At 35.9% G+C, this 72,089-nt stretch overlaps 3 protein-coding genes across 19 annotated transcripts; 1 reads left to right on the top strand and 2 right to left on the bottom strand.

Annotated features, from left to right (window-relative positions):
- Positions 1–16,595: 16,595 nt before the first annotated feature.
- LOC129246988 (ral GTPase-activating protein subunit beta) lies at positions 16,596–38,700 on the bottom strand. 17 transcript variants are annotated; one of them, XM_054885787.1, is made up of 18 exons: positions 38,150–38,700; positions 37,868–38,087; positions 37,528–37,557; positions 37,061–37,459; positions 36,728–36,988; positions 35,536–36,171; positions 32,915–33,019; positions 32,609–32,749; positions 26,895–27,438; positions 26,604–26,818; positions 25,902–26,156; positions 25,527–25,667; positions 20,551–20,568; positions 19,395–19,967; positions 18,044–18,727; positions 17,412–17,951; positions 17,077–17,332; positions 16,596–17,016 (listed from the first exon to the last, which is right to left on the bottom strand). In XM_054885787.1, the coding sequence occupies exons 1-18, from the start codon at positions 38,339–38,341 to the stop codon at positions 16,902–16,904; spliced, it is 5,325 nt and encodes a 1,774-aa protein (XP_054741762.1). In that variant the 5' UTR covers positions 38,342–38,700; the 3' UTR covers positions 16,596–16,901. The 17 variants fall into 17 exon arrangements, with proteins under 17 accessions (XP_054741762.1, XP_054741760.1, XP_054741763.1 ...); XM_054885785.1 differs by lacking the exon at positions 20,551–20,568 and having other exon boundaries at positions 19,395–20,021; XM_054885788.1 differs by lacking the exon at positions 20,551–20,568 and having other exon boundaries at positions 38,150–38,699.
- Positions 38,701–44,608: 5,908 nt separating this feature from the next.
- Positions 44,609–47,180, bottom strand: LOC129248030 (putative lipid scramblase CLPTM1). The gene is made up of 3 exons (XM_054887438.1): positions 46,907–47,180; positions 45,869–46,840; positions 44,609–45,807 (listed from the first exon to the last, which is right to left on the bottom strand). The coding sequence occupies exons 1-3, from the start codon at positions 46,952–46,954 to the stop codon at positions 44,887–44,889; spliced, it is 1,941 nt and encodes a 646-aa protein (XP_054743413.1). The 5' UTR covers positions 46,955–47,180; the 3' UTR covers positions 44,609–44,886.
- A 2,381-nt stretch (positions 47,181–49,561) lies between these two features.
- Positions 49,562–50,477, top strand: LOC129248537 (ubiquitin-60S ribosomal protein L40). Its single transcript, XM_054888125.1, has 2 exons — positions 49,562–49,664; positions 49,916–50,477. Exon 2 carries the CDS (start codon positions 49,928–49,930, stop codon positions 50,312–50,314), a length of 387 nt encoding a protein of 128 aa, XP_054744100.1. The 5' UTR covers positions 49,562–49,664; positions 49,916–49,927; the 3' UTR covers positions 50,315–50,477.
- Positions 50,478–72,089: the final 21,612 nt, after the last annotated feature.

Raw genomic sequence — 72,089 nt, 5'->3', positions numbered from 1 at the left:
CAAAATTCAACTTGAACGCCTCAAATAAGTCGACATGGGCTAAGTGTATAAGGACACATATCGTTAGTGTGTAGTGAAAATCTACTTTGGTAAAACTTCAATACAGTGAAACCTCTCTTTGCGGTCACCCAGCTGCGGTCAGTCAGCTTTTGTCCGTCCAAGACAGGAGGGTAATGCAAGGTAATGAGGGTAACTTCTTCCGGTACAAAAGATTTGGTATAAAAAAAATATTCCCTCAAGGGAGATGTCCGTCTAATAGAGGTGTCCATTAGAAGAGGTCCAACTGCATATGTAAGCTACCGTACAGGGCGTAAAATAAGAATTCTTACTTACTAAAAAATACTCCCTTTTCAATAATATAGCCGTGAGCTCTAAGATATGCACTCTGCAGCCCACCAAAGTCGAATTAAGTAAATGAATTTGCTTGCTAGCAGATTGAGTTTTAAAAAAATTATATTATAGCTGAAATGTGTATTCCAAAAATAAAAATTGCAAAGGATATTGAAATGCAAAAATAAAAATTGAAATGAAAAAATTGTAACGGATATAAACCTACATTCACACATACGTATAAAAGGCACTGACAAGCCGACATTACTTAGCTACAGTTGTCGTCATCCTTTTTCTCAACCTCATTCGCGTTACCTCGTAATTTCCATTCTAGTAAAATTTGAAAACCGTAAATAAATGGCGAAATTCCAGTACAAATGCCCGCCCATTCAGAGTGACAGACACATAAAAATATTTACAAATGCCCAAATCAATGCATTCACGCCTATTGGTCAATTAAGACACACAAAAAACACCTTTTATTTGCGTTTATTCGTTTGCTTGTAATGGTATACTTATTACCAATGGCAGTAGTAAAATTTGCATGCGGTCGAAAACACCTACGACTTTGGTATGTGGGCGCCGAAATTTCAAATTTCAAACAAGTCGTTGTGGAAATTATTTACATTCAAGTATAGTAATTGAACTTATGTGTGTACTTACTCACACACACACACATGCATATGCACTTTGAACAATATTTGCAAATAAAAAGAAATTATTTCTTAAATGTCTCTCAGGGTACTTACAATCATCGAAAATACATACATACATTCATACGAATGTGTGCGTGCATTGACAAAACAACAGACAAAAAGTGAATTGCATGAAACTTTTTTTGGCTTTTCAGTTCTTCAATTGCCGGTACTTTTCATAAACATAGTCATATACATACGTATGTGTGCGTGTATGTACATATGTACATAAACCCAGCAGGGAAACCTCAACTAATGCATAAAATTTCAGGTTCACAGCAAAACAAATAAATTAAAGGGTTTCCGGAGATCTGTTACTTGTACTGCTTGATTTTGGAAATCAGTTGTTATGCAACTTCGTCTTAACATCAAAGTTTTCTGGGGAGTGTACTGTGAACAGTGTACTACTGTGGGCAAAAAGTAAGGTGAATTTATTTGTCAAACTTCGCGATATTAAAATTTTGCTCTAGTTATTTTTTTCATGAGTTGGCAGCACTGTTAATAATATCTGGACCAACTTTCATGGGAATGTCATTATCAGTAATATATTTACGCTTGTGTTTACCAAACGACCAACAGTGCATTTTTCGATTTTTACAATGTCTGATTTGATTGAGCAGAGAAGTGCCATCAAATTTTGTTTGCGGAATGAAATTTCGGCTGCGGAAACGTTTAGCATGTTGCAGAAGGCATTTGGTGATTCGACCATGTCACAGAAAAATGTTTATAAGTGGTACAAAGACTTCAACGTGTTGATGACTTGGAGCGCTCATGACCACCATCGACGTCAACAGATGACCAACACGTCAATAAAGTGAAGGAGTTAGTGCTCAAAAATCGTCGGTTGACTGTTAAAGACCTTACTGATATGATCGGAATATCAGAAGGATCTGTGAAAGCCATTTTGAAAGACCATTTGGGCCTACGAAAAGTCAAATCTCGTTTGGTACCGAAAACTCTCGATTTCTTGGAAAAAAGTCGTCGCGTTGATGTGTTTGAAACAATGCTTTCAGACTATCAAGACAAGCTCAAATGCATCATTACGGGAGATGAGACTTGGATTTATGCTTACGACCCTGAAACAACCGACCAATCAAGCGAATATCGTGCTAAAGGCGAGGCCAGACCGAAAAGAGCACGTCAAAGTCGTTCAAAAATAAAGGTCATGATGACAGTTTTTTTCGATTTTCGTGGTGCACTATGAATTCCTTCCACCTGGCCAAACTGTTAATAAGGAATATTATTTGAGCGTTATGCGTCGTTTACGTGAAGCAATTCGTCTAAAAATACCAGAATTATGGGCCAACAACTCTTGGTTTTTGCATCACGATAATGCACCGTCTCACACTGCACTCGTTCTTCGTGACCATTTCGCCAAAAATTCCACGCATATCGTTCCGCAACCACCGTATTCGCCTGATTTGGCTCCGTGTGACTTCTGACTATTCCCAAAACTCAAGAGACCACTCCGGGGAACGCGTTTCGAGTCGATTGAGGAGATAAAAGCTGAATCGAAAAAGGTGCTGATGGCTATACCGGAAATGGACTATTTGGCATGTTTCGGGGATTGGAAAAATCGTTGGCATAATTGTATTTCATCGAGAGGGGCTTATTTTGAAGGGGATGAAATTGATTTACAAGAATAAATAAAGATTTTTCATTTTACAACCAAATTCACCTTACTTTTTGCCTACAGTAGTATTTTTGACTATAAACTATTATAATTTATGTACTATAGTGTAATTCAACCAGTCTTATATCTATCTTTGTCTCTATTGTATACCTATCCATCTTTCTCCCGATCTTTTTATATCTATCCCTATCTCTATCTCTATCCGCTTGTGGATCAGCTTTTGTCGTTCATAAACAAGATGACGACTGGACGTCACGTAAATTTAAATTACATGACATATCGTCCCCTTAGTATAACAATAGCCTATGTGCTCATAGGCTATTATTTTTTTATTGATTTTTTGGATTCTCCGCCGTCGATTTTATATGTGGTCAAAATTTTGTCAAATTCTAGTTCCACAAAGTGGGTCAAAACGTCAGTCAAAAAATAATAAATATTTACAGACATAACGAGATTTGAGTGAGAGCTACTTTCGACAAAAAGTTTGAAATTCATTTTCTCAAAACATCAAAAAATTTATAGGCTATTTTAATACTAAGGGGACGATATGCACTGCCTTCCAGGCTGAAGCTCTAGCAATTGACGCTGCACTGAAGTGGGCTCAGAAAGAATTGAAAACGGAAAAACTAGTCATATATAGCGACAGTCGCTCTTGTTTGGAAGCTATCCAAAATCGGAGCAATCTTAATCCCTTAATAGCATCAATTCTTCAGCACCTGCACCTTCTTCGCCAGGGACACAGAATTGACTTTTACTGGGTCAAATCTCACATCGGTATTGAAGGAAACGAGCGCGCAGATGAGCAGGCAAAAGAAGCTGCAAATCAAGGAGTTAATCGAGTATACACTGCATTTCCTTCAAGCTATGCTATACGGCAAATTCGTCTTAAAATATTGGAGTCATGGCAACAGGGGCATGCCGAAGATACCACTGGCTCCATTACGAAGACTTTCTTCCCAATTCTTGAAGATACGCAACTATACCGACAACTCTTTGGGATATCATTCAAATTGACACAGATCTTTACTGGCCATGGTTTCAATAAGGCATACTTGAAGCGATTAAAATCATTGACCAAGACTGGTGCCCGTGTGACCAACTCAATGTGCAGAGTATGCATCATCTTTTGCACGACTGCGCACGCTTTCACAATGCACGACATAAGCACGAAACGTTCTGTGCACAATATGATATTCCAGCATTTAACCCATTAAATCCCAACCTTATATAAAACAATTTTTTTTAAATGCGTTTATAAAACGTTTATTGAAATAGTGTAATTAAGCTCCTTAAAAAAGAAAAACATGAAAAAAAATCAAAGAAATGCATTTTTTGGGCTGTACCCAATCGAGTACAATGGGATAATATGTATATACATTCCCTGTATATGAAAATATGGAGTATTAAATAAAGAGACACTTTCAAAGACTTCCTTGGTTATTAGTTCGGTTAACAGTATGGAAGTTTTTGAAACATTCTCTCTCCACGCAAAGGGCTACATTGCATAAATCGCAAATCCATCGAATTCTTTGGTGACACTCCCTGCACCTCAGCTGATTCGATATCCTTTTGGGAAAATGGTTATATGAGGAACCAGCTACTGATGCCTTTGTTGATCGTTTTGAAGATATGTCCCGCATATTATAGTTGCGTAAATAAAATCGCACAATTTCACGTTGGTATTGCAACAAGTCGCATTGACTCTTACTTGCCATTTTATAAAGCTTTCATGCGTTTACTACGCACGAGCTTATCATTGTGGTGAAAAGAGGCCACCACCATTTCTTTCCTCTAAACTTTATATAGTAAGTATTCAAAGCTCGGCCGTGGAGGTCCACTCCTCCCATTCCTGAGTTGTATCCCGCTATCAACTTCGGCCGATGGGCATTCACCTTGCGCCTCTCTTGTCTTGACCATCGTTTGACGGTATGTAAAGGTTCAATTCTATCAAAGTCATTCCACTTCACAAAAAGTATTCCTGAGTCAGAACACCTACAAAATTTGATGCAAAACAACTATTCAAATAAATTATTATGATAAACTTACATAAAATCAAACTCTCCTCGTTGCTTCTTTTGTAGTTCTTTGTTCGTTTTCAGAGGACATTTTTTGGACCGCCGTTCACGAACAGTCCCAGTAGCCTTAAATCCTTGTTCTTTCAAAATTCTAAGAAGGTCATATGACGTAAAGAAGTTGTCGAAAAATACGATGTGATCGGTCGGATGTGGAATGTTTGCCAAAAGATCAAGGACGACCCTTGAACCTAATGGGAGACTTTCTTTCTGATCCTCTTAAGATCCTCCTCATTGAAACAAAAATCATGCTTGTTATGCTGCAAGGCATATATTTTCGTTTGATCGATTATTAATTTTACCACCTCATCGTCAAAAATAGTTTCAAAAATTTCAACTGGGTTCTTAGTTACCAATAAAGAACACGCTTCAAGTTGGGATTGTTCGTAAAAATGCGTTTCTGGAATTTCCGCACTTGTTATTCTCTTTCTCCATTTTGGATTTAGATCTTTTGACAACTTTTGCCTTTTTTGTAAGCTTGCAAGTGGAATATCATCATCACTGTCACTGCTCAAAAATAAGTCAACTTCGCCCGGAACATCCCTTGGAATATCATCACGCAATATATTATCCTCTTCAATGTCCTCCTCATCTGTGTCCCAGTGGGTATTTGGCGGTATAATAGCGAAGTCGAAGTGACTACAGTCGCTTGATTCAATATAGTCGGTGGCCGCAGAAAGGTTGTGAAACCTCTTTCCGTAAAATTTTTTTACTTCCATTACCAAATCTACATGAAATATGCACACAAAATATATATTAATGTTCCCACTGTACCCATGCGAGTACACTAGAATTTAAACCTACCGAAATGCACTTTTCCACAACTTTTTTCGTATTTTTGTTATAAAGTATACAAATTATATATATTATGAATATTTCAACACTGAACTTTTTCCGTGATAACTTAGATTTTGTCAAACAGAGAGCATATTGCAAACTAAACCATGAAAAGAAGGAGAAACATGTGTATTCTTTTTCAAAATTGCTCTGTATTATAAAGTGGCGAGCACATTTAAAAATTTGTAAGCGTTGGCTTTTGACGTCGTTTCGAAAAAGATGCTTTTTCTGTACTCAAGCGAGTACAATGGGATCAAGTGGGTTAATATTGAACAAATTTCAAAGTATCCTAGTTTGATAACATCATGCAGTGATTTTGTCAAAAAAATTATCGATAATTTAAAAAACTTCAATACTTCAAACAATCCTACCTCATGACTAAATCATAATAGTAATAAAGTAGAATAACTAATAAACTGCTTGTATCCAATCGCAGGCATTTTATTTCAGTTGGCTTTGTTAAACTATAAAATGTAATCAAAAATATTTCTAATCTATCTGAATGTCATACTGCACACACATAGGTATGTATAAAAATATTTGCACTAAAATACAAATTAATTGAAATAATAAACTACTCGAAACGCAGTAAGCGCGTAGAGACCAAGGAAAAAAAAATAAATAAAAAAATCCCTATCCCTATCCCTACCTCTAGGCATAGCACTGGCTTCTGTCTCTACCTCTATCTTTATATTTATGGAAATACACGAAATCGAAGTTGCCATTCATGAAATTGGAGCCCAATCAATCGAAAATGTGCTTACAAATTGGGTTGATCGAATGGCCTACTGTAAAGCCAGTCGTGGCAGTCATTTGAACGATATTATTTTTCATTCATAAATTACAATGTTCACTCTTCAAAATAAAAAAAAAGTTTAAAAAAATATTGATTAATTTTTTTTTTTTTATAGCCGATTCAAAAAGCAAATTTTACATGGCCCACCCTATATGTGGCAAAGATTATTCATGCGATTTTCGATGTATGCATGGGCCAATGTATTCGATAAAGTCGTCAAAAAATTTCATCCGCGCATCACTTTTTCTAAGCCCATCAACTTCCTTGCAAATACAAAACGTTCCCAATGCCGTGACATCCAACATGTTGCAAAACAAAGCCAAAGTCCATCAACTTGTTGGCCGTTTTGATGTTGAATGTATGATCATTTGATCCATGCAATCGACGCCAACTTTGTGTGCATTATAATAAATAATAGGCGATGGCTCGAAAAATGGCCAAAGCATCCGAACGCCACAAAACTTCCGCTTTCTGCATATTATTGTGTTTTGCACCCATGACCAAGATAAATGCATCTTTGTTTCGCATCTGGATGTGCTTCATTCCATTTCTGAATGGCTTTACTTGCATATCGATTTGTTTCCGAAATTCTAATGAATGAATGAATGAATGGGTGTACAAAATTTCTTGAATATCTCAATAGGAACTGAATTTGGTTGCCTTGGCCCGGAGCGAAGTCGCATAATATTGTGTTCTCGAATATGAATAGCTGCGGATGGCTCATCTTTCTTCCACTTTATTCCATCTCTGCCGTGGACAAACTGATCGTCAGCACTGGGTTCTGTCACAGCCGTCGACTCATTCAATAAATCGTACTCAATTTCTTCACCGCTGTTAAGTATTTCATTAAGCTCGATAGGCATCTTCCTCAGGCAAATAAGCACCATCTCGATCATCACCACCACCACCAAATAGATCCACTTCAAAGCCCAAGAAAGTCGTTTATAATAATCATCACTCAGATTTCGTCTACGTGATCAGATTTCGTCTCTAAATGATCTCCAAAAACTGATTTTTTTCAAAAATAGTTGTAAAGGGTCTTTCAAAAGTGACGCTTAGTAGTGAATAATACCTAGACGGTACATTCTTTCTATGTCATCTTTGACCTTTGTCAATTAGACGTCTATACATATATACAATTTTACATTAAAGACCAACGCGTTAAAATTATTAAAACTTATGAAAATTGTAGATTTTTAAGAACAGCTATCGCACAATTCGTGATTTTTTTTTTTAATAATTGTCCGAATGAGTCGACAATTCAGAGGTTGGTGAAAAAATGTTAAGCAACTGGTTCTATCGAAGATATAAAGGGACTGGCAGACCAAAAACTAGACGTTCTGTTGAGAATGTTGCTGCTGTAGCACAAAGTGTTGCTGTACAACCTTCAACAGAGATTTTTCGACGTTCTCAACGATTAGACATTCATGAATTGTTTGTTGCCGGATTTTACCTGTAGACCTACTCATGGTGGGCATTTAAATGATGTTATCTTTCACATAAAATTGTTAAGAGCCATATTTTGAATAAAAACAGTGAAACCCGAAAGAATCGAAATTTTTACATGTTAACCCTCCATTGGACACCTTGTTTAAAACCTTCGGTTGAACGCCCGGGTCTGGCCTTTTTTCGTCCTATTGGAGGATTCGTTTTAAAAGATTATATCCATAAATCGATAGAAAATTAAATTTTAGGAAGCTACCTGGAAGCTCAAACCATTAGCTATAATAGAAATATATTAAACTCACGTCCAAAGTGGAAAAATCCAGTCTGGCCAGATCCGGGTGCCCAACGGAGGGTTAAAACAAGATCTAGACGCATTTTTTGAAAGACCCTTTATATTATATTTCCAGTACGCTTAAATATATTCAGTTTCGCTTCGCAAAGTTATGTTCGGTATTCCTGTAATCCCTATTTCATTGGTCGAGCGCTTGAGAGTTTATTCGAATTCTCACTAAGAATTTGATGCTGTCTCATAAAAAGTGACACTGCCGCAATCATTGAAGCTTGAGCAATTGGAAAGTGAAAATGGAAGATGTGACATCACACGGCGGGTTACTCTAACCCACAAGTGAGCTTGGTAGGCTGAGAGAGGCTGCAGATAGACAAAACTGATTTTACTTGTCATGTCCGACCGACTGTCGCAGTTCCTCCTCTCACTAAGCAGAGACTGTAGGAGGCTGGTTGGACTGATGACGGACCACTTTCTATGGGCAAAGCACATGGAAAAAGTGTGCGTCTCAAACAATGCACTCTGCCCAGCATGTGGAGAGGAGAATGAGACGACGGACCACTTTCTGTGCGTCTGCCCTGCCTTAGATAGAATCAGACTCGAGGTCTTTGGCACTGATGTGTTAAGGGGAGTGTTTTTGAAGCATTTTATTCCTCGAATTCTTTTTTTCATTTGTTTTTAATTCATATAAAAATTATGACATTAATAAACAAAAAAATGTTTGGTTCTTTGTATTCAGGTCACTGACGCCGATACTACAATCCCCGCCAATTGAGAAGCCCCGCTACAATCTTCCTGGAAGAATTGAATGTGCATCCGCCATTTCAAATGATGAAAATGAAAATAAAAATTTTCTATTATTTATTGTGTAAATAAACTGTATGCCAATTTTGAAAAAAAATATATTGACTTCTTCATTTTAAATAATTTTAATGAATATCAGGGAAAATATGGCCTTTTACCGGTATCTGTCCCCTTAAGAAGCGACCACCTTGGCGCCTTGACATCAAAGTATCTACTCGAGTCGAGTAGTTTTAAAGATAATTAAAAAGAGAAGCCGAGTGCAGTGCAATGGATTTAATTGTGTCTGAATGCTGTACTTGCTAGTCTAGGCTAGACAATAAAAAACATCACACAGCCAGCGAATTTCTTACTGGGTACTTGTATTTGCTGAGTATGTAAGCATTTGCGGAAGTGATCAAATGAACTAACTCGCCTTTGCTTTGGATTTTGCAACAATCACAAAATTTTGCGTAAAAGCTATTTCTGAGTCGCTTTTTTTCTCAAAAATGTTTCAACAATTTTGATATTTCTTTTTTATAATTTTTTTTTTATTTATTTTTTTTATTTTTTTTTTTATTTTTTTTTTATTTTTTTTTCGCCAAAAGAGAATGAGTAATCGATAGCTGAGCGCACGTGTGTGTAAGCGTTTAAGTGCATTTGTACCAAACAGGCGCCAATAAAGATTACCAATTCTACTTAATGGGGGATAATAAAAAATATAGGCAATAAAATATGCATTTCTGCATATCTGCATATCTTTTTAGGAGCAAGCAATGCCTATGGGTATAAAATGTCCTACCTCAGGGAAATACATAAATATAAGTATGCCTTTTCATAAGTATTTATATTACTATATAATACCAAGGGGGCATTCATTAAAGGTGGTGGCACTAGACCAACAACAATGTTCTGTACGTTTGATGGTCAAATCAAAGTATTGGGAAACTAAAAAACAAATAATGAATTCGCCTTATTTCATTCAGAGCTGACAGCCAAATGGACAGGGCGAAAGAAAAAAAAACAACTCAGGTGACTCACCAACACCACCGTTAATAGATTTGCCTTGATGTAATACCTATGAAAATTATGAATTGGGCTTATATTTAAAATAAAATAAAATTTCTAAATTATTTGGAAAATTTTGAGGTTATGTTATACTTATTGCTGGCTTACTAATTCAATTTAGTGCTTCATTCCTCTATACTGGATTCATTGATAGAAAAATCATAAGGGGGTAATTTTGGAGATGGTTCTAAAAATAGTAGGTGCAATTAAAATTAAACAAAAAAAATTTATTTTTTTTTATATATAATATATTTTTTTAAATTTATTTTTTTATAATTTATTTTCCCAAACATAAAAATTAAAAGTATAAATACATTTCCTATGAGAAATAATGCCTATTAAGCTGATAGGGGTTAGGGGTAGTCAGAGACCAGAAAAAATTATGATTTTCAATAATTTTTTTTTGTTAGTCAGTTGCTTTATTTTACAACAATAAAAACATAGCACTAAGACATCATGTTTCGACTTGACTGTAGCAAAATTAAAAAAAAAAAAATAATAATTGTAAAAGTTATCGCTGTTTGTGTGGAACCCGTTTCTCCAGGAGCCCCTTGCGGTGATCATCACAAGTCCTTGGATATTTATCTAAAATCAATCGGAAAAGATAAATTAGTTTTATTAATAGATAATCGTATGCCTGATCGAAGCTTTTTTTCAAAATTAACCATATGGCGGCCTCAGGAAATATTTTTCAGATTTTCAAGAAAAAAATCGACAATTAATTGTTTAAACAAACCCGAAATTTTTGAAAAAAAAATCCTTCGATTAGGCACGAATTTTTTATATTTTTCAAAAGTAGTATACATTTTATTGAAATCTAGAAGGGGTTTTTCAGTTACAGTAATCACCAGTTCAAACAACATAGTTTTGAGAAAAACGCATTTAAAGTTTTCCTTCTTGCTATCGAACGCTCCGGAGCGCCCGAGCGCCCTTTGTTAATTGTTTAATAACTCGAAAAGTATTTGTCGGATTCGCTTGAAATTTTCACACAATATTTTTATGATATTATGCTTTAAGAAAAGGCAAAACAAAAAAATCAAAATTTTGGAAAATTCTGGGGCCCCTAACCACTTAAGCAGCTAACTTGCTACAACTTATTATAACTGAATTATATTTTGACTTTTATTCAATTATTTATTTATTTATTGAGGTATTATTATTATTTATTATTACTTTTAATTTAATAAATTTGTTTCTATTTTTTATTATTATTTGTATTATTATTGTGCCCCCTTCATGGATTCAGAGTATGTCTCTGAACCCAACTATTTCAATAAATTTTAGTATTTGCCCAATTTTATCAAGTTTTCCTCTTCTGGTAAAATATATTTACGCAGTTGTTTGTGCCGCTTAGACATCAGTGCTGACGCGACGCCAGCACATATTTGTTGGCTTCATCTTCCTCCTTACAGAACCTGCAAGTACCATTGCAATATATTACTAGGTTCATCATCATCATTGTTGGCGTGACGTGCCGGGTTGATCTTTGGCCTACCTCAATAACTTCGGCCAAGAATCTCGATCCTTTGCAGACAACCTCCAGTTTCTCAATCCAAAAATCTTGGTGTCGTCATTAACTGTGTCATTCCAGGTTTTTCTTGGGTAAGTCCTTTTATAAGGCAAATTTTTTTGTTTTCGTTCCTTGTTCACCCCGCTCGGGAGCATAAGGTCTTCAACAACAACTCTTCCATCATACACAGTTCTGGGCTGTTCTTTTTGAACCGTCCCATATAAAGGCGGCATCTACTAGCTCACAGAACATTGACCTTCTCCAAGTAGTTTTCTGCTTTAAGAATGGATCCTCCGGAACGAGACCAGATTATTGCACTATTGTAGATCTTTTTTGCAATTTCGTTTGAGTCCATCCTGAGAACATATCCCGCCCTCTTAAGACGCCGGAACTTGATGTAGTCGGCGATTTGGAAGTCGTTTAGCTCAGCTAGGCATTCATCGTTGTAATGTAGGCGATAGTTGACGTAACACGGCGTGGGATTTTTCGCTCAAATATATCCCCGTTAGCAAGATGATAATTCAATCCACAATGCCGTGTTAGAATTCCTGTAGCGATATTCAAATTTTCTTATTTAATTAAATAAAATCTGTAAATAGGTTGGGTTAAAACTATCTATCATTGATTTTTATTGCAATAAACCCGGTAGATTGTCCCCATACGATCTGTTTTGCTTTTCCTCTACTTCCTGAATAAAAGTGGAGTAGTTGCCCTTTCCTAGGCCACAAAATGGTTCTCAATGAGCCATTTCGCGCCAAGTAACTCCTATGTGTGCTGGAACCCATAGAACCCTTAGGATACCTGGTTGTTTTGGCCTAAGATACTTAGTTTATCAAGACATTCCAGGACCAGTTTTAATGCAACCTGGAAAGAGTTTAGAATCTTGATTGCTCTATAAGGATAGCTCTGCTTCTGTTGGTTTAGTTGCGGTCGAGGTAAGAGTGTAAGAGTGAGCGCCTTTAGAGGAAATACGCATCATTTTAATTTTAAATTCAAGCAATAACTTACTGTAAACAAGAAATACCAAATTATGGCAAAGCTTGTTTTCTGCCGTGCAAAAAACCTATACACTTGGGATCAACAACAAAGCGCATACGACAATTCTGAGAGGAGTCCCAAAGCCAAACACCTATTTTCCGAACGGCAGATATCTTTTTATGAGGAGCTTTTTCAAGGCAGAAATACAATCGGAGGTTTGCCATTGCCGAGGGGCGACTTTTTCTATCAATTGGTGTTTAGTGCACGTAGATTCGAACCTATGCACTTCCAAATGGTAGTCACGCACCATCCATTGAGAAATATAATATATAATATACGAGTATATACAGGGTAATATACGAGTATATACGAATCAATATTTTTTCAAACTTTTTTTTTATTTTGAAGATTGAACATTGTCATTTATAAATGAAAAATAATATCGTTCAAATGACTGCCACGACTGGCTTTACAATAGACCATTCGATCAACCCAATTTTTAAGTACATTTTCGATTGTTTGGGCTCCAATTTCATGAATGGCAACTTCGATTTCGCGTTTTAAAGCATCAATCGGCTCTGGATGGTTCGCATAGCATTTGTCCTTAACGGCTCGCCACAAAAAGTAGTCCAACGGGCTTAAATCACAGCTCCGAGGCGGCCAATTGATATCGGAATTTCGGCTGATTATTCGGTTTTCAAAAACGGTAGCCAAAAGTTCGAGTGTAACTTTGGCAGTGTGACAAGTTGCACCGTCCTGTTGAAACCAAATGTCGTCCATGTCATCCTCTTCAACTTTTGGAAACAAAAACTCGTTGAGCATGTCACGGTAACGCTCGCCATTTACTGTAACCGAGGCTCCTCGCTCATTTTCGAAAAAAAATGGCCCGATGATGCCGCCCGACCAAAAACCGCACCAAACAGTTACTCCTCGTAGATGTATTTGCTTCTCTACAGTAACGTGTGGATTTTCTGAGCCCCAAATCTGACAATTTTGCTTATTGACGTAGCCACCGATATGAAAATCAGAAAAGAAGAAGAAAACTCATCACTTTGAAAATAGGTTTTCAATATTTCCCAATTTTGTTCAAGCGTATAGGATCTCATTTCGTAAATGTCAAACCTTTAAGTAAATTATGAACACATTTGACATGTCATTTGTGTTACCATTTTCCAAAAAAAAATAGGTGGTTCAAAAAGCAAACGCTATGTATATGGCCCACCCTGTACAAGGTGGCGCAAAATTAATCACCCTATCGGAAGATTTTCAATTTTTGCTAATGACGTCGTACGTCTATCAAATTCGACGCTCAAAATAAAGTTTTGCATCACTCAAAATCATTTTGGATTTGTAATTAGTAAAAAAGTTATTCAAGAACAAAATTCGAAGGTTCCGCCGTGGTTCAATCCTCATTTCGGACATCTGACAAAAAAAAGCGTAGAAAATACCCATCGTTCGACAGCCAATGTCCGAGTGCGCTCCCCTACAGAGGCCTCGCATAAACCCCGTTTACCAAACAGAGTGCTGACTAAAACCTGATTGTGTGTGTCGAACGGGTATTATTATTGTAGATACATAATATTTTTTACTTCAAAGCTTGAAATTATTCAATAACTTATATTATACTTTCGCAAACGTATCTCCAAAGCATGTTTTTTTTTTCGAAGTCATTCTCACCCTAAACGTAAATAGTTAAGTCCATACCACACCTAAGTTGGACCCCCAATTATGCCATTTTTTTACTTTCACTTTTTTTATTTATTTCATATCAATTAAGTTCCACTTTATTGGGCTTAAGTAGATAAAAGCGAACTACCAAAAAAAAAAAAAATAACACAAAAATAAAACTTCCATTGAACACTACAACCTTGACACAGCTAGTAATGAACCAGCAGCAGCAGCAGCAGCAGCAGAAAAACAACAAACAAAAACTCCACTAAAAAGTGTCAAAGGCAAACGAAGACCAAGAAATACGGGAGAGGAAATGTTGCATAAAATCCACGCGGATTATTATGTTATGTACGACAACTTTTATACCTACCTACCTGCCCGTATGCGCGACATCTAGAATATCCAACCGCCTTGCGTGGTTGTATGCCTCCTTTGTTCCGCTGTCTTGCTGTCCATGAAAATCAGCCACATAGCCACATCTTTTATAAATTCTGGTGCTTACCATTTGTAGGTGTTATACGCGAATTTCGCTCCACTGCGCATACATTTTGCAAACGGCTCCAATTGCGATATTCTCATTTCGTTTGCGACTTGTTCAGGCAGCGAAATGACGCGGTGTGGCAATTTGCCAGCGACACTCTCAACTACCTTCGTTCTTATGCGACGGCTGCTGCTGTTGCTGCTGCAGCTGCTCGCCTCGGCGTGATAGATGTCTCAGTTGTCTCAGCAAACGACAACAACAGGAATTAATTTATTAAATACTTCTCAGTTTGATTTAAACACACATAACGTGCACCAACGCGCACGAGCAAATGCGCGCTCTAAGGCGTGAGTGTCTCGTGTCCAGTAAGACTGTACATTGTGTAAAATAAGTACCCGGAATTTAAAAAAAAAACACATTTTTTCATATTATTCATCATTATTTGTTGGATCGCCTTCAAAATAGGCTCCTTTTGAGCCGATACAAATATTCCAACGAACAACCCAGTCATCCATGGCCCGCTGGTAGGCCGGCGCCGGGATGGCCTTCAGCTCCTTTAGTGAATTTTTTTTAATGTCTTCAATCGACTCAAAACGCCTTCCCCGAAGTGGCAATTTTAGTTTTGGGAAGAGAAAAAAGTCACAGGGTGCGAGATCTGGCGAATACGGTGGCTGTTCGATAGTATTTATTAAGTTTTTGGTCTTGTATTCGCGTACAATCAAGGCTCGGTGCGATGGCGCGTTGTCATCGTGCAGAATCCACGAATTGTCCTTCCACAATTCGGGCCGTTTACGGCGAATGGCTTCACGTAAACGCCTTAAAACGGATAAATAATATTCCTTATTAACCGTTTGGCCCTCTGGAAGGAACTCAGAGTGCACCACGCCTTGGTAATCAAAGAAAACCGTGAGCATAACCTTCACTTTTGACCGGCTTTGGCGTGGTTTTTTTGGATACGGCTCGTTCTCGAAGCGCCATTCAGACGATTGCGGACTGGTTTGCATATCGTACTGGAAGACCCATGTCTCATCACCAGTTATTATGCGTTTCATGAACGTAGGGTCCGTATTAGCTCGGGAAACCATGTCTTCAGAGACCTCCTTCCGATGCTCTTTTTGCAAAAAATTGAGTAAAATTCGCCAAGTAAACAAAAGATCAACTCACTTTGACTGCAGAATAAAACACACTAAGTAATAGATCCCGTTCTAATAAGGCTTGTGCATTCAAGGACATGTGTACCAACATGAAAAAACCAAATTTGAAGTGTCAGGTATTCCCGGGAGAGTTTAAATTATAAATTCCGGGTACTTATTTTACACAATGTATATATCCACTTGCACAAGGTGTGTGTGTGGAATTAAAACGACTGCGCATACGTATAGCCTTTTATTCTTGATACAATCAAGCTTATCGTATGGGTGTATGTGTGCGGCAATCGTTCGCCAGATTTGCATTAGATTACAGTACATCAATGCGGCTTAGCTGAATGTGCGACATGACTGTCCACGGCGGCAGATACATGTATACATATGTAGTTTGGTGCGATGCTCACCCTGCAACAAGTAGAAAGTGCATACGGTGCATAGGTATGTCAAATATACTAAATTTTTTCTTTCTATTTCGTTTTTTTTTCATTTTTTTTTTTATGAATTCTCTTCTTGTTGTACTGATTTGAATTTGAATTTCGTGTGAAAGTCGACAAATGTGTACAATTTAAGCCTTCGGTATGGTATTAGCGCGTCCACTTAAGTACTCTTGTACAGCTGCGACTAACAACGCGCCCATACATACATTAGAGCACATTTGTATACACATCCTTACATAGGTACGTACCCGCCAAAGTTTTGCTTGCTTAGTTGCTTGCAGATACGTGTCATTGGATTTATGTGGCCAGAAGCGCGTATTTATCAAAGTGATAAATGGTGTGTTTGCGCGCGGCAGCGCAGGAAATCGTATACTGTCGTTTAATTAAAGTGCTTGGCTTGCAGAAGTTCTTACTAACCTTAGCTGAGTTGATTGTTTGTGTTGTGTTTGTCGCATGTGGAGCAAACATTTGTTAATTTTATTGCATTTACATTAGTTGGATGTAATGTTAAACGTGGACGAGTTCAATTAAATAGCTTACATATTTTCCTTCAAAATACATACATAAATACATAGAGATAAATACTTAATGGTATTATGTTATGCAATCAAAACGCCCTTGCACCTTGCACTGGCTCAAGTACTTGCGTCAAGTACTTACTTGGTTAGTGACTAAATTAAATAGTTCATTAGTAGTATAACGAAATAAAAATGTGTATAATAATACTATGCGCTTAAAATGCACTTTTAAAAAGATGCGCCAACAATTCCGGCTCGCTCAAATCCATTTTGTATTTCTGCACTATATCCTGTACTTTAAGTCGTCTACGGACATGCGGCGGTTGAAAGCTGCAAAGAAATTATTTCAATTACCAGTCTGGTTCATTAATAAATTTCGCCCAAACTCACTTATCATTATCCAGGCGTCGACGCTTGGCCATATTATGGGCAGTTTGACGCACCAAGTTGCCCACCACACGCCGACTCAACACCATGCCATCTACCAATGGTGTGGCGAAACTCATACGTCCCGTAGGCCCCTGCAGTTTCACACGCAGCAACCCCGACTGCAATGCGTGCAAAAAGATAACATGACAGTCGCTGGCGCGCGGCATTTGCAGTGATTGAGTTTCCTCGCCCGTGCGTGTATAGGCTAGTAAATCGTCTAAAACAGTGATATAATTTATGCATGAATATATAGAAATTTTGCGCAACATTTGCTGAGTGTAAGTTAGTATATTTACCTATGGGGAAATTCAAATGATCCTCGAACGACTCCAGCCAAACAAGAAAGATCTTTGCTGGCGGTTGCGCTTGCAGCGCTGGCTTCATTACGTTTGTTTTACGACGTGTCGGCGGTATGGGATCCTTTGCGCTTGCGCCCTTAGTGTCCAATTCCAAGGAGAGATTACGTGATTTTTGTGTTTTGGCATTCTCGGCATTCGACGAATCCGAAGCGCGCGTCCAGACGTTGCCAGCAGATGCAGCTGATTGTAAGCTATCGGCAGAGGAATGCGACGAGCAGAGCGAAAGGCAGCTGCCATCGGTTTCGCAATGCAAGTTCCATTCAGTTGGAACTACGAATGCTATTTCCGAGCTGACATCGGCCCAATAGAGCACTTTAGATTCGCCATTGAAACGCAGATCATTGCTGCTCGATGCGAACGGGCCAAAGCGATTATTTGTTTGCTTTTCGGCTTCGCGTTGATTGGAGCCTTTTAGCGACCATGAAGTGCTTATGAAACCAGTCCAGCCGGAGTGATCTTCTAAGTCTACAGGCCAGCCTAATGGAGCGAAAAAAGTAAAAAAAAAAAACAAAAAAGCAAAATTTGAATTAAATAAAAAATATAAAATTATAATATTTAAAGTGCGTTACCTAAAGTCAGCAGCATATTGCCGAAATGCGCATCTAGCGTACGCACATGCTCATCATTCATATTCCCAATGATCTCTTGAGCCATTGTTTGTCCCGATTTCACATAGAAGACATGCACCGTGTCGTAGGTGCGCGCACTCAGCTTATCCAACATACCCAGTTCATGTGCGAATTGATGTCGCTTCGTATCGAGTACGATGAGCGGACGCTGTGCAGGAGCCCCCAACGACTCAGACGGATTATTCGGATTACGTTCTTCGAATGTGAGAAAACCGAAATGTGAGAGAAAAAGACGTGCCGCCTGGAATTCATGACACACCGATGGTGGCACACTTTCCTGTGCATGCGACAAACTATCCGCGCTATTATCGGTGGCCGCCCAGGCCAGCTTCTCATCAATGCTCTGATTCTCAATCATAGTCTCAAGTTGGCGTATATTCTCTGTGCCATATTGCTCACGAATTTGCTCCAGCGTTGGTATAGAGTAATCCGCAACACAGGGTGTCACCTTGTCGACACCATCCGGAAAGAATTTCTGATCGAATTCTATGCGCTGCGGTGTATCGTTCATCGGTATGGGCCGACCCGGATTGACAGCATGATATTTAGTGCCCGATTTGCTGCGTGGCAAATGACGCAATTGCATGGTCCAAGCGTGGCGTCCAAAGGGACCGCGTATTAGCACTTAGGGAAAGAGAAAATGCAAAATTTTAAATAAAATTAAAATTAAATTAAAAAAGTGACGGGATAGGGGAAATTTTAGGTAAATGGAATTGACTGTTTGGAAATATAAATAGTTACGCTAGGGGGTCAATTTCGTTATCCGTAAAACTCTAAGCAAATTTGCCAAAGAAACAATCATCAATCAAAAATCAATTTGCGTACTACTAAAGTGCGAAAATAGTTATTTTTCTTTAATAAAGCTTCATTTTACTTGGAAGAGATGTGTTTCAATTTTTTACAAATGTTGAAAGTTGATTTTTTTTTGTATACGGCAAGGCGCATTCATTAAAGGTGGTGTCACTAGACCAGAACAATATTTTGAGCGTTTGATTGTCACGGTAAAGTAGAAAACAAAGAATGAATTCGCCTTGTTTCATTTTGTGCTAACCGCTGCATGGACACGGCGAAAAAAAAAACAAATCAGCTGATTTTCCGATACCACCTTTAATTGCCTTGGTATAAAGAATATATTTCTTTGCTTTTTGCCACAAAAAATCCAACAGAAGGAAACTTTGTTCACATTTGAAAAGAAAATTACAGCAATCGCTTCTAGGGACTTTCTCAAATTTCTAAAGTCGTAAACCATTTTACTAACCATTCGCGCATAGCAACAATACTGGCAACTTACATGTCACAGTTGGTTGTGGATCCTCTGCATTGCCTAGTGGTTCCTCCAAAAGCGCCAATATTGTCGAATTCTCAGTGACAAAATACTTGAACTTCGCTATGGCCTGCTCCGTTGTTATGGACGCAGCACCACCGCTGCCCGTACCATCGGGCATTGAATTGCAATGCTTCATCAAAGCTACCTCATCCAGCAGCGAGGATATCGATTCTGGACCGCATTCGCTGGGGAAATAGCCTACTTGTTCTAGTATGATTGTGAGTAGATTTTCAGCAGCATCGCGCACGCGCATCGACGCGGGTTTCAGTTCCTTCTCGTCTTTGAATTTCGGTATATCGCCGGTTTTGCCAACACTTTTCGTACCCGAAATGCCCAATTCGACCACTTCCAAAACAGTTTGCAGACAATCCTTGTCCTGTAACAAATACGGATGCTGCATCAGCCAGGCCGAGGTGCATTGGAAGGCCGCCACAATGGTGCTGTGCAAATCTTTGCTATGGGCTGGTGGTGGGCGCGAACACTGATAACAAATATAATCGCAGATCCATTTCACCGCTCGCTTACATTCTAACGCGTCTGTGGATATTATAGTTAAATTTTGACTTGGTTCTTCAATTTTAACTAAGGAATCTACGTGAGTTTGAATTGATTTGGTTTTGATTGAATTTAAATTTGAGTTTGAGTTTTGAAAACGAATTTTTTTGGATGTTCAATTATTTTACAATCGTTTCAATTTGTTTGGATTTTGTTGATTTATTTTTGTTTTTTTTTTTGTGTACGAGTATTTGTTTTTTTTTTTTGTTTTGATATTCATTTGATGGAGAAAATGTACAAAGAAAAACATGAAAAATGTTTTGTTTAATCAACCCGTTTCGCCCGTTAAAAACAAAAAATGTTTTTTTATAAAATAAAATATACAAACAGCAGTGTTAAATGCATTTGTGTGTGTGTGTGTGCGTGTATGTGTGTATATAATATATGTGTGTGTGTTAGTATACCATATAGAAGTATGACTTAAACGAGTAGTTGTTGAATGAATTAGAGCGCAAAAGAAGTTATTTTTACAAAATAAAAAGTGTTTTTTTATGAAAATGAGAGAAAAGAAACAGAGAGAAAGAACGAAAATGTTGTTAGTAAATATAGAAAACCTTTTATTTACCGGTTGTAAATTTCCTGGCTGCGCGACGGCGGCGAATATAGTTCACAAGTATATAAATTATGTACAGAAAATAATGTTTAACAAGGACGGTGGCAAAAGGATATCGGGCACAATGGGAGTGGACATATGTATGTATGTATGTACAGAAGAGTGAATAAGAAATTGTGTGGATTTTTTTTTTACATGAACGAGTGCACGAGGCGTGTTCGATTTTTAGTTGCAAGGATTTTCATACATTTTTATTAATATTTTTTTTTTTTTGGTATTTGGTTTTGGCAGATAAAAAGAGAATAAAGAAGAGAAGAGAATTATGCGTTTATTATATTTATAACCTTTTAGTCAAAGAGGATTTGAGATGTCACTAAAAATTGTTAAATTAATATTTTGATTTTTGGTTTTTGATTTTCTTAATTTTGGTGATGTAAAGCAGCGCAATTAGAAATTTTATAATGTAGGTATAACACAAATATAACGGAAATGATACAGAAATGCACACATACATTCACACGAGTATTTGATGCCATAAATACTGACATTATTAACCCTTTTGCATCGTTCGACGGGACAGTCCGCTCGAGTAGAACAAAAAAAAGCTCTTCTTATCACCAGAGGCGGAATAGTTGACGTGAGTAAAAAATCTCTCTTATCACCAAGAACGGAATAATCCGCGTTAACAAAAACCTTCTCTTATCACCAAGAACGGAATCATCCACGGAATAATTTGTTTGTTTGTTAAAGTTTGATAAAAATACTTGTAAATATTTTGGAAATCCTGTAACATTTTTTTTTCATTAGAACAAACAGAAAAAGTCTTGCCGACGCAAAGTATTTGAGTACATCGCGCATTTCCAGCGGTAATGCAAAAGGGTTAATTAAAAAATAAATTCTTTTTTCTTTTGTAAAAGAAAAAACTTTTTTTCAAATTATTATAAAAATCCTTCTTTTTATAAAAAAACATTTTTTTAATAAAATTTTAAAATTTTATTTTTAATAATTTTTTTAATAAACTTTTTTTAAATAATTTTTATTTATTTTTTTTAATAATTTTTTTTTTAATATTTTTTTTTTGTAATAATTTTTTTTAAATAAATTATTTTTTAATAATTTTTTTGTAAATAATTTTTTTTATAAATAATTTTTTTTTAAATAATTTTTTTTGAAAAAATTTTTTTTAAATCATTTTTTTTATTTTGAAATAAATTTTTTTTTAACCTCTTGCCGTGCCATTTAACTCGACGAAACTCGGGCCCAAGTGTTACGCGTTAACACGTGGTAAGCAGATCAGAATAATATTATATAAACTATGTTACTTTGTAACAGCAATTATGAGACTCGTAACTAACTCTGGTGGCGTACAAATAGAAACTAACATTCAACCACGGCCCGGGCTCGTGATGTTTATGTTTCATCAGACTATCTGTACACGACCTCGGTCCGTGATATTTACGTTTGGCCCGACGATCTATCCACGAGCCTGGCACGTCATATTTACCTATATGTTTCAACCAAAATTTTCATCACGAGTCAGACCCGTTAAAGCACGGCAAGGGGTTACATACTTTTTTTTAAAATTTTTTTTTTTGAATAATTTTTTTTTTTAATTTTTTTTTAATAATTTTTTTTAATAATTTTTTGTTTAAATATTTTTTTTGTTGAATATCCCTCCATAAAAATGTACGAATCGTTCAAGAGAACTTGATTTGAAAAAAGGTTCTGCATTCAAAAGAACTTTCCGGAAATAAATTGAAAAATATAAAAAATTAAAAAAAACGATGGGGTGCAAAATATGCAGTCATGCATAAAACAGTTATAGTATTTTTTAAGCATTTGAGAAATTGGAAAAAAAATTATTTTAATTCTACTAAATAGACTCGTGAAATATTTTCCCATTTCATTTTAATTTTCATGGTGAATTTTGCAATTAATGCTACTAATTTATGTATCCGGAGTGACGAATAACGTAGTTTGTTCTCAATAGGCAGCGCATAATTATTATAACTGATAATAACATTTGAAATGGGTAATACAGTGAAACCTCGATATAACGAAGTTGAAGGGGTTGGGCAAATGCTTCGTTATAATCGTTATAACTATAGTTTTGTTTTAGTTATAGAATCTCGTAAATGCGATAAAACGAAAAATTAAAAAATGTTTTAAAAATTCATAAGTATAATTTCGCATTTTACTAATGGTGATCTAACCGTCAATATACTCCAAAGGTCTTCATGCTCGAAATCTCTTCGTTATATCTATGTTGAGTAGCATTTTTGTAAAGAATATTTAGCAACAATGAAGTTGGCAGAATGAGCTAATGGGCTGACGTCACTTGAGAAGTGTTTAACAAAATTTATCTTGTGTTCGTGATATACGAAAAAATCGACCAATCACACTTCGTAGCCGTCTGAACAACGACCATTTGGGCGAGTGTGTGAAATGATTGTGCAAATTTCGGCCGGCGATAAGATTGTGTTAGTGATATACGAAAACATATCAACACAGTCTTCGCTCATGTTGCTTCGTAGCTATTGAACAATGGCTGATTGGACGAGTGTGTGAATGAATACATGTGAAATAATCATGCAGAGTTCCGCTGCCGAATCTTCCAAGTGACGTGGCAGCCAAAGTTCCTCTCACAATTTTCTTTTTCACCATAGCTAAATAGCAAACCTGAGAAATCTATCTTCCTTTCCTGCATCAAAACTTAGGTTCTAACTAGCTGAGAACACACGAGTAAGAATTTTCACCATATCATATGGTGAATTTCACCACAGAACGGTTAAGGCCCATTTCCCAGCGCTAGTTTAACTGTGAAGAATTTTCGAAAAGCAGTTTAAACCGCAAAATTGGACGTTAAAATTTAACTAAAAAAATTCATATTGGGATCCAATTGGCTCCAATTAGCTTATTAGCATAATGAATGTCCTCCGCGAGTTTAATACGTAAGTTGCATCTTCTCTGTCGCAGATATGCTCTAGTTTCACAGTGTAACCAGTGCGTTAGTAGTTGCGGTTACGAGCAATGGCAACCATTTTCGGTTCAATTTCCATTTTTTGGATACAAATTTCTGGTTGATTGTTAGCCTAGAATCCCTATCATCGTGATGGGGCTACCACCTCAGATATAGCATTCGACGAATAGCATTTCCAAAAGACAACCGCTCGCTACGAGACAGACGTCGTTTGAGCCGCTCCTCACATCAAAGCAGACGCTGCGATGCGGAAATGTATCTTACCAATGTTAATTCCTTCCTGCGCTATGGCTGTGAACCTTGGCTAGTAGCCGACGAAGTAGTAAACAAAATTCAAACGTTTGTGAACTGCTGTCTTCGCGCAATTCTCTATCTGGTTGCCCGAAAACTGGATCTTCAATGCGGATATACCAAAAAGATATAGCCAAAGACCGATAAATATTGAGATTCGAAAGAAAATGGCTAGAGATAGAGCAAACTCTGCGCAAACCAGCGCACTATGTCAGCAGAGGTGCTTTTGACTGGAGTACACAGGGAGCACGAAATAGCGGATGTCCAAGGGGCTCGTGGCGACATAGCAACATAGATGGCGTAGACCACAACAACAATAACGAAAACCTGACATGAGCACAGATTAAAGCAAAAGCTGAAAACCGAAATTAATGGAAATCATTTGTTCTGGCTGCATGCGGCCACTGATCGCCGCATTAGCAATTAATCATCGTCATTTATCATTATTATTATTGATTGGCTGTTTGTGCACTGCGACCTGAATAGATTTGTTGTGGGGTCATGTAGCGTACTCAAACAGTGTTGGGCTGTTAATAAATCCTACAACTGCTGTAAGCTTAATTTTTACCAGGAAGTTTGGATCTATATCCCCATTTCCCGGGTAATTTAATCTGCGTCGTGCCACTGCTGGGCAGTCGCATAGAACGTGTGTTCTGCTATTGCCTGTGCCTCTTTGCAGAATCCACAGAAATCGTTTTCTATCGCAACTATCTTTTTCATGTTGTAATTAAAATTAGTGTCCTGTTAGTAGTTCAGTGTAAAGTTTTATGTCCTTTCGGCTAAGGTTAAGGATTGCTTTTGCTTTATCCATTCTGGATCTTTGAGTCTTTTCGATTGCCGCATGCCCGATTGGATTCTCCAGTAATTGATTAGGCCTCGTTGTTCCTGCTCACTCAGAAAAGCACTTTTGAAGCTGTTATTTACACCGCAGAAAGGTTCAGGACCTATGAAAGGAGTGTTTGCCCCCTTTTTCGCTAAAGTGTCCGCAATTTCATTCCCTTCGTGCCCCTCATGTCCCGGAACTCACATCAAGGTAAGAAAGTTTCTTGAAACTAGGGTGTTGAGGATTTTAAAACATTCCCAGACCAACCTTAATTGGAATGAGAAACTATCCAGCGATTTTAGTGCTGCTTGACTGTCAGATTGGAATGAGAAACTATCCAGCGATTTTAGTGCTGCTTGACTGTCAGAGAGAGAGAGGCAAAGTAAATTGAAAACTTTGAAGCCATATTTGTATTTTTGGTTTACGACATCCTTACAGCGATTGAGCGATATGTTATAGGGAAAAGGTGAACAATATGTATCCTTCCGGTACAGAGTAAATTTACTTCTGATCTGTTCAGCTAACCAGAGTATGGATACAGAATACGGCAACAGGTACTTCTGTCGTTGCTGTTTGTTGCAGCGTAAACACTCTCCCTACTTTCTTCGCCCTTCCCGATACATAAATAGTGACTATCGACGAACTTTAGCCATTCAATATTCAAGCATGGAATAGCCAAGCGACTGATGTTTTGTTAATAACCAATACCGTGTAGATAGAATAATCGATATATAAACATGTACATTCAAAACCTGCCTCCAACTCAAGCAAAATATTTTATAATATACAAAGTATAGAAGTTCCCAATGAATAAAATGAGGAATAGCAGAAGTATACGCAGCTAAATTAAACCCACAACCAATTCACACCATAATCATGCTTAGGAAATCTTACCTGAATCGCGTATATGTAGACGCGCCAAGCCGGAGAGCAATTCCAAAGCGGCCAGCGAAACATTCAAATCGGTTTTCCATGATGAAATCAAGCGATGGCAAACCAAATAGGTGGCGCGCACGAATAAGGCATGCGCATTATCTGCACAAACAATTTAGGAAGAAAAAACAAAAAAAAACATGAATTAAAAAATATTTCTTTTTCTTTGCATTGGCTATTTGACACAGCAAAGCGGTACGATAAAATTAAGCGTTGCAAAGCAAAACAAACTACTTTAAACAAGCAAACAGTGAATATAACAAATTCAACACAAATTATTTGGAGCAATTACGTATTTGGTAGGAAAATCAAAAGGTGAATGCAAAGTAAAATTACCATAAACTGAAGCACTCTCAAATTCATGTAGCAACTCCATGGGGAAATCGTCAGATATGGTAAGGCTGGGGAAATCATGTTGTGATGAGTTATCACGTCCAACGTACCCACCTCCGGCTGCTGCAGCACTGCCAGTGGCCGCAAATGTAGTGCTTGGGCCAGCAGCAACGCCCGTAGCGCCAATGGTCGCAGTGCTATGACCACCTAAGCTAGAATTGCCCGCACTGGCTATGGATGCGGAACGTTCAGAGCAAGCTGTGCGCACGCAATGTATTTGAGCGGGTGTATTCGTGTGGATTGGCGTACATGATGCGATTGATATGGATTGTGGTACGTAAGTAGGTATGTTGATGTGTGCAATTTACAATTGAAGATGATTTGTTGATGTTCGTTTTTTTTTTGTTTTTTTCAAACATAAATTCGCAGACGAAACAATAAATGAAAACAGAAACAAAAATAAAAAATTGTAATATATGATAAATTTAACAAATGGTGCATGAAAAACATTGGCATGAAAAACGTATGGTGTGTTGTCAACGGCACGCAATGTGAGCATACATATGTATGTGTGTGCATAAAAATAATTTGAATAAAAGAATTTGAAAAATGTACATAATTAACAAACAAAAATAAAAAATAAAATTGGTAGGACCAGCTAATTGAGTACTAAAATATTTTCTAGTCCGCTATTTTTCACCATACCCGAACTCAGCAAATTCGTGTCGCCTGGCGTCGGCGATGCAGCGTGCAAGTGCTCAGTTCCCACCAATTCGGTTTCCTCAAACGTAACCGCATCCTGCACTGTCAACAACAGACCCCCGAGCAGCATGTGCGTATTCTGTGCATCTGTTTCCACTTGCAAGGCATTCATTAGTATATTTATTAAGCGCGGTTTGAGTTGTATAAAAGTAATGATGCTAAAATTAAGATATTCCAATATTATCAGGTATTTAGCAAAAGCAAACCTAGCAAGTAATTTGGTACACAACTTACCGCTCTGTAGACTCATTGGTGAGATCGCGTATGGGCAGCGTTTGGAAATGCAATGGTAATGTGAGAATCGATAGCAAAATATTGATCGACGCACGACGCAGTTCGGTTTTATTAAAAAGCATTGCCTGTGTTTTTATCTTCAGATCCTTATCGGGCAGCACAATCTCCAGCGCGCTTATGAAGCCGGGCAGTAGTACTTGCACGCCATTCAAATCGAGACGAAATAGATCGGATGAGTTTAACAAAATACTCGCCAATGTTTCATCGCACTCCTTGGATTCGGTGATCTTGAGGCATTGTTGCAGCGCCATGTAGAAACGCGCCAAATATACGGGAAGAATTTCCTCACCAGTTTTTTTAGCGCAAAAAATCTTGCACAGCGTGCCGATGGCCTCAGCGCGACCCGACTCGTACTTATCGATGGTTAGTGAAGGCGGTAGGCTGTTCGGATCGTTCAACGAATTGGGTTGCGAGAGGGAAATGCTGCCCTTACGATTCTCCATGATCATCGACGACGGGCGTTTGCTAGCCTCAGTGGCTTGTTCTGTGGCGATGGTAAGGGAAGAATATTAATTCGTAAAACAAATTGTAACAATTGTAACAAATTTTAATAACAAAAAATTAAAAAAAAAAAACTTAAAACAAAATTAAAAAAAAAACTTAAAATAAAATTAAACAAAAAAACTTAAAAAAAAATTAAAAAAAAAGACTTAAAACAAAATTAAAAAAAAACCTAAACAAAATAAAAAAATAAATAAAAAAAAACTAAACAAACATTGAAAACAATTAAAAAAAACTAAAACAAATTAAAAAAAAAATTAAAAAAAAAATTAAAAAAAAAACTAAAAAAAAAACTATAAAAAAAATGAAAAAAAACTAAAACAATTAAAAAACAAAAAAACAAAAAACTAAAAAAACACAAAATCAAAACTAAATAAATTGCAAAACTAAAAAAACTAAATAAAATTTTTAATTAAATTAAAAAAAATTGTAATTAAATTAAAAAGAGTTTAAAACAAATTTAAAAAAATTAATAAAAACATGTTAAAAATAATTTTTTACAAAATTAAAATAGAAAAAAAAAGTTTAAGCTAAAAACAAAATAACAAAATGTAAATATCAAAATTAAAAATACCAAAATGTAAATATTAAAAAATATAAAAACTAAAAAATATAAACATTAAAAAAAATAACTAAAAAAAATTAAAAACAAAAACTTTTAAAAACACTTTAAAACAAATTAAAGAAAATTAATGAAACATTTTAAAAATAATTTTTAAAAAATAAAAAAAGAAAAAAATTGTTTAAACTAAAAATAAAAAAAATTAAATATAAAAATTAAAAATACAAAAATGTAAATATTAAAAAATATAAAACCCAAAAAATATTAAAATTTAAAAATTTAAAAACTAAAAAATGTAAAAATTAAAAAATATAAAAATTATAAAATATAAATAATAAAACAAAACCGACTTTCAAACATAAGAATTCCAAAAAAATTTAAAAATATAAAAATTATCAAATATAAATATATCATACATATTGAACCCAACGCTATTTTGTCTGAAATTGCCAAATTGGGTATTAATTACTCCATCCGAAAATGATCGAACAAATGCTCCAAAATAGAATAATCACTTCAGAGCTTGGGTTAAGCCGCATGAGAATGTACGCCGTCAAAGGCACTCCTCAAGGCGGAGTACTTTCACCCCTTCTCTGGAATCTCGCTGTAAACAGTTTGCTTCGAAATCTCGAAAAAGCAGGCTGCAAGGTTGTAGCCTATGCAGATGATATTGCACTCTGCGTGTCAGGCAAACACCTGAATACCCTCACTGAGTTCATGCAACGCTCAATTAATACTCTGTCAAAATGGTGCACCGAATGCGGACTAAATGAGAATCCAGCAAAGACAGATCTTGTTCTCTTCAATAGGAAACAACAATCTCCTCCACTGCAAACAATAACTTTAAAAGGGGAATCATTACTCCTATCTGATTCAGCTAAATATCTAGGAGTTATTCTAGATAGGAAGTGGAGTTGGAAATTGAACATCGAAAACAGATCTAAAAAAGCTTTCATAGCTCTCTATACTTGTAAGAAAGCTATAGGCAAAACCTGGGGTTTTTCACCTCGGATCATTTATTGGATATATACCTCGATCATCAAACCGATACTCTTCTACGGTGTGGTTGTATGGCGGACAGCACTCGAAAAACGGTGCAGAGTAGCCACAATTGATCGAGTTCAAAGAACAGCCTGCCTCCTGATAACAGGATGCTTAAGTACAACACTTATTAAGGCTCTAAATACGTTGCTTCACTTGTTCCCTATCGATCTGGCTGGCAAAGCGATTGCAGCGAAAGCAGCGACACGCATGAATGCTATATCGAAATGGAATAAGTATCTTGGCCATTCGGCCATACTGAACAGGAACACTGTTATCTCTTCCGACATAGACTATCATGTAAGTCTTCCATCACCACCCTTGCTATTCTCCTGTTCGCTCCCAACTAGGGAAGAATGGAAGACAAATCTTATCAAAATTGATGGTCCTCTGATTATATATACAGATGGTTCAAAACAAGATGGTAAAGTGGGATTTGGAATCTTTTCCAATTTCCCTCACATCAATCTTTCATTTAGATTACCCAACTCCTGTAGTGTATTCCAAGCGGAAGTATGCGCTACCTGGTATGCTGCAAAAACTCTTTTAGAAAAGAGAATATCACTAGAGGATATCCGCTTTTTCACCGACAGTCAAGCGGCCGTTCGAGCACTCAGCTCCTCTTATACCCACTCAGATGTGGTTCGATCCTGTCTCTTATCTCTTAACGAGATAAGTGTTCAGAATTCTGTCCAAGTTATCTGGATACCGGGTCACAGTGGATTCGAAGGCAACTGCAAAGCTGATGAGCTCGCAAGAGCTGGAGCTGCGCAATCAAATGTTAGTGACCTACCCACAATCCACATTCCGCTCTCAACATGTAAAATGCTCATCGATCGAGAATTTCACAGCATTGCTGATCGGAGGTGGCGAGTGGAAACTACTTGCGTTACGACCAGACAAATCTGGCCATCCTACAATCTGAAACAGACAAAAACCCTTATAAGTCTTTCGAAACACGAACTAAGGCATATAACATCTCTTATCACCGGCCACTGCCGTTTGGGCACTCACGCACGTCGGCTCGGGGTTCCTCAGAACGACCTGTGCAGATACTGCGAGGACGAAGATGAGGAAGTATCGAGCAGACATTTGCTGTGCAGTTGTCCGGGTCTAGCCAGAAGTCGACTCGCTCTTCTAGGCTCTCCAACAATTGACAATCTTTCAGTACTCTCGGACCTGAAAATCGAATCTCTCATCAAATTTTCGAAACGAATTAATATCTTTGATCAAAATCTACAATAAAAAATCTCGGTTAGGTGGGGAAATCATTTAAAATAATGAGCTCTAGGGCAACACAACGGACCCAACTTGCGGTCTATGTGGTACTCCGATGCGGGGTCACCCTTAAACCAACCAACCAACCAACCAAATATAAAAACAAAAACATAAAAACAAAACAAAATATAAATATTCAAATCAAAATTTAAAAAATATAAAAATTAAAAAAAAAATTAAATAAAGAATATAAAAATTACAAAAAAAATTAAATAAAGAATATAAAAATTAAAAATATAAAATAAAAGCTATAAAAACTAAAAACATAAAAATATTAAAATATTAAATTTCAAAAATATAACAAATAAAAAATACAAAAATTAAAAAAAAACCAATTTAAATATAACAATATAAAGATTAAAACAAAATTAAAATTAAAAAAAAAATTTAATTAAAAAACGTTAAATATAAAAATTGGAAAAGCCCACATTTTAAATATAAAAATTTAAAAATATAAGGTTGTCAAAAAAGTCTTGCGGTATTTCCGCAAGCTTGTCTTTGCAAGCGCGTAGTTCTAGTTGTATTCGTCGCATCGGTTCACGCTAGAGCTTTTTGGAAAGCTCTTTTCACGTGCTAACACGTGTTTGATTAATTGTTGTTTGCTTTTAGTCGTTCGTGAGTTATAGCGTCGCAAACATGGAGCAAAATAAAGAGAAAATACGGCATATTTTACAGTACTACTACGATAAAGGCAAAAATGCATCTCATGCTGCCAATAAAATTTGTGCAGTTTATGGACCCGATACAGTTTCCATTTCCACCGCACAACGATGGTTTCAACGTTTTCGTTCTGGTGCAGAGGTGATCGAAGATGCGCCACGGTCCGGAAGGCCTGTCGTCGAAAATTGCGATAAAATCGCTGAATTGATCGAAAAAGACCGGCATAGTAGCAGCCGTAGCATCGGCCAAGAGCTGGGCATGAGTCATCAAACCGTTATAAACCATTTGAAGAAGCTTGGATTCAAAAAGAAGCTCGATGTATGGGTGCCACACGACTTGACGCAAAAAAACATTTTTGCCCGTATGGATGCATGCGAATCGCTTCTGAATCGCAACAAAATCGACCCGTTTTTGAAGCGGATGGTGACTGGCGATGAAAAGTGGGTCACTTACGACAACGTGAAGCGCAAACGGTCGTGGTCGAAAAGCGTTGAAGCTGCCCAGACGGTGGCCAAGCCTGGATTGACGGCCAGGAAGGTTCTTCTGTGTGTTTGGTGGGATTGGCAGGGAATCATCCACTATGAGCTGCTCCCCTATGGCCAAACGCTCAATTCGGACCTGTACTGCCAACAACTGGACCGCTTGAATGCAGCACTCTTGCAGAAGAGGCCATCTTTGATCAACAGAGGCCGAATTGTCTTCCATCAGGACAACGCCAGGCCACACACATCTTTGGTGACGCGCCAGAAGATCCGGGAGCTCGGATGGGAGGTTCGTTTGCATCCACCGTATAGTCCAGATCTCGCACGAAGTGATTACCACCTATTTCTGTCCATGGCGAACGAGCTTGGTAGTCGGAAGTTGTCCACAAGAGAGTCCTGTGAAAATTGGCTCTCCAAGTTTTTTAACAATAGGGAAGCGAGCTTCTATAAGAGGGGCATTATGAAGTTGGCATCTCGTAGGGAACTCATCATCGAACAAAACGGCGCATATTTGACTTAAATCGCATTATTATAACCAATTTTATGAACAATTGAAAATTCAATAAAAATACCGCAAGACTTTTTTGACAACCTTATATAAGTGAAAAATTAAAAATTAAAAAAAAAAACAATATAAAATATATAAATTAAAAACAAAAAACAATATAAAATATAAATATTAAAACAATGCAAAATTACAAATTACAAGACTTCACAAAAATTACAAATAAAAAAATTAAAAAATATAAAAACTAAAAAATTAAAAAATATGAAAATTAAAAATATAAAAATTAAAAAAAAAGTTTATAATAAAATAAACAAATTTCAAATATCAAAAACTTTCGGAAGAAAACTAAAAAAAAAATTGTAATATAAAACTTTCGGGTCGGGTTTAGTATACGCAAAGAAAAAATGTATTAAATAAAACAAAAAAAAAATAAAATAAAACAAAAAAAAAAATAAAACAAAAATAAAATAAAAAAAATAAAATAAAATAAAAAAAATAAAATAAAATAAAAAAATTAATAAAAAAAGAATTTAATAAACAATTTTGTAAAAAATATTTTTAGCGAAACAAATTTTTTTCCAAAACAGATTTTACCAAGAAAGACAACAGCTTAATTACTCACTTTTTGTGTTCAAGAGCCATGCATCGCCACCAATGTGTGCCGCCTCGAATAGCCACTCGCCGAATAAATGCAAAACGCTGTTACACTTAGGCCGAGCTACAGCCAAAGGTGGGCGTTGTTCGAATCCAAGCGACGGTAGAGCTGCATAAATTTACAAATTTAGAATTTTATAGATACTTTTTATCAGCATTTGACAGACAAGCCGATTAAGCGTTGTAAGGGTCTTTTGTTTGGGTAGGTACAGCCCAGGACTGTCTAAACAAATTAGATTTTTGTCGATTGCAAAACTTAGTTCTGTGCACTTACATGTTAAGCTGTTAGAGGATGGCGGACCTGAAGTGGGAGTGAGTGGAGCTTGCGTTGTGGATAATCGTGCACCAGTTATGCCGATAAGCGCGGCTTTGCTCAAGCCTACGGAGTGCGATGACACCGAAAAAATATATCACACAGAAAACGTTTGGAAAATGTTAGTCACATCAAAAAGGCAGCGACAAAATATGTACAAAACATACAAAACAAACACACGAATATGTGAAGATGTAAGTTGCTTTTGTAACTATTACAAAAAAATAAGCAATTACAATAAATGATAAGAGAATCGTATGAAAATAATGATGGGGGCGTAAACCTGATGAGATGATGTGTGTGACATGTTATTAAAACTAGAAAAATAAAAAAAATTAATACGTCTATCACATTTTTTTTTATTGACCACATGAAATCACTTTAGTCTAGTGGTGGAACTGCTGCTGGAGCGGTTATATACAGCACACTGAAAAGCAGTGTTGGGTTATTTAATACAAATAAACGATAAAAATCAGCTAATACAATTCTATAACCAACTAATTAAGGTATACAACTTAATAATCTCGAATTTAAAAAAATATTAATTGCATTGCAAACACATTCTGACTACAACAGTTAAAAAAAAAAATTTTAAAAAATAATTAAAAAAGTGGAGAAATTTACTTCGAAAAGGAAAATATATTACTACGAAACACATTTTTCTACATGTGCATGAATGGCTTGAACTAATTACAATGTATTCCATAATTTTCATTCAAAAACTTATAAAAAAAGTATAAAAAAAAAATATTTAAAAAAAAATAAAAAAATATTCGAAAAAATGTTATTTACAATATGCATCCGGTGGAATATAGTACAATTCATGCAATTTAAGCCTTGCAAGAAGTTTCAGCCGCAGTTAAGTTATCTCAGCAATTCACATCTATTTCAATAGTATGGCTGTTGTTTTAGTTGTTGTAACAGCATAAAATATGTCGCATACATTTTTGGAGAATACTGGTGAAGTGAAAGAATTTGAGCGAATTTAAATCTGACTGGTTTTGTTACATACAAACCTGGGTCGTTCTGCTGTCATAGACGTTCTGGGAAAATATTATTGCTATAAGCTAACACTTTGCAGGAAAAGTCCCTTTCATTAACCATCCGTTGAACATTTTTTTTAAAACTTACGGTTGGGCACCCGGGTCTGGCCTTTCTTTCGTACTGTTCGAGGATCCTTTTTAAAAGGTTATATCCATAAATCGATAGAAAATTAAATTTTAGGAAGCTAGTCGCAAGTCGTTAGCTATAATATTAATTATATATTTATAATAATTATATTATATATTTATAATAATTTATAATTAAATTAACGTACAAAGTCGAAAAGCCAGTCTGGTTAGACCCAAGTGCCCAACGGAGGGTTAAAAATTATTCTTAAATTATTTTTTATTAACGTTAACTCCGTAAGCTTAGCTCTACGAAATAATTATAGCCCTAAAAAATAGATATAGCTCTAAAAAATAAATAAAAAAAAAAATAAAAAAATAAAACAAAAATACATAATAAAATAAAAAAATAAATAATAAAATAAAACAATAATAAAATAAAAAAATAAAAAAACAAATAATAAAATAATAAAATAAATAAATTATAAAATAATAAAATAAAAAAATAAGTAATAAAATTAAAAAAATAAACAAAAAAATAAAAAAAAATTTAAAATTAAAAATAAAAAAATAAATAAAATAAAAAAATAGTAAAATAAAAAAAAAAACAAAAAATAAAAAACTAAATAATAATAAAATAAAAAAATTAAAAATAATAAAATAAAAAACTAATAATAAAATAAAAAAGTAAAAAATTAAAAACTAAATAATAAATAATAAAATAAAAAAACAAATAATAAAACAAAAAAATAATAAAGCTAATACACTCTGAGGTTTGTCATTGCCTGCTAAGGAGCGACCGCTATTAGAAAACCCTTTTCTATCGTTCTGCTGTTCCATGCATTGAGATTCGAACCTACGCACTTCCGTATAGTAGTCGCGCAACAACCCATTTGACTACGGCGGCCGCATTTAGTTAGGTTAGGCATTTTGCCCTCAAAAATTTTTTGAGTATTAAGGCATTTTTTAAGCAAAAATAATCTTTTTTTTTTATATTTTCAGTGAGCGGGTTTGTTGAGTTTCGTCTTCTCTAAACCAAAATTTAATGCCATCTCTGAAATCGGTTTTTGCTACTTCTGTGTACTGCATTTTCAAGGTGTTCCCTTATATTCGTTTCTAAACTTTCCCTTATACTCATTTCTTCCCTATATTTTTAACTCGAGTGGGCAACTTTTTTTTTTTTTGAAAATGTGTCCCTTTAATCATTGCTGATGTAATGCTGAAACTTCATAACTCAGTTGCCAGCTTACTTTTGGTGAAAATTACCTTTTGTTGAGTACCAACTATTTAGCGTAAATGTACCAGCTGAGATAAGTTAACTTATTCGTATTAAGGAAATCATAAATCTAGCCAAGATTTCACATGAAATTGAAAACCAATATAATGTGAGCACAGCAAGCAAGTGAATTGTGCGCCTTAAAACGGAAAAATACACGCAGTCAAAAAAAACAGTATGACTCAAATCTCGCGCACCCTTTTGTTGTGGTGTGCTGCTGCTGTTGCTGGAGCCGAGCGCAGGTGCTACGCTGAAACTCTTCGCCAAACGTCGCTGCAATGGTGGTGTAGGTGAGTATGGCAGCTGTGTTGGCTGCGTCATCGGTTGATTCCCATCCACAGCCGATGCTGAGGCAGATGTGGCCGTTGTCATGGCACTCAACGGTGCACCGAAAGAAATTGAGCCGATAACACCTGCAGATTGACTGCCACTGCCGCTGGTGTTACCCGATGCATGACCGCCACCAGTTACAAGAATACCAGCAGTCGCTGGCGTCGACGCGCTACCGTGATGACCCATGATGGCGTTTAGTGCTGAGCTGGCGGAGCCACTAATGAAGTTATCGCGCAAAAATTGACCAGCACCATGCAAATGCAAATGTGGATGATAGTGATGATGGTGATGGTGCTGCTGTTGGTGTGCATTGTTGTTGATTGCGCTTGTAACGACAGTTGTGCCACCGCCTGAATTGAGTGCGCTATTGCTGCCGTGATGGAAGAAATTATGTATGCCCGTGGTGACCGATGAGGCAGTCGCCTCGTTAAGTGATAGGCGGATATCAAGTAAATTTGTAATTGCATCTTCTGCCTGATGCGGAGGTGGCCGATAAATGCCTGCGGTTTTGCGCATCGTACGCGGTTAATAGCAATTTTTTTTTTTTTTGTTTTTTATGAGGAATACATTTATAGAGGTTATAAAGAGAATAAGAATAAGAAGGGTGTCTAAGGCGAGGCTTAACGTCTAGCGACATTAAATGACACTATATAGAACATTTATAAAGTTAACTACACTAATAGTACATCAACTAAATGGCTTAGTTGAATCTTATACAAGGCTGAAGGCTCTCTCTTAAAATCTAGATTATTTACTTAATTTGCACTATTTTTCCAAAGATAAAAATAATATATATTCAGAACGCATTAAATACTATGGCTGGACGTATTTCAACAGCAACAGCAGCCACTAATCATTTCAGCAACATGAAGTATTATACTTTCATAGGAATGTCAACGTTTGGTTGAATACCGCACAACTCAATGTATTTAAAAGTTTCAACATAACCTCAAATGCATTGCTCCTTGTCGTCATATTCCCACTGTTTGAAATCCGTCCAGCCTACCTTTACACATTTCAAAAACAGATCTCCTCTTCCATCACGCAGTTGCTTACCGAGAAATGCGTCGACTTGACTCGAAATGCCTTTGATCGCTTTCAGAAATATGTGTGGCAGTGCTTGCAAGCATGGATGTTGATAAGTTTCCGCACCCTTATCATGCGTAAGTGCCCATTGCATAAAATGCGACGATTTGCTGATTATATGCGGCGAACACAGCGCTGTGGGATTGCCAATTGTGCGCAAAAAGCGATACCAAGTCTGTGCCACACAATCGTTAGTCATATCTGCAGGTATTAGCTGAGCATCTTCATCAGCTATAATATAAAGAAAAGCATAATTTTACATTCATAATGAACACCAATTTTCTACATATGTATACAGCATACAAATTTTCAACTCTGGAAAGGCGGAGCCATATGTAAATTCGAGCAAACGTGCCGTCAGAGCTAAGTTGACGCGATTCCACTGATCTATTAATGCCATACGGTGGCGCCACATAGCACACGATTCTTGTAGTGTCTTCCACAAAGAAGGCGAAGGGAAGCAACGTAGACAGGCTAGCAGCCACACTTCGAAAAGCACAGACAACACACGCTCACACAGTTGATCGCCAACATCATCCTTGACTGTTGGTGGCGCCAACAAAACTTCATTGATGGCGAGTAAGAAGAGCAGTAACGCTTCCCAAGTTTTGCGATCCATCGTTTGTGAGATTTGTGCAGTTTGTTGCAGTGTACGCAGCACACGGTGGCACAGCACTGCTTGACGATTGATGGTGTCGGCGCCTTGAATAGAAAATACTCGTTACAGAAAGTTTAAAACAAAATATTTACACTTTAGAGCGAGCACGTACCAAGCGAGCTTTGATATATAAATGGCAAGACTTGAAAGGGAAGGTAAAGCAGTTCAATAAAGTGCACACTATTTTAAAGGTAATTATTTACAAGATTTTAAGTTACGATATGGCGAAAACAAGGTCGCTTAAGCAAATTAGAATGAAATACCTTTTTGAAATGGAGCTAACCGCTTTTTGGACAATATACTAATAAATTTAAATATAATTTTTTTTTTCGAAAATGCGCTTATTTTTTCCAAAATTGCATGCATTTGCTGCTCATATTGTGTATTAAGCAGAATAGTTTAAATAGGCTACTGATCGTTAGTAATTTAATGTAGCACAGAATGAAACATACTCTCTCCCTGACGCGGCACAAACAAATTGTGAAAGTGGCTGACGATTTTTCGACAATACATATTCGCATCTTCGCAAATCGGCTTTGGTACGCTAATGCGTGGCTGTGGATGCAAGGCCGTCAACCATTCGCAATACACGTTCACACAATCCTTAATGGTCTCGTGCTCCTGTAACGGCAGTGACAAGCCAAAGCAGATGACATCCATGCACCAATTGACCTGTACGTACGCAAAGGTTTAGAAGGAAATTGCTGAGATATTTGAAATATTTAGATGACTACCTCTTCGTCCCGCACTAGATGACTGGGTTCGGCATTTTGTGTAATACCCAAATTACTTGCTAACTGACGTACAACAGAAACGGTGACTTCTCGGCCCGCGGAGGCTGGAAATTTGTTGAGTACGCTGCACGACTGTGCTGCACAGCTGTCGGCCGATATTTGTGAGGAGAGCGATACCCATTCGGAATACATTTTTGTTACTCCTCCTTTTTATGTGTTTATTAAAAAAATGGATATTTCCAAATATCAATTTTTCACTAATATGCTATATGTGAATATTTTGCTCTCAGCAGCTATGAAGTTAGCAACAATTTTCGGGACAGACTACGCCAACACATCAAACACATTATTAGGAAAATATTCGGCTTGAACAATTCAAATTCTTCTCTGCAGATATTTTACATTGTTAATTAACTGAAATTACGCTTTTCCATCCCTGGAAAGTATTTTTGCTCAGTTTTTCTTCAAATTTTGCATTAATTGTCTGGAATTGAAGAATTTTTTCACTTCTCCAGCAGTGGTGTTACCGGACTGTGATAATATGCAAATCTTTATTTACATCGGATTATACTATAATTAAGAAAGAATTTCGCTCTGTGAAAATATAATTTTATTATCGAGCATCACTTTTGCTAGGTGCGTGCACAAATTCAAATAAGTAATGATTTAAAATAAGTAAATTGTTTAGGTAAATATCAACACGAAATGGCAGGCTTTTAAGGCCACACTTTGGAAGATGTGGCTACCCTATAAGTAGTAGCTATTGATTCACAGGCACAGAGAGACTTGTTTAAACTTGTATTTAAATGGAGGAAAGAAAATCGAAAATCTGCAAAGGGCCACTGTATCCCGTTGTTTGTGAGATCCGTTTTCCGAGTTTATACAGATTTTAAAGTGTATTTCGACATGAAATTGTACTTGTCTTTACCGTTACTACGGTGGCTCCTTACTTTTATTTCTAGTGTTATATTTTGAATTGCGTTAAATTATTTTATTTCAAATCGCATTTTCCTTGATTAAGGGGTTATATACAGTTAGATGGCCGAAAAAAAAACGAATTTTCCAGATTTATTTCTGAGGAAACTTTTAAATTTATTGATCTAAAAATTTGTACACACGTTATGTTATCTTTTAACTGTATTTTAAGACTTAGTATTAGTAAAAATATTTATTTGGAAAGGAACTAGAGCTAATCTCCGGGAGCATCACTCAAAAAAGACGTTTTGCAGTGACCACTACATCTTTGAACTGGATCGTCTGTAATAAAAAACTCAAACAGATTTCGTTAAAGTAATGTTAAATCTAGTAATTAATCGAAGGAATAAGCAAAATAAATTTTGTTGAAATGGCGGTTTCTAAAAAAAAATGGATTTTTGACTAAAATTTTGGCCTTAAATTGTTTATAAAAAAAAATGTATTGGAGAGAAAAAATCTTCGATTAATTTCTAAAAATATATTAAAGAAGCTTGTGTTAAAATTTGAGACTAATCGGTTTAGCCGTTTTCGTGTGATGTTGGTGACCGACTTTGAAAACACCATTGTGAGAAAAACGCGTTTAAAGTTTGAAAAGCACTTTACATAGGATTTTTTAGGACATTTTTTTGCGTGTAACTTCGAAAGTATTCACCGGAACGATATTAAATTTTCTGTGTGTATTCTTAAACAAAATAAAAAAAATCGATTTTTTTGAAAATTCCAACTGTATACTATATAACCCCTTAAGTGAAATTTATTTTGATTTTTCGTGTGCCTTTATCTAGTATGAGCTCGGCTTGTAAATTAATTAATTTCGGCAAGCATTTTCTTTTATTATTATTTTGGATTTCTGTAGGCTTCACTTGGAGTTTAATTCATTTTAACATGAAACTTTTCTTATATTGGCGAATTTTTTTAATTGCTTCTTTTTATATTGGTTTATTTTTATTTATTTTTTTCATCTGATTTTTATATATTTTTTTCATCCTTCTTATCGAGGAGTCATTTTGCGACTTACAAAGAGACTAAAAAAAATTGTTTAAATAAAAATTTGCCATCATATACTTATAAACGGGCCGATAGTTTTCACGTAATATAATTACTTATCTGAAAACTTGTTTCTCCGTTTTTATTGAAATTATAGTTAGTTTCTCACTTTATTAATATACCATCTGCAGTCATCCGTTTAAACAAATCGCATTTGTTGCATAGTCAGAAACTTATTTTTGTGGTTTGTACAGTAAACGCAATCTATTAGACAAAATATCTTTTATCTATCCTTATTTATGAATGGCAAATAGTGAGAAAAAGCAAAAGATTATCTTGAAAAAAATTTCAAATTCTTTAAAAATTAGGCCTCGGCCTGCCATCCCAGTGGTTGTGGGTTCGAATCCCACATAAAGCACGGTCCTCGCACTTTTTCAAATTTCCCAACTTTCCCTGTTTCTAAAAAAAAGAACCAAAGTGAAACTTTCAAGGCAGACAAAGAAAGAGGGAGAGACCCGAGAGAGAATCAGAGAGAGAGAGAGAGAAAGAGAGAGATAAAATATATATCTAAATAAATTCACAACATTTGCAGAGAATACAAATAGACAAAATTTTCAAAAATTAGAGCCGTGCGCGTATATAGCATCTAACACTATAACGTGCGTAGACAAGGTCCACGCATGCGAAATACTATCTATCCTATTCTAACAATATGTTGCTCTCTTTCGCTCTACTATAGTAATATGGCGTTAGTGCTGTACGTTTACGCATCACTCTCTTTCTCTCTCTAATATATACGTGGTTCTCTCTTGCTCCTCCAATACGAGTAACGTCGTATGACTTAGACTAGAGCCTTAGCGTAGGAGTGGGAGAAAAGACGAAGAACCGCTCAAAAGGACGACGTAAATAGCCTTAAGTGTTTCTAAGATATATAGCATTACCTTAGCTCTTTCTCTCCTTTTCCTCTACGTTATATCTTTTTTCTCTCTCGCGGAACGAAAATGCCCAAAACGTTGCATGGCCTTTGAAATTTTACTCTCCCACACACAGATGGCGCTCAAAGAAGTAAGAAGATGTTGTTCTTAAGCAACGAGCGGCAGGCAGGATACTCACCTGTCCTGTCAGATATCAAAATACATTAACGAAACAAACACAAGATGAGTTTTTTCAAGGCCCTATGCTCCCGAGAGGAATGAACAAAGAAACAAAAAAAAAAAAAAAACACTGCATAAGATGTTGTAGAAGCCAGGCCACTGTTTCGTGTTAACAAAATTGTTTGCCCTTTCTTTGCTCATGCAAAAAAACAATATTTCCAGTAAATTTTCCTTAGCCCATATACCCATAATATTTAATATAAGTGAAAGTATAATTAATATAATATAAAAATCAGTCGAAATAATTCAAAAATGCATCGATGGCACAGTTGCGCAGCGAGTCGTTTGTTAACTCAATTGTATTTTTGCAACGATGGCGCCCATCACTACCGATAGTCAAACAAAATGTAGAGAGATGCCACAGTAGAAGTATTACCGTATACAAACAAGTCAGCTGTTCTTTACTGCGTTCACCAGTTCTCTGTGACCACAATTTGTAAACAAAAAACAGCTGCTTGCGGTGACGCAATTCGTACCTTATACTCTTAAGTGTGTTTATGTACTTTTGAAAATTTAGATAAATTAAATTAAATTTATATTTTCAAAAATATTCAATTATGTGCTTTAAATTAATAAAATATGTGTATGTAATGTGTTTTAATTTATTTATGTAATGTAAAGCATTTTGCAGCTTAAAATTAAGTGCAGCCTCTGCGAAAATCATCATGCAAGTCCTTTGTAAATTCACTAAAAACTAAAAAATATTTTAAAATAACGTTACCATATCGATTGAATCAATAAAACTTTTTCAATATATCGAGCCATTACCGCCAAAATAATGTATCCCACACCATAATCGATTTTTGTTTTGTTATCGAAATCGATAGTTCAACATCATTTGCATCATCTGTCAAAATTTCATGGCTGTAGATTAAACCGTTATGATTTTATAACAAAAACAATTTTAATGTAAATGCATATGGTGACTTGTTTACATTTTCTTTGAACGCTTGTGTGGGATACAATTAAATTCTCTTTTAAAATAAATGAAACACAAAATATGTTTTTGTTTTCAATTATTGGATATTTTTACAGCTCCCCTGGTACCGTATAGCGATTCAGATGAATCTTTCGTTGATTTAAATGGTTTGGAAAATTTAAAAGAAGTCGAGGAGGAACCGTGTGTTGGGAAAGGGGGCTACAGAAAGCAAAAGAGAATACCTAAAAGGATGCAAAAAGTTAAGAAAAAAAATACGAGTGTTTTGCCCAACCCGTGCTTAAAGAAAAAATGTCCAAATTCGTGTCATGATAAAATTTCTGAAGATGAAAGAGTAAGAATAAATGAACATTTTTGGGGATTCGGCAACAAAATTAGACAGAAGACAGACAGTCTTCTTGTGTTAAACAAGTCGATATTAAAAGGCGATATGGAGAAAGTGACAGAAAAAAGTGGAGCTTTAATTATTTTATCAATATCAATAATAGCAGTTTTAAAGTTTGTCAACAATTTTTATTGAAAACGTTGAACATTTCACAAACGATTTTAATATCCGTAATAAAAAATAGAAGTTCGTATAAAACTTACCTTGAAAATATAAAAAAGCCAACTGCACACAACCAATCTGAGGAAACAAGCATACCGCTAGTAAAATCCTTTATAGAACAATTACCAGCGGTTCCTTCACATTATTGCAGGAATAAAAGTACAAAATTATATCTACCTCAAGAATTTCGAAACATAAAAACTGTATATCAGCATTATGTATATTAATAGGACTATGAATAAGTTCGTGCGGTTTTACAACAGATGGCGTAACTTGATTATTATTCCATCGATCCACATTTCCAGATAGTCCATCTTTATTGTGATAGCTGCGCAGGACAGAACAAAAACAGAGCTATGCTTGCGACATTAACCTATTTTGTTGAAAATTCTAATTTTGTGACTAATATAAAAATCACATACTTGTTGCCTGAACACACCATGATGCCTGTTGATTCGATACATAGTACAATTGAATCGTTTATTCGGAATAGGACTATTTGGGCTCCAAGTGAGTGGTACACCATAATATCAAATGCAAGAACTAACCCAAGAAAATATAATTGTGCTGAATTAACTAACAGTGATTTTAAAGACTGGAAGACATTTTCACAGGCGTTACCTTCAAATTCAGTGAAAATTCAATTTACAAAATTACGCTCTGTTACATTGGAAACTAATATTCCAAATATTACTCTTAAATATGTAATATATATTTTTTTGTATGTATACTTTTATTTGCAATCTATCTTGACGACAATAAGCAAATGCTATAATTTTTTGTAATCTTAACCTAGGTACTTAACAGAAATGGTTACTTTGTTAACAGAAAACTTTAAATATATGAATTACATTACTTTATTTTTGCTTTATCGAATATACTAAGAAATGTATACATTTATTTTTTTTTAATCAAATGTAATTTAATTTTAAGGACTAAGTAAAAATATTAAATAAAAACAAAACGGGAATTCACTTCCTTAAAATAAATTTTTGTGTAACCCACACACTTTTTTAATAATAGGTTGCCAGAAGGAAAGCAAAAAAAATGTATCCCACAAAAACAACCCTTATGATGCAAATATCTATTTAAAATTATTAAAATTAAATGTATTACACAAAAAAATATTTACATTATAAATTTTAAAATAATGGCTTTATTCAAACTGATTTAATTAAAAAAAAACCTTCCCCTATAAAATTTCGAGTTTGTGGGATACATTTTTTCGGCGGTTATGGCTCGATATGTGCTGTAGTGTTTTTTATTTCAATTAAAATTAATTATTTCGCTTATTGTTGTTGTAGCAGCATAAACATTCCCTATATTCACATACGGGGAATGCTGCTGGAGTGACAGTCCTTGGCCGGATATAAATCCGGATCGTTTCGGTAACGTAGAACCGACTGTCGTGGAAACGTGGATATTTAGCTTATTCGCATTGTTTGGAGTGGCAATTCGTTGAAGGTTCTCATCATTGCTGGAGTGAGTTTTCATAAGCCACCTCGGTGAGGCGTTTTACCCATCAAAACTCCCCCTCCTTACTTATACATATCTTCCTCCCTGCCTGAGAGTTCAGTTTGTGGCAAATATGTAGCGCCAGGCATTACAATGGAGGTAGAAATTTGTTGATAAATCGCAAAACTTTTCATGTGTTTTCGGTATGAGATGTACAAGCCGATTTATGATCGTGTACGAGTATGCCGAGCTATTTCTAGTTGGCATTTTTCCTAAAGTACGTATGTACTTAAGATTACTCGTTTGTACTAATATTTACAAGATAATTTCGCCGGCCTGCATTTGCGTTACATTAAATCTTATTCACCCAAACGATAAGATTAGGAAATGAAACTGCTGATAACTAACTAGTGGGGAACACTGTTATTCACAATACATATGTATGTCTTTATTAAAAGAATTTAATTTTATGCTTTTTGAATTCTCAATGTACAATTGTCAAATAGCAACTTAAATTACGTAAATAGATTATCTAACTCAATTTACTAACGTATAGGAAGTGAAGGATCCAGAGGGCATAAACAAAACGATGCCCTTTTCACAGAAATTCTCATTCATACATGAAATATCCACATTTTTGGGGTGGAAATTGAAAACTAACATCTACATACGCGAAAAATACTTACTCCTCCTTCTTTTCGGCAGCTGATTTCGGTTTATCTTCGATAGCTGGCTTCGCCTCCTTCTGCAGTGACGCGGGCGCAGCAGCTTCCAGTCTCTTTTTAGAAGCTTCTTCTTCCATCTCGCCTGAGAAACCAAATTCATTCACGCGTTTGTAGTCAACGCGATATTGCCAACGTTGATACAGGAATACGAAGAAGATAATGTCGTCACGGAAACAACCCAACCTATACATGGTGGGCATTTTGATCACAAAGGCAAATATGTCATCTATGAATGTATTTAGGAATTTGTAAGTCATCATACGCCAGGGTAAATGCGCCACTGACTTCAGTTTATAGTTGATAAACAATTGTGGCGTCATCATAATGAAGCCGAATGTCAGCAGGTAACCGTACAGCATATTCAGCACAAACGAATACCATCCTTTGTGCTCGTTATACACTAACGAGTACACGAAATAGCCTATCAGTAGTGGGAAGCAAGCCCATCCTAAGTATTTAAACGCTAGATTGTCATATTCTTTTGTGTTGCTATCCGCGTAAGAGCCCTTATCTTGGAAACTTATTTTTGGAAATATACCAAAAATTTTCTGATCTGTGTTATAGTCAATATCGACTACCTTGTGAATCTTCCAAATTTCGATGCCTAATCCAATGAAGCATGAAACACGTATCATAAAGTTGGTCTCATTGTCGAGCACGTATAGCAGTACGATTAACGACTGAAACACTCCGAAAAATACCGAACGCACAGAGAGACCTTCGAGAGATTTGCGATTGTTCCAAAACTGTATATCGTTTTTGAAGGCTAGCAGTTCGAATACCGAATGCAGTATAGATATAGCGATGGTAAGTCCAAGCAAATAGATATTTGTATCAAGCAGCGTCTCCTTCAAAGAATCTTGATCCTCATCCGACTCCTGCAGAGAATTGAGGTTGCGATAAAACGTATTTTTTATTGTACATTAAGACACAACTCACCTCTGGCCCACCGGACGCCATTAATTCGCCAAGCATATTGCCACCCCATTTGTTCTTCATTTGTTGCGCTGCATATAATTGCCATTTGAACATGCTCAAGGGTTGGAAAGTTAAATGCAAATCTAATTCTGGTGTCGTTTCATTAATAGGAAAATATTCGCGCTGCAAATTCCAATAATCATTAATAAATACAATCGGCAAGTACGTTCTGCCTCCATCCACGAATTTGACGTATTCATCCAGCGGAGGTGGTACGCTACCTGCTGCCCAATTCGTTTGATCCACCACCAAATTGATTGTCAAATTTGGATGCCAGTGAGAGGTGATGGTATCCTTAATATTAGCATGTTCCAACTCCATAGCCAATTTCTCTTTCTCACCAGCAAGCAGATTATAGTTTCGATTAACACGTATGCGCTTAAATTTATTTAGAATACGTTGCTGATGTCCCATCATACCACGTTTAGCATAATTTGGTGCATTTGGATTGGGACTCTCACCAGCATGTGTGACAAAAGCATGCAGATAGATGCTACCGTTGTTCATCAAGGACTTTGATGCTTTCAGCTTTAAATTATGTGTATAAATGCCATCGCGTTTTGGCCCAGATGTCCAGTCACCATATACGAGGTCTTCTTGCAGCCATATTAAATTCGAATGTTGGTTGAAATCTACCTCATCAGCATTTTCCGACAGCCAAAGATGCAGATCAAAGAGGGTACCATTTTCGAAATAATTCCAAGCGTTTACACGCGGAGCAGAACTTACAGATTTTTGCTGACTTGCATCTTCAGTGCTTGGTTGTGGACGACGAAAAAACGAACTTATAAAGTATATTATAAGTGCACGCAATATCAGTGACTTCGTCATGGCAAAGAACGACTCCATTTTTGTTGGTTGGGGTTGCTGCTGACCTTGTTGTTGTTGATCTGGGCTGTTGGGGTCGGCGACACCATCGGCTGCAGGCGCAACCTATACGGGTTTGGAATAATGTGATATAATTAATACACCATTTTTTTATTTTAAAGGGCTTCTTACCGCGCCGTTCCCTTGCGCAGCTTGCTGCGGCTGTGCGTCACTTGACATTTTTAATATAAATTTACCGTTTGAAGGCGGCACTTATTAGATATGTGTCAATGGCGGTTTGCCTCTGTTGTACAAGAGCGTAATAAATGTCTCCTTTAGATATCTTTAAACAAGTTTTTTACCACATGACCTTTTAAGTTAATTTTTTTAATCAATTTACACGGCTCAGAAAAAATGATGTGGAAAAAATTATGACTTTTATGATAGGCCAGTGCGTCCAACTTAATAAAACAAATGTTCTTTATAGAGTTGCCGCTAGTCTTATTTAGTAATTTATGTTGAATTTTTGGTATATTTGCGGGTTTGGAGACACGTGTAGCGGGTTTTCTTGGGTTATTCAGTTCAGAATCATGGCCAATTCTAAAGGGAACGATACGGTTCATTTTTATGGGGCGTTGATAGGTCATCTATGGTTGATCGTGCTCACACTCACCAACGTAAACGTACGCCCGTAGCAGCTGACACGAGAAACAACGATCTACGAAACTACGGAACGGGACGGTGGTGAGAATTCATTTACATGGGGCTTTAATTAGTTTCATCGTGTCAGCAGATACGGGCGTACGTCAACGTTGGTGAGTGTGAGCACCAAGATGGAAAACTTCAGTTGCTTATGTTGATGTATTTCTCATAAACTTCGATATTTGGAACAAAACAGCATCGAAGATGAAGTATAATGCACAGTTTTAAGAGAATGATATATAAACTGAAAATCTGCGTGTTATGGTTATTCAAGTGCTAATCAGTTCAAATGCCATCAATTAGCCGTTGTTGTTGTTATAACAGCATACACATACTCATGAATGTTTTGTGAATGCTGCTGACGTGACAGTTCGTGGCTGGATATCAATTGACAGATAACCTAGAACCGATTACCGTAAACGTTTATGCATAATGGCGTAGCATAAAAAATTTTCCGCGAAAAATCTCATACCATATAAAATTAATCTCTGAAAAAACAGCTTTTTAATTTAATTTATATAACTTCACGATATACATAATATATGTAGAAGGTGACGGCTTCTGTCATAATTTCGGTAGTAATGCTCCGGTCGACTAGAAGTTCTTTGCTAATGCTCGGACTACAGAGCACTTAGAATTTTGTTTAATTAGCTATGTATATCTATGTAAAAATTCAGCTAAAACAGCTGAATCAATACTGAATTTTTCAATTTTTCATTTTTGGCCTAGATACATGGGTAATTTGATATTAGTTGACCAAGCACTCGGGAATTTATAACAAAAAAAAAAAAAATACAAAGAAAGTATGGCACACAATTTTCAGGGGGAATTACCATGGTGAAAGGGATTTAAAAAGTATGGAAAACAGTAAGTCGTTAATCGGCTCTCAGCGTATTTGAAGGAATCAGCTCATTTGCAACATAACAGGGGTGGCAGTTTAATTTCGATCAAACTAAGGCGAATCAATTTAAGTAAACCAACTGATTTGTTTTTTCGCCATGATGACAATCCGTTGCATTCGCACCATCGTCGTGTGCTTCTAGATCCAACTGATTGCTGGCTGTTCAGCGTGGTTTATCCTTTTCGTTTTCTTTAGTCGTGACAAAAGCATTGCTGTTGGTCTAGTGCCAAAAATAATGATAGAATACAAGATTGCACCTTCGGAATTTGCTGTGAATGTTCAATGGAAAGAAAGTAAAATTACTGTTTGTGAAGAGTAAGAGTAAGCGAAAGCAATGGAAACTGAAAAGAAAGAAATTATGCACACATTAATAAACTCGGCACTTCATTTTTAATATGCTGTTTAATTAAAAATCCTCAAATACTAAATTAAAAAACTACCAAGCCATTAATTGAATATTCACAAGTAAGTAAATTCTCTTCCTTTAGTTTATTTATTTATTTTTTTGAAGCTATAATGTAAACCGGTTGTCAAAATCGCGAAAAGTAAAGTTTTTATTTTTGGAAGGTGTCACCTTTAGTTTCTGTATACCGTGTAGTGCGACGGAAAAGAAATTACCCTGATGTGGCAGGCGGAGTTTCTAAATTACGAATAAATTGTGGCCTTCCCAAACTCGAAATATCGAAAATTTATTGAAATTAGCTAGCAAACTAACGCGAAATAGTAAAACAAAACAAAATTAACAAACATTGAATAATAACCAGAAAAGTTAAGTTTTAGTAATAGAACCAAATTGAAATGAAAGGTATCGTAAACTCGAGTTTTTCTATTGCGCATTATTCACTTCCAGCGCCCAGTACATAAATGTGGGGGTTTTCGACAGCAGCACCATTCCTTTCGCCGGCTGTTTCCATTTGTTGACACTTCTTCTTTTTATTGCTGGAAATGGAAGAAATAAATAAATATAACCTTTGCTATAAAATAAATTAAAATCTCATTTTTGTCTCCCTTTTTTCCCATCCCCGATATTCACAGTAAACAATAATAATAAAAAGCAAGAACAAGATTAAGAGGAGCAGCTGCGAATCGCATTACTGCGAAGTGTGTAACGAATGCGCTTTGAAAACAGGATAATTAGCAAATTACTAAAGGAATTACATAGATAACGAATTACGTGTCCTGAGAACATATCTTAAATACCCCTATTCCTTTTGTGAAATCGATAACCGATAACTACACTAATACTTTGATTGGGCAGCACTGAGAGGGAAATGTCAAAAGATTTCCTGCCATATTAAAAATTTCCTCTTTGGTTTCTTTCTAAAATTTCTCTGCACGTTAATAGAGGTAAGCGTGGGTTTTGTGTAAAAATTTGTGGTTTTTGTGGTAATTTTCATCAAGAATTATTAAAAAAAATATTAATTTAGATATCAAAAGTAGTGAGTAAACTCGTGGTGTTAGATATTTGTAAATATCTTCCGAATGAAATTGAAAATGAAATGAATCAAATTCTAACCTAAAATTTACACGTCATATCTATGTTTCGAACAATGTGAAAACGCAGATGCTTATAACGATTTGTTTTTTTTTTTCTTTAGGAAGACGGCAAAATGCAGATTTTTGTCAAAACACTCACCGGTAAGACCATCACTTTGGAGGTCGAGCCCTCTGACACCATCGAAAATGTCAAGGCTAAGATCCAGGATAAAGAGGGTATCCCACCAGATCAACAACGTTTGATCTTCGCTGGCAAGCAATTGGAGGATGGTCGCACCTTGTCCGACTACAACATCCAGAAGGAGTCAACCCTTCACTTGGTGTTGCGTCTACGTGGTGGTATCATTGAACCTTCATTGCGTATCTTGGCTCAAAAATACAATTGCGATAAGATGATCTGCCGCAAGTGCTACGCTCGTCTGCATCCACGTGCGACCAACTGCCGCAAGAAGAAGTGTGGACACACCAACAACTTGCGTCCCAAGAAGAAGTTGAAGTAGATTACTGGCATCTGGATATGTGGACGAAGGCGAAGAGTGTTGGGAATGTGTGTGTGAAGATAGCATTCCCTTTTTTCTTTTTTTCGTATGTGTATCCCAGCATTAAATGAATTGAAATGAAAATTGTAATGCGAATTTTTTTGAAATAAAAAATGTATGATAATTATTTGTTTTCTATCGTGAAAGCTGCAAAATAGGGGATTGTATTTTATTGTGAAGCACAGATATGCATTGGGAGGATTCTATTGAAACACTCAGTTTATGACAAGATTTATATTTCATTAAACATATATTGGTTTATAATAGGATAAAGAATTGTTCTGATTTATAAATAGTACTGCAAAAATGTTTAGATGGGGTTGTATGCAACAATTAATGTGTTTTTCAGGATGTGTGGATGTTTCTTAGTTGTTCTAGTTGTAGCAACATAAATATGCGGGGAATCCTGCTAAAGTGACAGTCTCTGGCAGGATATGAATCCAGGGTGTTCCGGTTACGTAGAACCGACTGTCCGATAGGAATGACTTGCGTTTCCACGACAGTCGGTTCTACGTTACCGAAACGACCCGGATTTATATCCGGCCAAGGACTGTCACTCCAACAGCATTCACCGTATGTAAGTATGGGGAATGTTTATGCTGCTACAACAACAACAACAACAGGAATGACTTGAGTTTTTCCCAACAAAGAATTGCCGCCCCAGTAAACTAGTCCGGTCTGGTGCGTTCAACCTCACTGCTTTGTTGGTTTTTGTTGTTGTTATATCAGCATAAACATTCCTCATACATATACGTGAATTGCTGCTAGGTTACATCCCTTGGCTGGATATAAATCTGGGTTACGTAGAACTAACTGCCGTGTGAACTGTCAATGTTTATGTGGGTTAAACCCAGCGTCTACAGCTGCAATGCCATGCTATGCGTGTGTACACCTTTTTAATGGATATTAAGTATAGTTGCGTAAATATACAAACATAGTTTATGCCTGTATGCATGTATTTGCTACTTCTAGAGCTTTAATTTTGTCAATACCTGACATTCGTACTTTTCAAATATAATTTCGTTAGGGCAATGGGCAAATCATACTCGCGCCCCTCTTTACACTCACCAGACGGCGCTCATGCCATTTGTGAAATCATTGATAGAGTTGAGAGCAAACGTTAGTTGAATTTCAATACTCACCACCTATCTCGCTTGCACTTTAGGTGAAAGCCAATTGTCGCGAAATTCCGTTGCAATTATTGTGAAAATGCATTTACTAATTTTTGAAATCAAGTAAGCAGGGTTTTTGTTATGAATTTATGGATCGCAATATATTGGCATAAATCAATTTGATATTAAATTTATGATTGTAGGTCGTCAGACCTCAGGCTGGTATTTTTGTATATGTGAAAGTGTATACTCATATTTGGTCTTCAATTTGTTAACGGACAAAAATTTGATTTTTCCGATGCTCTCTATAACTGTATTATTTTATTTTTGTGGGTGGGAGTACTCTAGATATGCATTCGTATGTATGTATGTATCTATGTAAGTACGTATTGCATGTGCCTATGGAAATAAGTGCATACATACATATGTACATATGTATATACATATGTAGACTTTTACAATTTTTTCCTCACACAAATTTAGAAATATTTTAGTTAATAAAAATAAAAAATAAAATGCATTAGTTTTATATCACAAATTAAGGGGTTTCAATTTAAGTGCTTTTACGCATACAACTTTTTTAATTAAATTTTTGCTTTTATTTTAACTTTTTTTAACATTCAATTATTTTGCAAAATTTATTTAATATAAGGCCAATTAAATTATGTTCAACTTTCAATACCGTAGAATAAATCCATGGGCAGATGTGTATGTATGTATGCCCATATGTATGTACCTAAATGCTTCCTCGCAATTCTTTAGCTTTTTAGCCTGCTAGTACGAGTATTGGTAAACCATGTCTATGTGTAGGTGTTAAAGCTTGTCTAAAAGAATATTTGTGAATTTCAGAATTTCACAACGAGCCCTAAAACGAGATATGGTGCAATTTGCAATTGGCGAAATGTTTGTATTATAAAAGTTGGATTATCACAGCGATGGGACAGTGCAAATTCAACTATGAAAAGCAAAGTTATTAAATAGTTCGTTACGAAAAAAAAGTAAAAGTGAGTACTGCTAAGGCATTAGAAGTAATAATTATAGTGAAATAAAAAGCTTTGAATTATTATATTGTAATTAAAAAAAAAAAAATAAATTAAAATAAAAAAAACAAAAAAAGAACAAAAAAAAAAAAATTAAATAAATTAAAATTTACTTTGAAACTAAAATTCAAAAATTTTTACAACTTTCAAATCCACTTAAGTGAGTTACGTAATCTTGAAAAAAAGAATGAAAAAAGCTGAAAATCAAAAAATTTAAAAGTGATGTAGTTAATTAAATTAATGAAGGAGAATTTTTTTATTCAAAAAATGTTCATAAAAAATACAAAAAAAAATTCGAAATTTATGTCTTTTTGTTTAATTTGTTTAATTTAAGCGGTTTTTTATTAAAAAAAAAAAACGAAAAAAACAGGAAAAACAAAATAAATTAAAGTGGTAAAAATTTAATTCAAAATCAAAATTCAAAAACCAAAATTATTATATGAATTTTTGAAAGTTTCAAATCTACTTAAGTGAGTTACATAATCTGAAAAAAAAGAAAAAAGTTTAAAATTATGTAATTAATTAAATTAATGAAACAAAAAATTCTCATAAAATATACCAAAAAAATTAGGTATTTGACCTTTATGTTTAATTCAAGCGGTTTTTTGTTGAAAAAACTTTCTTAAAAAATACAAAAATTTAGAAATTAATTACTTGAAGTTCAAATGTAATTAATTAAATTAATGAAGGTGCATTTTTATTCAAAAAAATTTCATAAAAAAATACCAAAAAATGTAGAAATGAATTTAAATGACTTGATGTTTAGTTCAAGCGGTTTTTTGTTGAAAAAATTTTCATAAAAAAATAAATAGGCAAAAATCTTGAAAATAGTGACTTGAAGTTCAAATGTAATTATTTAAATGAATGAAGGCGTTTTTTTATCCAAAAAAAAAATTCATAAAAAAATACCAAAAACTTTAGAAATGAATTTAAATAACTTGGTGCTTAATTCAAAGGAATTTTGTTGAAAAAAATTTTCATAAAAAAAAATAAATTGGCAAAAATCTAGAAATTAATTACTTGAAGTTCAAATGTAATTATTTAAATGAATGAAGGCGTTGTTTTTATTCAAAAAAATTTCGTAAAAAATACCAAAAAATGTAGAAATGAATTTAAATGACTTGATATTAATGCAAGCGTTTTTTTATTGAAACAAATTTTCATAAAAATATAAATAGGCAAAAGTCTTGAAAATAATGACTTGAACTTTAAATATAATTAATTAAATTAATCAATTCGTTTTTTTTATTAAAAAAATTTTCGCAAAAAATATCAAAAAAAGAAAATGAATTTAAATAACTTGGAGCTTAATTCAAGTGGTTTTTTGATGAAAAAATTTTCATAAAAAAATAAATAGCAAAAATCTTGAAATTAATTACTTGAAGTTCAAATGTAATTATTTAAATGAATGAAGGCGTTGTTTTTATTCAAAAAAATTTCGTAAAAAATACCGAAAAATGTAGAAATGAATTTAAATGACTTGATATTTAATGCAAGCGTTTTTTTGTTGAAACAAATTTTCATAAAAATATAAATAGGCAAAAGTCTTGAAAATAATGACTTGAACTTTAAATATAATTAATTAAATTAATCAAGGCGTTTTTTTTATTAAAAAAATTTTCGCAAAAAATATCAAAAAAAGAAAATGAATTTAAATAACTTGGAGCTTAATTCAAGTGGTTTTTTGATGAAAAAATTTTCATAAAAAAATAAGTTGGCGAAAATCTAGAAATTAATTACTTGAAGTTCAAATGTAATTATTTAAATGAATGAAGGCGTTTTTTTATCCAAAAAAAATTCATAAAAAAATACCAAAAACTTTAGAAATGAATTTAAATAACTTGGTGCTTAATTCAAAGGAATTTTGTTGAAAAAATTTTCATAAAAAAAAAAATAAATTGGCAAAAATCTAGAAATTAATTACTTGAAGTTCAAATGTAATTATTTAAATGAATGAAGGCGTTGTTTTTATTCAAAAAAAATTTCGTAAAAAATACCAAAAAATGTAGAAATGAATTTAAATGACTTGATATTAATGCAAGCGTTTTTTTATTGAAACAAATTTTCATAAAAATATAAATAGGCAAAAGTCTTGAAAATAATGACTTGAACTTTAAATATAATTAATTAAATTAATCAAGGCGTTTTTTTTATTAAAAAAATTTTCGTAAAAAGTATCAAAAAAAGAAAATGAATTTAAATAACTTGGTGCTTAATTCAAAGGAATTTTGTTGGAAAAATTTTAATAAAAAAATAAGTTGGCGAAAATCTAGAAATTAATTACTTGAAGTTCAAATGTAATTAATTGAATTAATGAAAGTGTTTTTTTTATTAAAAAAATTTTCGTAAAAAATACCAAAAAATTTAGAAATGAATTTAAATGACTTGATGTTTAGTTCAAGCGGTTTTTTGTTGAAGCAAATTTTCATAAAAATATAAATAGGAAAAAATCTTGAAAATAATGACTTGAAGTTCAAATTCAATTAATTAAATTAATGAAGGCGTTTTTTTACCCAAAAAAAATTTCTTAAAAAAAATACCAAAAAATTTAGAAATTAAATTAAATAACTTGGTGCTTAATTCAAAGGAATTTTGTTGAAAAAATGTTCATAAAAAAATAAATAGCAAAAATCTTGAAATTATTGACTTGAAGTTCAATTTTTATAAATATTCATTATATAGTATTAATTCACTGTAATAAAATTACAAAATGTGCCATTATACTCTGTGAAATTACTTGATTACTCATGGTTTCTCTAACTTCTTCTTCAAAATTTTTTCCTAAATTTCTAATTTTCTAATATCTCATAATTCTTTTTTCCTCAGCAAAAGCATCTAAAATGAAAAACAAACGAATCGAACCCAATCTCGTCATTCTGGCTGAAAAATACAATGTCAAAAAGATGGTATGTCGTAAGTGCTACGCCCGTCTGCCGCCTAAGGCCACCAACTGTCGCAAGAAGAATTGCCACTCAACTGATCTGCGCCCTAAAAAGGAGTTGAAAGACTTGAAAGGTTAATAAAAAAATTTCGTGTGTGTTTTTATCGATATAGGTATTTATATTTGACCTGAATATAAATATATATCCACCTGAATACAAGCAGTAATTTTAATTTTTTATATATAATTCTTATTGTACAATTAATTTTATACAGAGAAAAAATAAATAAATAATAAAATAAAGGGTGTCACTTGTGACACTCGAAATAATTTAATGGTTCTGATTAATAGAAAGGGGGAAATTAACCGCCGAGCTGGCCTTTTAAATAATATATAAAATACCAAAGGGTTGCTTCCCTACAAGACAGCTGACTATCATATAAGAACTCATACTATCATCATCACTATCCTCATCCAACTACACATTTTCGTTCTAGCCATGAGAAAGTTTTGATAGTCTCCCCTTGTCGGTGTGATTCTATCTCTCTTTTACCAATAGCAATTTCTTATAACTGAAAAATATATCTACTATGCTCTTAAGGCAAGGCAACTAATCATTTTCATTCTTACTCCTCATTGTCGTCATCACAAAATTCTCAGCACTAAAAATCATTCTTCTCATTTTTGTTCTCAAAAGGTAATCAGCACTGATGGGTCAAACTACTCATTTTCGTATTATCAAAAAGTAATCATCACAAACTTCTCATTTTCGTAAAAAGTCATCAGACTGAGGAGTTATTGTCATCATAAAATGTTTTATTTAGAAATTATAAAATTTATATATTTGGTTTTCATAAGAAAACTTTTACATACCAATACGGTTTTTTAACTCACGAATTTTTAAGTTTTAGCAAAGCCACATTATAAGCATACAAATGAGTTGCATTGACCCCTAAAGTACAGTACACTTATATGAAATTCCTATAGGTAAAAGAGGGATAGAATTCACACCGAACAGGGGAAAATAATAGCAAATGAAATATTTGATTTCCCCATTAAAAAATGTTGTATATGCCCTTCTGATAATACGCATGGATTAGAGACTAATAAAATATGATACTTGTAAATGTGTTGGAATTTTTGTCGAAAGTGATCAGCACTGTCTTATAGGGTTTGTATATATAGTAAATATACTCCCACATAAGTATGCAGGCATGCTTACCCTGTAGAAAAATCTTGTAGGTGGGAGTTGCAAGTTATATTGCTCTTCCTCTGCTCTTCCCAGTACACCAACTCGATCTAAATGGGCTTAAGAAAATCCAAATGATGTTTGGTATGCGCGAACTTAGGCCTTTAGTTCTAGGTTTGGCGAGAGAAGCTATTTCTTTCGCCTCCTTGCTAAGGCACGCGCACACAAAGGCTCGCACTCTAGATGCAAATGTCTCGAGAGCCTCTAAGGTTATGTCACTAAAGCGAAAAGAGACTGTGAAGAGGAATGAAACTATAAGCTGAAACTGTGAATATGATTTCTGAGTCTTCAGCGAGTTGCTGAAACACCTGTCAGCAAACTTAAATTTTTCTTAGAAAGCATAATAAATTTATGTGGCGGCTGCCGTAGCCGAATGGGTCGGTGCGTGATTACCATTCGGAATTCACAGAGAGGTCGTTGGTTCGAGTCTCGGTGAAAGCAAAATTTCTAATAGCGGTCGCCCCTCGGCAAGCAATGGCAAACCTCCGAGTGTATTTCTGCCATGAAAAAGCTCCTCATAAAAATATCTGCCGTTCGGAATCGGCTTGAAACTGTAGGCCCCTCCATTTGTGGAACAACACCAAGACGCACACCACAAATAGGAGGAGGAGCTCGGCCAAACACCTAACAGAAGTGTACGCGCCAATTATTTATTATTTTTTTTTTTTTAAGGGTGGTTAAGTTTCAAGGGCCGGTGTTGATTTTAAATAAAATGCAACTTTTTTAGGAAATTTTTGTTATTTCTCTTTATTATGATAATATTGGTATGGCTTAATTACGTACGGAACTAAATATCGGCTAAACGGCCGTTGCGGCCTCGGCGGCACACCGCCATCCAATGGTCCATATTTTCGATGACGCTGAGGCATAATTGAGGTTCTATGCCGTTAATGTGCCGAATTATCTCATCCTTTAGCTCTTGAATTGTTGCTGACTTATCGATGTACACCTTTTCTTTCAAATAACCCCGAAGAAAGAAGTCCAACAGTGTCGTTGACGTTTAGGTTTGGTTTACATTCAACATCGGCCCTTGAAATTTAACCAGTCTTTATAATATTTTCTTACTGTAATCTCCCAGCAAGTAGCTTCTTTGCTTAGCGTTCTCCTATTGTTTGGATCCAGTATGCAACTCCTAGTAGTTCCTCTTCTCTGCTCTTCTTTGAGGTGAGTGTGTCTAATCACGCCTAAGAAGAGTGGTATCCGGTCATTTTCCCGAATCGAATTTCCCGAATGCCGCTGGCCCGAATGTCTAAAATTCCGAATAACCAAAATCCCGAATGCCATTTTCCCGAATGCCAGTTTCACGAATGGCTATGTCCCCGAAAAATAAAATTTTTTTTTATTAGTAATAAAGGATTTACTGCAATAAATTTTTGTAAAAGTGAACATATACATATTTGTAAACCAATTAGAGCACAATATTATAAGAAATTGCTTTTAAATAGTCCAATACTCTGTTTTCTCTTCTATAATTATCGTAGGAAGCTGTGATCGCTTGGATTCTGCTTTGAAGCTGATACCATTTCTTCTTTGGTGCAGCTCTTACCGATCTCCCTAAACTTAACTCCGCAATAACACACTCTGTATCGGCTTGCTCTTTTTGTATTTCTGTCAGAAGGGAGTACAAACAGAAGTTAAAAAGTAGAATGACAGTTGCATTCGTTTCTATGGTAACATTATTCTTCTGTTGGAACCATTTATGCGTCAATTATTTAAAAATATTCGGTAAATTAGTTATTCGGGAAATTGGTTTTCGGGAAAATGGATTCGGGAAACTGGCATTCGGGAAAATGGCATTCGGGATTTTGGTTATTCGGAATTTTAGACATTCGGGCCAGCGGCATTCGGGAAATTCGATTCGGGAAAATGACCGGGAATCAAGAAGAGTTCAGGCGTCATTAATGCTATTGTTGCAAGTTCTCTTGCCAAGCTATGGTATTCTCGTTCGCCTTGAGACTTGATACCATGCGGAGCTCGGTAGTAATATTCGCCGCTAGGGCATTAAGTTTCTCGAACAAACGAGGATTTCTTCTCACATAAGAAATATCCTCCAGTTTAGCTAACAAAATGGAGAAAATGATATGGAAGTTTACCTATCAGCTCTGCTAGCTTTCTCTAGAACCAGTTTTAATACCTTCTGTGGATGCCAAGAAATTTTTGCACCAGTTTGGGGTAGACATTTGGGCTTATCTCTACAGAATAGAGTTGTTCCACCTTTACATTTGTGGGTCTCGTCGTTACTAGTTTGCTTTCATTCTCTTTAATGGTATCTCATATGAACAACGGGTGTATTATTTTGTGGATAACTCCTAGCTAGTGTTTAAATGCATAAACTTTGCACAACAATTAAATGAGTATTTAGCTCATGGCTTTGATGTTTTTACTGCTGCAACTTCGGTCTTGGCCAACTCGTTTGGCTGCGGAGTCTAGCATCAGAACAAAAAAGGAAGTTTTGGTTTTAAAATATAATGTCGCACATCATCCACCTTTGGAGACTTATGGGCATTTTTAAAGACATTAGATGTTGATCATGAGGCGCGCGCGAACAAGTTGGTATTTTCGCGGATAGTCGAATAGTCTGCAAGCGCTTAAAAAACAATCGTTCCAGCAATCACTGTATAGCTCTGTTTCAAGCCAAGTTCTTAGAGTTTGAGTTCTCCAATGTTCATGTGGTGTGGCCTTCGGGCCATTCTGGTATGCCAATTAATGAAAAGGCGGATCAAATTGCAAAAGAAGCAGCAGATAATGACACTGTCATCGAAGTTGAATATACTGTCTGGGAAGCTTTGGGAATGATTCGCAGTAGCATTTTCTTTGAACGGTTCGATGGATTTCTGTCATATATAAGTAACTGACCAAACCTTTTTGCACAAATTTTCACAAAGTTACCAGCAAAGACTGGTTAAAAAATTGTAAATTCGATGTTAAAGATATAAAACTTATCAATAGAATATTGGTTGGCCTCACTCACGATGGCAGTTACTTACACATGATTCGTGCCATCGACTCGGAGTTCGTGAGTTCGGAGAGGTAAAATCTTATTCACACCAAGTTTTTCATTGTGCCAGTCTGAATCCAATAAGAAGTGAATTTAAACTATTCGATTATGGTACTATAAAGGCTCCAAATCAGTGTTATCACATGCAAATGAAAAGTACCCAGTTTAATTGCTTTCGTTTATCAAAGAAGCTAACATTGAGTTTTGGCATTGCACTGAGCAAAAAGTACCTAATAAAATTAATAAGATTGTCTTCATGAGCAGTTTTTGGACTCAGGGGTAGTCAAAACGTGTGAGACGAAAAAAATATCATGTGAAATTCTCTTTGGTGTGATTAAGAAATTCTTATTGATATTATTATTAAGTGCAAATTCTCCTTAATTTTGCAGCAATTCTTTTTGAACGTGTTATTTATACGAGAATCTTCTCATTTCCTTTCAAAATTTTTGAGAAAAAATGAAAAGAGAGAAAACTTCTAATTTTTTGAAGGCCTTTTTATGAATATTTTTATAAAGAAAACGAATTAATTAGATTTTTCAAACTTAACTGTCGGTGTGCAAAACTCAAAATGTTTTGTTTCGTATTTTCTAGTAATTGGCATACATGAATCTATGTATGTGCGTATGTAAATATATTCATGCCAGTGAAATGCTTACTTATGTAGCACAACATAACAGTTTCTTGCATTCCTATTTTATTTCTATGAAAGTAGAAAATGCTTATTATAAAGCGTTTTTCAATAGGTGCGCTTCAACTTTTTTCCGATAGAGAGGGCGAACGACGCAATATTTTTTATTCTTCGCTTGTCATTTGTAAACTTCATTAGTATACATTTCATCATGGAACGCTACACACTTGAGCAACGATTGCAAATCGTGCAAATTTTTTATGAAAATAATAGTTCTGTTGCTGCTACTTTAAGCATTACGGCCATTTTACGGCCTATTTAACAAGCCATCCCGTTCGACAATCGACCGTCTAGTGAAAAAATTTGTATCTACGTTTTCGCTACATAATGTTCCGGTGCCAGTGAGAGCAAGAAGTGCACGAAGTGTTGAAAATATTGCTGCCGCCAGGGCTTCAGTGTGTCGCTCACACGACGTTCTCAACAATTGGGCCTTTCTGTGTCGTCATTGTGGCGAATTTTGCGAAACGATCAAGCTGACACAAGAACTGAAGCCGTTTGACCATTTGAAGCGACGTCGATTCGTAAATTGGGAAGATCAACTCGAAAATGATCCTGATTTTTCCAAAAAATCATCTTCAGTGATGAAGCTCACTTTTGGCTCAATGGCTTTGTCAACAGGCAAAATATGCATTACTGGGCAGAAAGCAATCCACACGTGATTCATGAGGTTGCACCGTTGCATCCCGAAAAAATCACTGTTTGGTGCGGTTTACATGCCGGCGGCGTAATTGGCCCATATTTTTTCGTTGACGAGAACGATCGCCACGTTAGTGTGAATGGAAATCGATACCGCGACATGATAAACGATTATTTTTGGCCGCAATTGAATGATATCCACTTAGACGACATGTGGTTTCAACAGGACGGGGCCACAAGCCACACAGCATACGCTACAATTGATTTGTTGAAGAGTAAGTTCGATGAGCGCATTATTTCCAGAAATGGACCGGTCGAATGGCCGCCGCGCTCGTGTGATTTGACGCCTCTAGACTATTTTCTTTGAGGTTATGTGAAGTCATTGGTCTACAGTAACAAGCCGGCGACGATTTGTGAGCTCAGAGCCAATATTGAACGCGAAATTGCTGGAATTTCGGCCGATTTATGCAAAAGAGTGGTCGAAAATTGGGTTCAACGATTGGACTTCGTAAAACGTGCACACGGTGGTCATGCAAAAGAAATCGAATTTCATACTTAAATGTATATGTTCAAACTCGATAATAAAAAAAAAATTGGTTAAAAAGTCAAACCGTTTGTGTTTTATTAAAAAAAAAGTTGAAGCGCTCTTACTGAAAAACGCTTTATTTTCAGTTTCAGTTTAACAAGCTAAGAGTGTGGACCAGAGTGCTAATTTTTCAGTGTAATTCGGAATTTATAGAGCGAAAGTGTTGGCTACATCACAACTGCAGTCCAAGGGAACAGGTGATAACGTACTGGAAAGTCACATGGAAGACTAGAGTTGTAGAAATAAGAAAAAGCGTTTCCTTAGATGCCATTTTTAAGGATTGGCTACGGTATAGTGACTACAATGGTTATGATCTCGTAAGTATCTGCTACTAAGTATTTTTTTTATATTTATAAAATTTTCTTCATTTCTTCACTAGATCGAAATACACTCTGAAAGCTTTTACCCACGCAAGAGAAACTTATTGTTTCTAAAATTGGAATCTTTTTATAAGGGCATTTTTTTGGCATATTGGCACTAAATATATTCAAAACCAATAATATTTTTGTATTTATAATAATACGTAACAATAATGTTTGCATAAGAATAAATAAACCATATTATTTTATAAATAAACTGAAATTTTATTTTTTGTTTAGGTATCTATGGGGTCAAATAAATAAAAGGTACTCCATTCAAAATTTGAAAGATATCTCTTCGAAAACATCAATAAGACTATCTTCTCAATAAGTTGTGATATCTCTTTGGATATATTAATAAGAACATCTTATCGGTAATATACCTCCATGTAGTATAATTCCTCCATAGATATATCAAAGAGAATCTCTGATAACACAGTCCTGCGAGGGTGAGTTTCTAGAATGGCTGTACTTGTTTCTTGTAGTTTTTTATGCGCTGAAAACGAATCTGACCTTCAAAATGCTCCATCACGTCAGGATTTTTGGTAAATGAAGCCTAAAAGGTCAAAAAATGGCCATTTCAGCCATTTTTGATAATTTTTTTTGGGATAGAAAAATTTTTTTTTTCAATTTTCGACGAAAAGGTCGCATAGTACAACTCTTTAGCTTTAAAACCCATTTTTTTAAATTATTGTACGATTTTTTAAAAAAAAGTTATGACACTTTGAAATTAACAGTTTCAGTTACGTATACGTTGGGTATAACGTCTATTGGCTCATAGTGGATGATTCCCTGCCAATCTCACCAAACACACAGAAGAACCTTCCTGGCCGTCAATCCAGGCTTGGCCACCGTCTGGGCAGCTTCACCGCTTTTCGACCACGCCCGTTTGCGCTTCACGTTGTCGTAAGTGACCCACTTTTCATCGCCAGTCACCATCCGCTTCAAAAACGGGTCGATTTTGTTGCGATTCGGAAGCGATTCGCATGCATCCATACGGGCAAAAATGTTTTTTCCGTCAAGTCGTGTGGCACCCATACATCGAGCTTCTTTTTGAATCCAAGCTTCTTCAAATGGTTTATAACGGTTTGATGACTCATGCCCAGCTCTTGGCCGATCCTACGGATGCTACTATGCCGGTCTCTTTCGATCAAAGTATATAAAAGTAAAAAAAAAATTATAAACTTTGTCTGGTTCCTTAAACAGACCAGCTGGTATTGTAGCTAACGTGTCTTAAGATACTTTTATTCGGAATGCAGCTAATGATTATTTCTGAGCAGTGAAATCACAAACATCCCTACGAGAACCCTTTTTTTTTATTTAACAAACAATCAGTTCTGCTTGGAGTAAATGTGTGGTAATAGTGTTGAGTCTGAAATTTGATTCAAAGGTTAACATTTTTCCTACAGGGTCACGCATATGCAGAGATAACTTTTTGTAGGCACTAGAAGTTCTTATATTGTTTTTTGAAATTGTGGTTGAAATTGAAATTCTTGAATAAATTGGATTCTTTAAATTTAAGTATGGAATAAATCGATGGGAACCAAGATGGGCTGGATTGGGGCTTCATAAGTTTGTATTTACATACACACATATCCGTTAATAAATAAAAATGAAATATAAGCTTGCAAGCGAAATTTTCTTTAGTGCTTTCTACATACTCTTTTCAATTATAAGGTGAGCTTTTCCAAGCTCAGGAGGGTAAAGCTTATCAAGTTATTATTTCTATAGACACAAACCGGATATATACATATCTAAAAAGCTTATAATAACATTGATAAGAGTGTGACCAGAGAATGTTAATGAAATTTGCGCTACCTTACATGACAGCTGTAGTAGACGTTGCAAGGTCCAATGCTCTTCTTACCTTGCTCCGTGCATCGCATCTCTTGAATGGCAGTGATGTCAGTCTTGCTCTTATGAGGACATCAACTACTAGGGTGCATATTCTCGGTGGCTGCTCTCAAATCATACTCCTTAATAGGAGTCGTTCGAAGCGCCACACTGATTCCAATGAGTGCCGACCTCTGAACTCTGTCCTGTCTATCGCATCTCCTGAAGTGCAATAATGTCAGCTTTGTATTTCACATGGCGTCATTCAGCTGGATTGAGGCACCTTCCCTGTAGAGGGTGCGGTTCGGACATTCCTCGCGCATATCCTCAAACCGTGGTCCTTAATTTGTAAGCGAGGGTCGTCATCAAAATTAGGGTTCCTATTCGAGGCTTGGTAGTTTTCTTCACTGAAAAGTTTTTTTACTATATGTGGTGGGTTTCAAGCCCAACGCACAACCCGACTCGGGAGTTTCCGACCCAGATATCCTGGGTTGCTTCGCCTTCTCACTTTAGCTCGCTCTCAAATGGATGTTCAGGCGTTACCCAGAGGATACTTGAGCGAAGCTCGGAAGTTGTGAGCTGATTGGACTGTATGCAGAAGGATCGTTCTGGCCACAGCCAAAACGAATGGCAATCAGGGACTTTCCCCACTTCCGTGAACTTTTACATGCGGAAATTCATTAATTTTATTAACATTTCCGTTTATACGATAAAGAGGAAAGAAGGACGCAGGAAATGGGAAATGCACAGGATGCAATGTGAGCGTCACAAAAAAATACTGATTGGCTGCCACGCATGCAAAATTACAGACCCTTGTTTCACACATGTTGGCAATATATGAGATGAATTGAAAACTATATTCATTTTACTGTCTCGATTGGCAATTTCATTGAAATTCTTCATTGAAAAATATCAAAAATTTAGTGTCGAGACGTTGAGTTAACCTAATTTTTCTTATACGTTAAGCAACTGAATTTAAATTAATTCTTAGATTTGTCGTATACACATTCAATATTATTAAAAATACTATAAGCAAATTATTTTATATAAATATTAGGATGCATCATTTCTATAAAATAGAAAAAACAATTAAAAAAGCAATCGGTGATTTGACGATTTGCGATTTGCGTGACTGCGGCAACTGGCCACGAATAATCCTGCTCAACGCCATCTACAAAATTCTAGCCACTATAATACAAGGCAGGCTTCAATATATCGAACGCTCCTTAAGGTATGAGCAAGCTAGATTTCGTCCTCACTGAAGCTGTGTTGACGAAGCTAACACTCTTCGCGTCATAGCAGAACAATCAGTTGAGTGGCGCTCCCCGCTCTACATGCTGTTCGTTGACTTTAAGAAGGCCTTCCACATAATTAAATGAGACTCAATATGGCTGGAGTTGAGGAGAAAGGGAGTTCCCGCTAAGATAATCCATCTCATCAGAGTCCTTCGAACTGGTAATGCTTCACAATGGCAAAATCAGCAACCCATTCACCACCAACGCAGGCGTAAGGCAAGGTTGTCACCCTTTCTCTTCGCCATTGTCCTAGACGACGTTATGAGCCAATTGACCCTGCGCAAAAGAGGTATCGTATGGAGCTTCACCAGACATCTTGAGGACGTGAACTTCGCCGATGACATCTGCCTCGTCCCTCACCAACTCACTGACATGCAAGCGAAGGCGTACCGACTAGTCACGATACCACGCACTGTCGGACTGGGGGTCAACATCACCTATACCAAAGCTATGAGAGGCAACCACAATGAAGCAAGACATGTAATGGTTGACGAGTGCTCGGTGCGAATTGTCGAAAGCATCTGCTACCTCGGCTGCACTAGCACAGCAGACGGCGGAGCAGATGAATATGTCAACTACAGGCTAAACAAAGGAAGGGCGGCATTCGGGCGAATCTCCAGGCGTTTTAAACTGCTAATATTCAGCTCAGGTGTGAAGCCACTACTGTTGTACGGGAGTAAAACATGACTGATTTCTAACACCATCCCCCAGAGACTAGAATATTTCATCAATATATGCCTCCACATCATCTGCAGTCTATACTGGCCGAACACTATCAGCAACGACGCGCTGTGGAGATGAATGAATGAGGAATCCATGCTATGACAAATCAAATGCAAAAAGTGACGATGGATAGGTCACATGCTTCGAGAACCACCAGATAGCATCACGAGAATGGCACTGCCGTACGAGAGCAGAGGTCGCGGTTGGCCAATGATTACTTGGAGAAGGTCGATGTTGCGCGAGCTAGCAGGCTATTTTTATGGCCTCATAATTGGTATGCGATATGATTCCATGCCATGAAATGTAAATTTTCACTGAGAGTCGGGTATTAAATCTTTCACAAAACAAAGGTACTGGCTGAGAAATGTCATTATGGTCATTATTTCGCGCTACAGCTCTGTTTCTACATATTTGATGCAATTCCTGGCTGATTCCTGCCAGTGTTGACCGTGAGTTTCCTCACATCGTCTTCTAGTTCGTGAATCCATCTTGATCTTGGTCTGCCTCTTGCTTTCGTTGCAATTGTTTTAGCGTCAATTATTTTTCATTGAGCTCTCGTGGGGCCTATTCTCATGGTAAGGTTTAGTCATCTTAGTCTTTGACCTGTTCATCAAAGCATACAACATTTTCTCCTCTTGTAAGATGGTCCAGTTCATGATTTCATCTAATACGCTGCGCTGTTCTCTTTGGCTGTGATCTCTTAATGCGATGCCTGGGTTTGAGGTCATTGTGATATAACGGGTAATTTTTTAGCTATTATCTTTTTAAACAGTTGGTTTAAACAGCTGACGCACGTTTCGTGTTTTGTTTCACTGTCAAACATCTTCAGTTTGGTCAATAGTTTAACCATGAATCGTCTTACAAACGCACAACGCTTGCAAATCATTGAATTTTATTAAAAAAAGAGGTTGTCTGTAAAGTCGGTTTACTGACGGTAGTTTAACGTGATAACGTCATAAGAAAATACTGATTGAATGGTTGCATTTTTCAAAAGAAAATTTAATTTTATTTGTTTGATAGATATTTTGTATGGATATAGAGAATGAGTTAACATTAACATAATATAACATAATATATTATACTTTAACATAACATAACATAACAAAACATAACAAAACATAACATAACATAACTTAACTTAACAGAACATAACATAACATAACATAACATAACATAACATAACATAACATAACATAACATAACATAACATAACATAACATAACATAACATAACATAACATAACATAACATAACATAACATAACATAACATAACATAACATAACATAACATAACATAACATAACATAACATAACATAACATAACATAACTTAACATAACATAACATAACATAACATAACATAACATAACATAACATAACATAACATAACATAACATAACATAACATAACATAACATAACATAACATAACATAACATAACATAACATAACATAACATAACATAACATAACATAACATAACATAACATAACATAACATAACATAACATAACATAACATAACATAACATAACATAACATAACATAACATAACATAACATAACATAACATAACATAACATAACATAACATAACATAACATAACATAACATAACATAACATAACATAACATAACATAACATAACATAACATAACATAACATAACATAACATAACATAACATAACATAACATAACATAACATAACATAACATAACATAACATAACATAACATAACATAACATAACATAACATAACATAACATAACATAACATAACATAACATAACATGCTGTTCAAGCAAGGTAACGACGCATGAGCAAGATAACGACGCATTTTTTGGTGCGTGCAGCCGGCTACATAGAATTATAAGACGTTATCACGTCAAAAAATAATAATAACATTGAAACAACAGGTATTATTAACAAACTTGGTTTTATTTTAAATTCTTCAAGTAAATCAAATTAATAAAAATCAATAAGAAGGCATATGCAAATACAAATACGTGAATTTATATATGTACATATGCGCATATACATACACATATACGCTCACTTAAGTAGGAGAGAGCAAGATGTCGAACGTTGCCGTTCGTTTGCTTTGTTGTTCGTTCCGCGCTTTCGCTTGCAGTTCATTCAAGGTAACGACGAATGAGCAAGGTAACGACAAATGAGCAAGGTAACACTAATGAGCAAGGTAACACTAATAAGCAAGGTAACGACACATTTTTTCGTGCGTGCAACCGGTTAAATCGAATTATAAGACGTTATCACGTCAAAATGCGTGTTCTGTTAAGAAAGTTTATCGCGTGTTCAGCGACGAAGCTCATTTTTGGATCAATTGTCGATTTTGTAGTGAAGATCAGCCAGAAGAATTGCAAAAGCTACCAATGTATCCAGAAAAAGTCACAGTTTGGTGCGGTTTATGGGCTGGAGGTATCATTGAATCGTACTTCTTCAAAGATGCTGCGATTCGTAACGTAACCGTGAATGGTGAGCGCTACCGTGAAATGATATCCAACTTTTTTTTGTCCGAAATGCTAGAGCTTGACTTGCATGACATGTGGTTTCAGCAAGACGGTGCCACATGCCACACAGCACGCATAACAATGGACTTGTTGAGAGGCGAGTTCGGTGAACATTTTATTTCACGTTCGGGACCTGTCAATTGGCCACCCAGATCGTGCGATATAACGCCTTTAGATTATTTTTGTGGGGCTATGTTAAAGCTCATGTCTATTCAGACAAGCCTGCTTCAATTAACGCATTGGAAGACAACATAAAATTATTTATATGTGAGATACCGGCCGAAACATTGGAAAGAATATGCCAAAATTGGACTAAGCGGATGGACCATTTGAAGCGCAGTCGCGGTCAACATTATCATGAAATATCCTTCAAATTAAATGGACTGTACTATCGATTTAAATAAAAATTTCATGCATTTTTCTGCATTTTACATGTGTTTTTTTGAAAAACTTTCTCTCACTCCACTCGATCTTAGTCTTGTCCACTATTCCATTATTCGCTTAACAGCAGCGGTCCCTATTGAACATTGCTTGATTGGCTTATGCGTTATTTTGATGTGAAGGAGGAGTACCAAGTTGGTTGCCTTGCATAACTTCTGACGAAACTCATCAATTACCTTAAAAGCTCAGATTTTTAAAAATACCTCACTGAGTCCTTTCAAAAAGTCGAGAAGAAGACAAACTAAGCAGACCAGGTTGTAAATGTTTTTAGTTGATTAAAACAAGAAACCTCTTACAAAAAGAGAATAAATAAATAAAATGCAAGAATTAAAAAATTCCTATCTCTCCAGAAATGGAGTCGTATTTTTGCGTTATACCCGGAAAATTGAAATAAAAGAATCACAAATACATGTGAAAGTATGTATGCATATATTGATCTGCCTTTCAAGGATTAGATTTATGCGTTCATGTACGGCATACATATCTACAGACTACCGCACACGCATATACATATACATATGTATGCTTGCACTTACATGTGTGAAAGGAAATTAACTAAATCGATTTGCGAGCAGCAACAATTTTTCAGACCCAAACATTACCATTCCAATCCGTTAACAAATTATCCCTGTAAACTGCCAAAGAGGCAGCAATGAAAGAAGCGGCAACATTTTGAAACACCCAAATTCGTTAACATATCTTTGTGCATATATTTTCGATTTACTTACACACATACATATATTAAGTATATACTAATGTACTCACATATTTTTGAACCTATAAACAGATATTTGTATCCGAAGATCGATGGGCGCTCATAAAGCAGCATTAACCTAAACGAACGACTTTATAAAATGTGTTTGTTGTTGTTACTAAAACATCGAAAACGGCCATTATGTGGGCTCTAATACCCAATTCAACCAAAAATTATAAATAATAGCATAACATTTTTTACGTGCACACATACACATATGCACATATAATACAATACTCATATCATAAAACGGGCAACCACATTTCGAGCCTGCTTCAAATGTTGGGACGGGGTTTTTATTTATTTAGCCAAATTTTTCGTACTCTCGGCGTGGAAAATTTGCGAGTACCTGTGTGTACTAGTTTTGAACCACTTTACTACCAGTTCCATAAGTTTCATTAGTTAAAAATGGATGGGAAAAGTTCTAGTTCAATTTGTGCGGAAAATCACCAGTTTTGGTCGAGTTGAAAAAGTAAGTACAAACTTATAATTGAACGTGTTAAAAATATTTTATTATGAATTCAAATACTACAGAAAATGTGTGTTTAATCTATGTCTGCCTCAGCAGCATATGACTTAAGATATCTCTGCATTAGTTCTATAGTTAACGAACGAAAATCACCAGTTTCGGTTGAGTCGGAAAGATGAAGAGAAATTTGATAAAATAACGTTTCAAGAATTTTGTATTATGAATTAAAATACTACACATAGTTTTTCTTAAAGTATTGAACAGTTAATGAACTAGTTCCAATTTCACCAGTTTGGGACTAGTAGAAAAGTAAATAAGGCACCTCTGCATCAATTCTATACCAGTTCATGAACTGGTACATAATGAGTAAAAAAATTGTAGTCGGTAAGCATTGATGCATTAGCATTACACCACTTCAGAAATTACTCAGTATTCCAGCAGTTAATGAACTAGTTCCACTTTTTGGCGAAAATCACTAGTTTTAGACTAGTTAGAAAAGTGAATACAAATTGAATGTTTTAGAAGTGCAATTTACTTGCTGGCGATGACGCACACAAGAAGTAGAAGATGACCCGATACCACCAATCGACGATAATTTGGACGTTCCACCACCTAGTCATGACGAAGTCAGAGTTGCCATTCAGCGGCTCAGGAATAACAAAGCGGCTGGCGCTGACGGTTTGCCCGCTGAATTGTTCAATACTGGCGGCGATGTGCTGATAGGGAGCACGCATCAGCTCATCTGCAAAATATGGCTAGCGGAAAGCATACCCGACGATTGGAATCTCAGTGTTCTTTGTCCTGTCGGGTCACCCGACGATCTGCACCAGCTACCGGGGCATCAGTCTTCTAACCATCGCTTACAAGGTCCTGTCTAGCATCCTATGTGGAAGACTTAAGCCGTTTGCCAACACACTGATCGGACCTTATCAGTGCGGCTTCAGACGTGGTAAGTCCACCATCGACCAGATCTTCACATTACGCCAAATCCTGGAAAAGACCCATGAAAAGCAGTCGACACCCATCATCTCTTTGTCGACTATAAAGCTGCGTTCGATAGCCCGATAAGGGATTGCCTGTACGCCACCATGTCTCTGAGTTCGGTATACCAGCGAAGCTCATACGGCTTTGCAGAATGACGTTGAGCAACACACCCAGCTCCGTGAAGGTAGGAAATAACCTCTCCGAGCCATACCGTTCGAGGTTTCAAACTAGGGGATCCACTGTCATGCAACCTCTTCAACGTCGTGATGGAAGGGGTGCTCCGAAAAGCAGGTGTGCATCGTAATGGCACTATTTTCTACAAATGCTTCTTGCGTACGCCGATGACATTGACATTATCGGCCGCTGTAAGCGAGATGTCACCGCTGCGTTTTCTGCTATCGAAAAGGAATCATCACGAGTGGATCTGGCAGTGAACGAGGGTAAAACGAAGTATATGCTGTCTACAACGCGGAACACACGGCGTGTAGGAACGCACGTCATTGCGGACAACTAAACCTTCGAAGTTGTTCCAGAATTTATTTATCTTGGGATCGCCGTTAACAGCAACAACGATATCAGCCTGGAGATCAAACGGAGAATCACTCTTGCTAATAGGTGTTACTATGGGCTAAGTAAGCAATTGAGTAGTCGAGCCCTCTCTCGCATGACCAAACTGACACTTTACAAGACGCTCATCATACCTGTGTTGCTTTATGGCGCAGAGGCATGGGTAGTGTCACAAAGCGATACAGCAGCTTTTGGGGTGTTCGAGAGAAAAGTTCTTCGTAAGATCTTCGGTTCTGTGCGCATTGGCGAAGACTACCGTTCAAGAATGAACCACGAGCTGTATGAGCTCTACGCCGACATTGACGTAGTTCAACGCATCGCCATCCAACGCCTGTGTTGGCTAGGGCATGTCGTGCATATGGATGAAGAAGCTCCAGCAAAGAAGGTGTTCGAGGGCGAAGTCAAAGGCAGCCGACGCAGAGGAAGACCATTGCTCCGGTGGAAAGACCAGGTGGAGGAAACCGTATGCTCGCTTGGTGTACAGAATTGGAGAAGGCGCGCGCGGAGCACAGGCGCCTGGAGAGAGCTAGTGAGGTCGGCCGTAACTCGCTAACGGGTTGTTATGGCCACCTAAGTAAGTAAGTAATGTTTTAGAAGTAGTTTAT

Source organism: Anastrepha obliqua, chromosome 5 (assembly GCF_027943255.1).
Source record: "Anastrepha obliqua isolate idAnaObli1 chromosome 5, idAnaObli1_1.0, whole genome shotgun sequence".
Lineage (NCBI taxonomy): Eukaryota > Metazoa > Arthropoda > Insecta > Diptera > Tephritidae > Anastrepha > Anastrepha obliqua.
This window is presented reverse-complemented; position numbering and strand designations above follow the sequence as displayed.

What these genes read in the sequence shown, in the direction of transcription:
- LOC129246988 (XM_054885785.1), bottom strand. Translation starts at nt 38,341, where the DNA reads ATGTATTCCGAATGGGTATCGCTCTCCTCACAAATATCGGCCGACAGC. An exon ending in ATCTAGTGCGGGACGAAGAG is followed by an intron (nt 38,088 to 38,149) that starts GTAGTCATCTAA and finishes GCGTACGTACAG; the next exon opens with GTCAATTGGTGCATGGATGT. An exon ending in CAATATGCTGCTGACTTTAG is followed by an intron (nt 17,952 to 18,043) that starts GTAACGCACTTT and finishes TCGCTCCATTAG; the next exon opens with GCTGGCCTGTAGACTTAGAA.
- LOC129248537 (XM_054888125.1), top strand. Translation starts at nt 49,928, where the DNA reads ATGCAGATTTTTGTCAAAACACTCACCGGTAAGACCATCACTTTGGAG.
- LOC129248030 (XM_054887438.1), bottom strand. Translation starts at nt 46,954, where the DNA reads ATGTCAAGTGACGCACAGCCGCAGCAAGCTGCGCAAGGGAACGGCGCG. An exon ending in CTGCGCAAGGGAACGGCGCG is followed by an intron (nt 46,841 to 46,906) that starts GTAAGAAGCCCT and finishes AAACCCGTATAG; the next exon opens with GTTGCGCCTGCAGCCGATGG. An exon ending in TGGCGTCCGGTGGGCCAGAG is followed by an intron (nt 45,808 to 45,868) that starts GTGAGTTGTGTC and finishes AATTCTCTGCAG; the next exon opens with GAGTCGGATGAGGATCAAGA.